Source organism: Phoenix dactylifera, chromosome 1 (assembly GCF_051530095.1).
Source record: "Phoenix dactylifera cultivar Ajwa chromosome 1, Ajwa_hap1_PhDact_Kaust_v1.1, whole genome shotgun sequence".
NCBI classification, from domain to species: domain Eukaryota; kingdom Viridiplantae; phylum Streptophyta; class Magnoliopsida; order Arecales; family Arecaceae; genus Phoenix; species Phoenix dactylifera.
Window position 1 is genome coordinate 47,577,134 of NC_143190.1, and position 72,089 is coordinate 47,649,222.

Here is a 72,089-nt window from a genome sequence, read left to right on the forward strand (position 1 = left end):
TTACTTTCACATAACATAGTCCTAGCCATTTCCTCTAGTGTTCTATTCTTCCTTTCCACAACTCCATTTTGTTGTGGTGTCCTAGGTGCTGAGAAATTATGGGTTATCCCCTTTTTACTACAAAATTCATCAAACGATTGATTTTCGAATTCGGTACCATGGTCACTTCTAATGGCTATGACTGAAGACTCTCTAGTATTTGTTACTTCCTTATGGAACTTCTTAAACATAGAAAATGCTTGATCCTTATGCGCTAGGAACATGACCCATGTGTACCTAGAGTAATCATCTACTATAACTAGACCATATTTATTTCCACCTAGGCTTGTTGTTCTAGTTGGACCAAATAGGTCCATGTGTAGTAATTCTAGAGGCCTAGAAGTAGAGACACATTTTATGGATTTAAAAGAGTTCCTAGATTGTTTGCCAAATTGACATGCTTCACATATTTTGTTCTTTTCAAATTTTAATTTTGGCAAACCTATCACGGAGTCTCTTTTAACTAGTTTAGTTATTGTGTCCATGCTTGCATGACCTAACTTACGGTGCCATAACCAACTAGCATCATTATCTTTAGTTTCATTTACAACTAGACATTGGTTATGTTTTGCAAGATCTTCTAGGTCTACAACATATACATTTCCACGTCTAATTCCTTTAAAAACTAAACTATTATCATTAGGATTTGTTATAATGCATAGTGATGGTTTAAACATAACATCATATCCTATATCACATAATTGACTAATGCTTAACAAGTTATGCTTAAGACCATCAACATATCTAACATTATCTATAAAAGTAGAAGGGGTGATTTGAACTTTACCAATACCAATGATATGACCTTGGTTGTTGTCTCCAAAAGTCACAGCACCTCCCTTCTTAGCTTCAAGGGTGAAAAATTGATCTTTATCACCCGTCATGTGCCTTGAGCAGCCACTATCCAAATACCAGCGGTTTTTGTTGACCTTGGCTGCAAGACACTCCTACACAAGCAAATCATGTCATCTTAGGTACCCAAGTTTTTTTGGGTCCTTCATGGTTAGTCAAGTTGGTTCCTTTTGGAACCCATACCCTTTTAATTTTTCTTTTTGTTTTACTTTTCCTATAGTCACATGCATTTGCCTTATGTCCTATAGTTCCACAACAAAAGCAGGTTATTTTCTTAGTTTTAGTTTCTCCAGCTTTAACAAAGAAGTTACTAAGAAGTTTTTGTTTATTTCTTGGTTTATACCCTAAACCCGCTTTATTAAATACTGCTCGTTGACTATTTAGTATCATGTTTAATTTTTCAGAACTATATGTAAATTTTTCAACTAAGGGTTTGTATTTGTTAAGTTCTTTAGTTAGTTTTTGATTTTTTGCTTTTAGATCATTAAGTTCTTTTGTAAGATCCTTATCTAAGGTTTGTTTATATTTTTTAAGTTCTGAAAATTCCTTAGTTAGTTTTTCATTATCTTTAGTTAAGGTGTTAGTCTTTTGAGTTAAAAGTTGGTTGCTTGTTTTAAGTTCAATATTTTCTTTGGTGATTAAGTCCTTATCCTTAACTAATTTATCGTATTTATGTAGGTATGATTGATTAGCTATTTTCAGTTCTTTATTCTTAAGATTTATAGCCTTATATTCTACCATTAACTCATTAAATGCATCATAAAGTTCATCAAAAGAGAAATCAAGATGCGTATCGGAAGTTACCTCGTTTTCGTTGGCCATAAAGCAGAAATTGGCCTTCTCTTCTTGTTCATCATCTGATGAGGAGGATGATGAGTCGGAGTCGGATAGTGTAGTGACAAGAGCCTTCTTCTTCTTGTACTTACTCCCCTTCTTCAGTAAGGGGCACTCTGCTCTTATGTGACCCGGCTTCTTGCACTCGTAACACCCAATCCCCTCGTTTTCCCTTTCCTTACCTTTGTCCTTGCGGTAGAAATTTGAGGGGCCTCTCCTTTGATGATAGGACTTCTTGTGGTTGATGAATCTCTTGAACTTGCGCACAAGAAGAGCCTCACCATCATCTTCCTCATGTTCTTCTTCTTCACTGCTGCTACTGCAAGACAGGTCCTTGTTAGATGAAGTAGATTTAAGTGCTATTACCTTTTTCTTATGGGAGGACTCTTCTTTGCTGTGTTGCTTCATGGTTAGCTCGTGAGTCATTAGGGATCCAAGGAGCTCTTCGAGTGGAAGCTTGTTCAAGTCTTTAGCTTCTTGGATTGCCGTCACCTTGGCTTCCCATGACCTTGGTAGACAGCGAAGTATTTTCCTGACAAGATCACTATTAGTATAGCTCTTGCCAAGGCTTTTTAGGCCATTGACAATATCAGTAAACCTAGTGAACATGCTAGTGATTGTCTCATTAGAATCCATTTTAAATAGTTCATACTTATGAACCAATATATTAATTTTGGATTCTTTAACTTGATTCGTGCCCTCATGGGTCACTTCAAGTCTATCCCAGATCTCTTTTGCAGAGTTGCAAGTAGAGACCCTATTGAATTCATTTCTATCTAAGGCACAATAAAACACATTCATAGCTTTAGAGTTTAGTTGTGCCTTCCTCATGTCATGTTCATCCCAATCCGTTTCTAGTTTGGGTACCTTGACACCATCTACATATATGGATGGGATGTATGGGCCATTTACTACAATGGTCCACATCTCATAGTCTTGGGCTTAGATGAATATTCTCATCCTAGCCTTCCAGTATGAGTAGTCGGATCCATTAAAGAAAGGGAGTCTTTGGGTGGACTGACCCTCAATGTGAGAAGATCCAAATGGGGTTGTCATTTTGATCTTTTAACTCTTGAGTGGAAGAGTTTTTGGCTCTGATACCACTTGTTGCCCAGATAGACAACCCAAGAGGGGGGGGGGGGGTGAATTGGGTTTTAAAATAATTTAGATAATTAAAACGATGTGGTTGATTAATTAAAAACTATTGCAAGTTATTTAATTAATGCTAAGTGCTGTGAGTGATGTGAGGGGAAGAAGAAGAGAGACAATCCAATCCAAACACAGAGTTTTATAGTGGTTCGGAGCTACCCCTTGCTCCTACGTCCACTTCCCAAGTCTCTCTTGGGAATTCACTATAACCCCCTTGGATTACAGCCGGTTGTTTTGCAAGCTCACAACCAAACTTGTTGTTTTACGAGCTCACAACGAACTCGGTCGGTTTTCCCAGGCTCACCGACTAGAACCAACCCCGATTGTTTTCCCGGGCTCACAATCAAACCCTTACACGCGTTGGTTTTTAACTTGGCTCACCAACCAACCTTAGTCCCCTTGATTCAATCCCCCGATTGAACCAAGTAAATACAAGTTATAGATAGAAAGGAAATTAAGCTTCTCAAAAGCAGATGTAAAACAATATAATCAAAAGAGGAGTTTAGAAGCCCTCAAACGCTTTTAAGCTGAAGTAGAGGAATGGCTTCTTGAACTCCGGTCTCCTCTCGAATGTGTAGTCGACTTGAATGCTGGAGGAGAAGGCTTTAATTGCTGGGAAGATGTAGGTGGAGCTGTAAATGCAGATCTTCCCTTTTTCGTTGAAGAGCACGTTGCAGAGCTTGAATCCTTGATTAGTTGGAGTGGAATGGTTGTTCTCTGCCTTGCTACAGTCTTCTGTGGCTATTTAAGCCAACCCCCACGGAAACTAGCCGTTACACTTCTTTTTCTGTCCGTTCTGCACACTCTGCGCAGCCTGACAATATGACCGTTGGTGGGTTGGAGTCGACTCGCGCGATCAGGAGTCGACTCGGCTGTAGCGGGAGTCGACTCAAGCTTTTCGGAGTCGACTCGGCAACTGTTCCAAATTTGAATTAAAGTTACCGTCACGACTGGGAGTCGACTCGTCTTGACCCGGAGTCGACTCGCCAACTTCTGGAGCTGACCTGGCAATTTTGGAGTCGGCTCATCCACTGAAGTCCGTGGATCCAATTTTGAATTTTGTCCACTCGAGTCGACTCGACTGTCCTTGGAGTCGACTCGAATCTCAGAGCCCGAACTCCCGATTCTCTGTCTTTTGGCTCATCCAGTCTTGGAGTCGACTCGAACTTCCTTAGAGTCGACTCGGCTCTCAGTTTCCGAAAGTTGGTCTTCTGCCTTTTGACGTGAAGCTTGTCTTGGAGTCGACTCGAGCTGTCTGGGAGTCGACTCGAATCTCAGAGGCAGTAACATGGTTTTCTGTCTGTCGATGGTCGCACAGTCTCGGAGTCGACTCGCGTATTGCGGGAGTCGACTCGAATCTCAGAGTCCATAAAATGCTCTCTGACCTTTTCTTTGTGTACCGCTGAGAGTCGACTCTTGCTTTCTCTGGAGTCGACTTGCCAACCATCGGAGTCGACTCGCGTTCCACTGGAGTCGACTCGAATCTCAGACTCGAAAACTGCTCTCTGACTTTTCTTTGTGTACCTCTTGGAGTCGACTCTTACTACCCTGGAGTCGACTCGTTGAACATTGGAGTCGACTCGCGCACTTCAGGAGTCGACTCGTTGACAGGTTCTGAGATGAGGCTTTCTGTTCTTCTTTCTGTTCTCAGTCGGAGTCGACTCGTACTAGTCTGGAGTCGACTCGAGCTCGTGCCAGTGAACTTGATACGCTTGGAGTCGACTCGTGATACTCGGGAGTCGACTCGAGTCTCAGACTTTGGTTCAGCAGACTTCTTAACTTATCCAAAATACTATGAACCAAAATCTAGAGACACTTGGACAGGATTTTCACTGAAACACTTAATTGAATTCATTAGTAATCACAAGATATACTCAAATGCTTTGAGCTCATCAAAATCAAATGGGGTTTTAATCAATCACTCCACAATCCGTGCACTGCAAAAGTCATTTTCTTTTTCGATGAAGACCAAAAGGATGTTGAACCCTCTTTATGACGACGTTGTAGCTATTTCCTTCATCATTGCAAGGCTCTAAAAAGTATTTTAGTACATAATGGAAGCTCGGCTCACGCCTTATTTTGTAATGCCTTCCAAAGGATGAGCGCTCCTCTGGCTAGATTCGCAGGAGATTCCACCCCAAGAAAGTACTATGAAGTTAAACCTTCTTATGGTCCAGATCAGCTCGGCCTACAACGCAACTCTGGGCCAACCAAGGCAACAACGAGATCGGGTCCAGTCTGTCAAAAGAAAATGCTCCTGGGTAGCCATGGATCTTGCATAATCATAGCTCCTCGACCTTAAGGGTAGCGGCGCGGCCCAGAGCTCAACACGTGCCGCCTAACGGCCTCCAACGACTCCCAGCCGGTGCTGAGCCAAGTCCTGAGAGACCTCGAAGCTTGGGAGCTGTCAATATGTCTCTAAAAGGTACCTCCATCTCCAACATCGCCCTCCCTCGTCTATGTTCTCGAGCTGATGCTTACCTCCGAGCTGGACTCTTCTGTTCTCGAGCTCATCTAAGTGCTCCAACTCTTCCGTACTCGAGCTTATTTAAGTGCTCGTATTCTTCCATTCTCGAGCTCATCTAAGTGATCGAGCTCTTCCGTTATGCTCATCTAAGAGCTCGACGACATTTCGACGCCATTTCAACGACATTCGATGCCATTTCGACACTACTTCGATGACATTAGACGACATTCGACGCCATTTCGACGAAATTCGAAGCTACTTCGGCGCCTCTTCAATGCTATTTCGACGACATTCGATGTCACTTCGATGCCCCTTCGACGCCACTTCGAAGCCATTTCGACGACATTCGACGCCATTTCGACGAAATTTTGATGCCATTTCGACGACATTCGACGCCTCCTACGACGACGCACCCCGATCTGATTGGGGGCCCCCTGCTGAGTCGACCACAAGCCAAAGAAGATCGCTGAAGTCGACTTTGAAGCAGAGTCGCTTAGCTCGGCTTGGACAGCTCGGCTTAAGGCCGTTAACTCCGACTACATGAGAGGTACACCCTACTTGGCACGTACATCTTTATAGACATTTGGCTATTTTACGGGACGATCGACGACTGAATTACTTCCTTCGCCCGAGCCAAAAAATAGCTCAAACTCGGAAGTCGGGGGTAGTGTTGGGGGAGAAAATGGACCACCCCACAAATACAATCAGAGCACCTGAATTCGATGACAGGCATGACCCCGGCAAGCATGATCTCGACATGCACGACCTCAGCAGGCCGAGCATAGAAGGCTATCGAGCTCAGAAGACCGAGCACAGAAGGCTGCCGAGCTCGAAACGCCGAGCTCCAAAGGCTGCCGAGCTCAGCAGGCCGAGCACAGAAGGCTGCCGAGCTCAGAAGGCCGAACACAGAAGGCTGCCGACCTTAGAAGGCTCCCGATCTCAGAAGGCATGAGCTCAGAAGGCCGACCTTAAAAGACCGAGTCGACCTCAGAAGACCGACCTTGTCGTCCACATGCTGCGACCATGCCCTGCAGCAGCCTCACCGCACCATGCTTTGTTTGCCGGCCATGCCACGACATATCAACCAGGGACCATACCCTGCTACGACTGTCAACAATTAAATGCACACGATCTCCACGGACCTCCAGCTTACTCAAAATTTCAGGCCATCCACGGCAACTAGTTGACTTACTCAACTCCGTCCAGTCACCCACGGCAACTTATTAATTCACACGATCACGCCCAATTATGACGGCAACTCATTAATTTGCCCAGTTACATCACAGGTAACCCTGTATTCCTTCTATAAAAAGAAAACTTCTTCCTCTTTAAAATAGACTTCTGAAGCTTGCATGCAATCTCTCTCTCTCTCTTTCTCCACAAAAGTCCCCTTTGACTTAAGCATCGGAGGGCCGGCGCCGGAAAATCCGGCCACCGACTTTTTGCAGGTCCTTCGGAGGACGTAGCCCGCTGACGTACCACCCGCACCGGAGCTCCCTTTCCTCAGTCAGTGGTCACCTCCGGGTCCAACTTCCAGCGACAACACTCAAACAAATTCCAACCGATTAAAGGGGATTTTACTGATCACATTGTGCCTCTTTCGAGGGAGCAGCAAAGCGCCTTTATGGCAAGGGTAGCGGGGCAGCTGGTACTCAACAGAACCCGTTGTGGTGCTCTATTGATCATCAAAGTATAGATATAAAGGCAGTTCGGATGCTTATAGTAGGGGAGGAACTCTTGTCTTCCGTATAGAAGGCTATTTCAAAGGCTGCCAAACATATACAAGGGTCAGTTTGTGGCAATTGGGTGAGGGTGGGAGCAGATTAATTTTTTTCTAATGATCCATGGATATGTGGGAGTGCAATGAATTGAATGGGCAACCTTGATTAACATGGATGGTTGCTACGACACTATAAAGCTTCGTAGTTTCATCAATTCTGAAAGGTGCCGAGTCTGTGCCGGAGCATTTTTGTAGCTTATTATTTTTTGATTTTATTAACCGCATTCACACTCGTGGGGTGTGAGCCATCATTGTACCAAAAAAAAAAGTGCCACGCCATTCAAAAGCTAAATCATATGCTGCGGTCTGAAATTGCCGGCAAAATCTTACTTATACCTATTCCTCAAGAGAATTCGGCCTGATGTTCTCGGTTGGATGAGGCTAGATGAACCAAAATCGAAGCTTTCGATACATATAAATATTTAATCCATCAAGATCACTCTGATCAACCACGATTACTCTTCTCTTGGATTATGTGAGAACATAAGGAGAAGACCATACAAGTATAAGCTTGCAAACCTAGTTTATTTGTTTTAACATCAGGCTCGTACAAGTATAAACCCAAACAAAATTACATTAGTGTTATGAAATGTGACAATATACGGTTCGTGTTATGTTCCAACCCGATCCAATTTGATCCGAGAATGGCATCTCCCTCCTCAATCTGATAAATTGAATTGAAACCGAATGGAATTTCTTGATTGGGTTTCATTTGATTTTTTACAAACTATCAGCTCGGATACGGATTTAGTTTTAAGAAATTGATAATTCTAGTCCTCCTTTCTCCTTGTTCTTTGATGGACGATATCTAGACGGCACACCCACGCACACTCCTCCAGCATCACCGTTGTTCCGATTAGTGCGGTGAACTTAAGGCAACATTCACCCCTTCAACATCTACTCGTCCCATTTTTTATTTTTTCGAGGCGTCGCCCTCCGGTCACTAGAAGCAAAAAGCCGAAAGAATCATTGGAAACCACCAAAGCCCTATAATGTCCGCTTGTACCTCTCAAATCAACCCCATTTTTTCGGCCAGCCAGACATCAAATGGAATCATTTTTTGTCCTCATCGAGCTAATCCAAAAGTTTTCAATGCCACCATTTTAGTTTTTCACCCTCCATTGTCCCTAGTTTAATCAGCTCATCCACTGTCCAAAGTTTGCAGCTTTATGTCTTCTCTTTTGTTTGCTAAGAATTTGTTGTTTTCTTCTTTGATTTGGGTTAAACAACTCGGAAGCGACCAGGTGGAGGAGAGAGAAAGGGGCGGTAACGACACCGGGCCTGTGCGGCAAGAAATGAGAGCGTGACAAGGAGTGTGGCTCCCGGCGAAGGACCGGATCTGCTAACTCGATGCCGCCACCCTCGTCCTCTGAAACCCCACATCGTGCTCCCTCACCGGAGCCGCCGCCGCCGATCACATTCCCCTCCCCATTGACTCCGGCCGGTAGGACGGTGATGACAGCGCTTCCTCCGCTATCTGATTATCATGGCTGCGGTTATTCTTCCGTCTAGGCTTTTTTTCTTTTGTTTTCTTCCTCTCTAATAGAGAAATATTAGATAGACCAAATCTACCAAAGACCAAGAATGAAATCATCTTAGGTAGATTTATTTCATCCTAGATCTATGATGGATCTAATCCACCTAATAATTAGCCCTTCTAATGGGTTTGGGACGTCAACAAGAGAATTTTTGGATTTTCTCGCCCATGGAAGCAAGAGGTTGGCAAGTAGATCCGCAGGACCAAGACCTAACTCTTTTTTGGTTCGATCTGGACAAACTAAAAACTCAATGCTATGTGTATAAGAAAATATTTGGATGACTATATGTCATGCCTCCGACCCGAGATCGTGACACAGAAGTTGCGACAACTGCGACATACTTATTAAAACTTTCTCCACAAGCATGCAAAGCATCTTATCATGATATCATAAACATCGCAACGGAGATAATTTAAATAATTATAAGCCATAATTCAATTAACTACCAAATCGAACTAACAAGTCTTACATCAATTAAACCTCAAATAATAACCTAGTAAAAGATTATAATAACACTAAATCTAGACTATGTAGAATTATCAGATCTCACTTCTAGTCTCACTCTTATAGTAGGACCCGCATCTAAAACTAAGTATCTGCATCTGTGAAGAAAAGAAGGAATAATGAGCTCGACAGCCCAGTAAATAATGAATAACTTAACTAGATAATTCATGTAATACCAAAAAATATAAATATAAATTATAATGAATCGGTATAAAGATATAATCAACTCTATTTCAAAACACAAATTCATTAAAATCCATATCTTTCAAATATTCGTATACGTAATCATAAATCTAGTTCAAAATAAATCACACTTAACTCAACAACCTTTAACTATGGTCACACTTATACTATGTGGTTAGGCCAAAAATAGAACCATACTTATATCCTGCGGAGTAGGCCAGAATACCGCACTTATATCCTATGCAGTGGGCTAGAATACCGTACTTATACCCTATAACAGGGCCAGAAGCAAAATCATTGAGCTCAACAATGAATAACCCCCAATTGGCAGAGTCTAGAATATAGTCAGACTGAGAGTTTAGATATGATACATATCAAATTTTTTTTACAAAATAATATATATATATATAATAATCAAATTAAAATATGTATATACAATGTAAGAGCAGTAAACAATTTAACAATAGTATGAAAAATATTACTCCAATTTATATATCTATTTTTCATTCAAAATATCTTCTCATAAAATTCATAAATCACATATTAATCGATAAACAATTTATTCGATGTTAAAAAAATATTATATAAATATTAAAAATTTAGGAAAGACAGATCATTGCTTACCTTGCACAAATAACGTGTAGACAATCCAACTAATCCTAAAATCCTCCTTTAGAACCTAGCTTCTGGCGATGATTTTCTATAGCTCCAAGTATTGATGGTGGTCAGCATTCAGATAGAAAAAATCAAAGAATTCTGGTGACTAATCTCCAATTGGGGTTGGTTCTCCATTGGGGGTGGAAGGGAGGATGGGAAAAAGCTCTAAATAGAGCTCGACCATGACTGAAATCTGACTCAGAGTCGGACTCCGTCTAACCTTCTCAAAGAGGAAGAAGACTCCCATCATGAGTCTCTTCCTTCTTTGCACGTGCACGGCACATGCATTCTTTTGTTTTTTTTCATTAGGGCCAAAAAGATTGGGTCAGCCAAGTGGACCGTGCTAGTTTATTGGGTCTTACACTATAATATTTTGTTTGATATGCATATAGTTTATTTTTCTCTTTCAAATAAGCTAAAAGTGGTCTTGGTGTAATATGAAGCAAGCAAGAATGGCACTAGTGTAGCCCAAATCTGACCTACTAATCACAAGCTGACATGTGGTACTACAAAAAAAAAGAGAACTTGTTTTAGTTGAGCAAATCATCCTAGGTTGAATGGGATAAGGATGACCAAGAGGTTGTTATCCACTTGATTTAGAGCTCGGAAGCACAATATTGGTTGGACAAGAAGTCCATGTATATAAAAAGAGACTTGGCATACCGCGTCTGCATATTCTTCTTTTTGATTTATTATTTAGATCTTATTCTCCTTTATTTTTCAAAATATTTTTTTGCTGACTTAAGCATTGGAGAATTTTCCACTAGATATAATGGTGACCTCTGTTTGGTTCTTTCTCGTGTGAGCAGATTGGTACTCTTCAAACCTTCATATCGAATTTTGGAAGCAATAGGCACGTACTAGTGTTTTAGTATAATTGGGAGCAGAAAAATAGCACATTTCTTTTAGAAATGGTTCTTTTGATGTTGTTGTAGAGAAACTTGGATGCTAATCTTATCTAGTACTTGCTATTCTCAACATAAATATTATTTATTATTTTTCATATTAAATTTTTGCCACCTTCAAGGGGAATTTTTCACCTTGCCGGCAAACTAAAATTTGCTTGTAATGAATCGGTTTAGATCTTGATAATAAATCAAACTTAAATGGAGCTAACTTAGCCTGACCAACATGTAGCCATCATTAAAGAACACTGAAATCTAGCATCTTAGTGATTCCATTATGGTTTCAATATATTTTTTACATGAAATTTCCATGATATATCTTTCTAGTTGATATTTACATATCTTAATTTTCCTTCATGATGAGTTTTTCTTGACCATCTTTTGAGAACTAGAAGGGTGGAAGCTCGATCAAATACTAAAGTAAGGGAATAATCAAACATTTGTATTAACATACCAAACTCTACCAATTTGGCCAGTTGGAACCCAGAATTTTTCTTTAATCATTGTCTTCCATTCCCGATTTTGTGTATGGTTTGTTGAATCAGTTTTTCCTTATGACAATTGTGGGTTTTAAAACCTTCCTGGAATAGGCTACTCCATATACAAAGGGCTCTTTTGGCTCGCGGGAAGCATTTTCTCTCCTAGGAATATGATTCCTGGAAAGCAGATTCTTTAAAAGAGGATGCCTAAAAAAGTCTTTTTGGCATGTTTGGTTGACAATAGAAAAGTAACATATTTTTAGAGTGCTTATGTTTGGTTGACCATCCACTTTTCTAAAAAAGTTATATGTAATTCCTATTATACGCTTAATAAAAATTAGGTCTTTAATGCCTCTTTAATGCTGAAGGGCTTTTTTGAAAAAAATAAAAATGGAGTGATTCTCGGTTTACGGAAAAGTAACTTTTTCATGTTTCTTATGAGAAAAACTTTCTCATAAAACGTGGGATTTTCATGGAAATACAACTTTTTTGTCTCTTTTCTTTCAAAACTCCAACCAAATAAGAGACATCTCATTATTTTTCTATTGACTATACTTTCCCCCCTTCTTTTATCTCAATCGTTCATTATTGATAGAGATAACCTCAAATTTTAACTTCCAAAACTCTCTTTTATCTCAATGACTGTGACCAATCTTGAATCATTTTTCACAAAATCAATCTCACATGCAACTTAAAAAATATATAAATCCCCTCAACAAATTTTTGGATATTTTGTTTGTAACTCTTTGCATTATATGTTAAATTTCTATAAAGACTCCTCCTTTAGATATTGCCATATTAAAATCCCTTTATTCTAGAAATTTCTTAATAGGATATGGAATTAACTTTTATTGGGCATAATGAAATGCTTATCGTGTTTCTTCCTATTTCTCCTCTCACTTGGCACTTTAAGCTTCTAGACAGAATCAATACCAACACTCTCAAGTTGGAGATAGGATCAAGATCTTAATTCTCACAATGGTGGTTACAAGGAGCTAGAATTGGATGACGATGATGTCAAAAACCAAGAGTGACTCACAAACTAATTAAAAGTTATGGAGGACTGAATGAAGGGAAAAATGACAAAAATGTTGTAAATATTTTATTATGGTTGTCGAAGAGTTAACTTAAATTTTATTGGGAAATACCTAGAAGAAGAAAGGTGTTTAATATGCGAATATGTAAAAGAGGAGTGCTTATATGCAATCAATCTCTAGAAACAAAGGTTATATGAAAAATCGTTACTTTATTTTTTTAATAAACCACATCATATCATATCACAATAGATCTTCTTTATCAGTATTGCCACTACTCTAACCAACAAAAAACTCCCCTATAGAATTGTGATACGAGTGTCAAAGTTATTCGTGCACTTCTTACTTGTTGACCTTCTACATTGCATGTTGGCGCAATCCCAAATTAATCAACCTTAAACATATAATTATTAAATATGATATTAGGTATTTTTGTGTAACTTTCCCTTTCCACCATCACCATTAGCCTCACTAATCACACCCCTCTCCTTCCTTTCTCCCCTTCTCATGTGTTTGCTTCGTGAGTCCTCTTGTTGTGGGAAAGGTTATAGAAGAGGTGCTCAATTTTTTTGTACCCACCATAGATATGTCGGTGTTTTATGGGGAGAAGCATGCAAGCAATGGTTGTAATCTAAAGATGTAGATAGCCAATAAACCTCCCACTTTTCAAATCGCAGGCCGGCATAGCGATTTGTATAACCTGGTCAGTAATTATACATTTATTCCCTTTTGATTCTTGTGTATACATGGTTGGATGTAATTAATAATTTGATTGAGTTAGATTTTATTTGTGATTTGGGTGTGTTGATGAGTTTTGGCATAGGTAATGATGGAGCCAGATTCCCCAAGTCCTAGTGAACCCTATTTGAGGGAGATGGTGCATTGGTAGGGGCTAATTTAACATAACTTCTTGTTTTTTGTTTTCATAATTGGACTAATTTAGCATAATAACATTGCATTGTTATCAATTTCTTTTTATATCGTTATTTTCGGTTGTGCTTTCAGGATTGTTGTTGATATTCCTGGATGATCAGATCCTATAGAAGGTAGAGGAGTACTTTACCAAAAAGTGCAAATTTATTTACATAAAAAATGTGAATCTAGATATTATTAGGGTATTCTGTTTTAACATAAATAATACTTGCAAATGAAAAATAGAGGAGATAGAAAATTGTCTTCTCGCTACGTATATCAAGTAAAAAAATCCTATCTTGCGTAGTAATTTCAGTAGTAATAATTAGAGAAAAAAATTTCATGTTATAGCCAAAAAAAAAAACATGATTTCTCGGGTAAAAATAAAAAGGAAAAGAAGGCATGCAATTGTTCTTCAAAGCACCAAATAGTACTTGTTGCTAACCATTTTTTATGAAAAAGATTAGACAAAAAAGGCTTTTTAACGTGTGTGCGTGGGTGTGTTTGCATTATATATGCATTTAACACTAACACTAACAAAAAATTGTGGTACCCTCTGTGATGCAATATGTAATAGTCCTTTTTCCAGATGTTTTTTCTTTTGAATATGTGGTGCGTGTAATAGTCAAAAGATATATCCTTGAGAACCAAATATCCTTTACGACTTTAGGTGATAGGAGTCCCTATGTTGCTTGGCTGCATGGCTATCGTGTAATAAATTTCAGCACATATGGCCATGCTGGAGCATACATACGAGATTTTTTGACGAAGAGAAAAAAAAAGAGGAGGTTTGGCTCAAAACTCTTCCTCATGAAAGATTGGTATTCTCTGGTACCTCAAAAAATTGTAATCAGGACTTCTGCAAGGCTTGAGTTGTAATGTCCTCAGTTCTTCTCTCTCTCTCTTCTCTCCTTTTCTTTTTTTCTTTTCCTCGTTTAAGGGAATGTAAATTTCATTCTTTTAATAAATTTTATGAGCGTGCCAAAATTTGCCGACGCTTTTTATTAACGTCGGCGGAGATGAAACTAAGACGACGCTAATTTGCATCGTCGGAAACCAAATTTATAAGACGACGCTTCTAAGCGTCGTTGGAGGTCAAAGAAGAAAAAGAGCAGGCGACGCTTAAAAGCGTCGTCGGAATCCTACTTACTAAACTCCTCATTTAACACTAATTTTTTCCTTAATCACCTTAAGCACTAACTTAAGACAATACTTTTAAACGTCGTCGCACACTACCTAGGCTAGACGACGTTGAAAAACGTTGTTGGACGCCAGATGATGCTTAAAAGTGTTATTAGACGCCAAACGATGCTTAAAAGCATCATCGGACGCCACCCCACTCCACCGCACTTTCATTCCACCGCACTCTCTCTCCAAACCCACCCTATAAAAAGCCAAGCGATGAAACCCTACCCACAGTGGCTGGCCTCCAGCAGGCCTAGCAGCCTCGGTGCTTCTCCACTGCGCCCCTCAAGTCTCAACTTAGAAGCCGGAAGGTCCATCCACCGCACGCCCCTGCCGGCGAGGAGGAATTGCACAGCGACTGTGGCTCCTCGTCCTCCATCATGGACGACGATCTCGGGGTCATCACGTCCGTCTACCACCATCCGCCTCTGCCATTCGATCTTAACCTCCATCCGCCGCCCAATGACGGAGACCTCGACCTTTACTGCATTGTCCTCCGCCTCTAATGCCCCAATCCGCTTCTACCGTTCGATCTCAATGTCCACCCGCCACCCGACGACGATAACCTCGACCTTTATATGTTTCTTTCTTTTCTTCTATCGTAGTCCTTTTTTTTGTTATTTTTTCTCCTCTTATTTTCTCCTCTGGTTGAATCCATTTAGCTGTAACATAAATATGAGATGGGGGCTCGCTTCTCTAGTTCCTCAATTTTTTCTTCTTTTCTTTCTTTTGTACAAAAAAAGGAGATATGGTTAACAGAGCATAAGCTAGACGATGCTTTATCTAGCTATGTGATTATCAAGTTAAATGGTGGCTACCGAGAATAATCTTTGTGGTTTGCAAGTGTGAAAGCTACATAATCATTTTCCCAATTTTATCAATCAGTAATCTCTTGTAACAATAGTAATCAGTAATCAGTAATCTCCTTCACAGATGTGAAAGAGATGGAAACAGAATTTGAGAGAACCTGTCTCTTCAATTGTAATTATAATTTGTAAAAGAAACATTGGGCATTTGTAAAAGAACCATTGATCCAGCCTTTTTTTTTAAAAAAAATTAATTAGACTTTTTAAATATATTTTTTCTAAAAATAATTCTGACGACGCTTTAAAGCGTTGTTAGAATAAATATTGCCGATGCTTTAAAGCGTCAGTAAAACTCCTATTAAAGCCTGTTCCACTCTACGCAAGTCGACGCTTTTGTGATGCTTCGGCGCTAAAATTATCGATGCTTATAAATGTTAGAACAGATTTTAAAAGGTGCCAGAAAGATGAGTTTTTTTTGGAGTGATGGCTGTGTATGGATGATAAATGCATGACTCGTGGTTTTGGATATGAATAAAAATAGAACCATCTTAGCACGTTGAACTTCTCCTTTGTATGGCATGCACAACGATCAAGCAAGTGCTTTTCTGGTGCATGAGGATCGGATTAGTGGAGAATAGCATCTCTGTGCTAATTTTAGTGGAAGTATTGGAGTAGATTCCAGCTCGATTTACGTCATTGGCAGAAACAGCGGTAGTTTGTTATTCTAGAAGCGGGTGCGCTAGCTCTTCTCCATTGGCTTCTTTTATTCTCGTTTCCGGGTTCCTTCTCATGTGATATAATGGTTCCTCGGATTGTTAGGAAGTTTTCTCTGGGGCCCGTACTAACCGATGTGGTTTGCACCTGCTGGCTTGGGATGTTCGTCGTCGTCGGCTATCCCTATCTTAAACATTTGGAGGGAATCTACTCCAATAGAATAGAATTGTAGGTGACCGGCTTGATTGCAATATGCCAGTCGTTTTTGCAACTGAAATGGCTCGCAGTAAAACCCCAGGAACTGGAGGGGCCAGATGAAGCAATTGAAATAGAATAATATATTATATGGCACATTTGGTAAGGCCAGAAATAGTGAGATCTTTCAAGGGAAGATCAACACTACTGTGCAGATGCGACGAGTGCAAAAGCCATGAACAGTAAAGCAAAACCGAAGGTCGCATGCCATCCCAGGCACATAGGGTACTTACATGTATTGCTAATGTATTGCTAAAGCAAAAGTCAGTCTCCACCTAGGGCAGCATATATGTATATGCACGTACAGATTCAGAGAAAATTTTGAATATAGAAAATAGTTCAAAAAAAAAGAAAATTAAAAAAATAGCTGCATAGAAATCCATTCAGATAGGAATCTCCAGCAAATAATACCATCTCAAAGTATTTCATAAGTTTAGCTTTTTATTGTTATGGACCATTGTGGCGAATCATTCAGCATATAGAAAAATTGCATACAACTGGAGAGATTGACAAGATGATATATGCAACATATTTAACCAATCCAGGATCGGAAATACTCTGCAGCTTCCAAAAGTTTTTAGAAGCGAAAAAAAAAAAAAAAACAGAACAAAGCTGGCTAATTTTACGATGCATTTGGCTTATGGTTCAGATATGGAATCCACATTGCACTAGGCTTGCAGTTATGTGGAATCTGTGAAAAGAATGGAAAAGCAAAGCTCTACTGCTATCAAAAGAACCATCTTATAGTCAAAAAAAAGTGAATATATTTAATCCCTTGTTTCTCATTCCAGCAGCTGTATAACCTACAATGAACAGAAAAACAACTTCATGAAGCACTAGGAATATTCTTATTGTGATACGAGAAGAAATTTACTTACCACAATCAAAGAACAAAAAGTTAAGCAAATAAATATAATATAAAGAATAAAACTAGCAGCATATCATATTACAAATGGAATGCAAACCAAATAGTGCAACTTGATTGCTGGTCGCCTCTTGATTCAGGCTCAGTGGTTCCTTCAGAACATGAAAAGCCTCAGAGCTCTGAACTGAATACCTATTCTGCTTTGTGACACAAAATGAGGACCAGTGGGACACCATAAGGTAGAGGACTGAAGTTGTGTTACCCTCTTCATGAACTCTGCAATTGGCGGTATATTTGGAGAATCCAATCAACGTAACCACTGGTTCCAGCAGCCTGATCCTCGAAGAGGTTGGAAAGCAGCAAGGAACCTTCTCTTGGCTGTTCACCTTGCCTCACCACACGGCATAATTGAAAACAGGACGGATCCTTCTCCCTCAATCTTCTTATTATCCTCATCAGTTTTCTTGAATACTCATTGTCATGTTCAAGCAATGCAAGCTGCAAAGCAAGAAGAGAAAATATGAGTATAAAACACACAAAAATCAACAATACCAACTCACCCATTGCACTAGAACAATATGTATGACCAATTATACAGACTAAAGAATCATTTGATAAGACTGTCTCTTTCTTCTTTTCTACCTTTTTTGTCCTCTCTTTTTCTTTTGTTTGGGGTGGGGTGGGTTTTTTGCCCTAAACCCTAAACCTATATGAATTTTTTGTGCATAGTAATGACAAACACCAGTAGATAGACAAGACGAAGTCAGACTGTTGGCATTTTTGCAGATCTCCTATATTTCTGAAGTCATTCCCAAGCACCTTTAAACCAGATCAGTACCGATTTAAAAATCTGAAAATGAATTCAGATTAGTGCAGAAGAATATTTTAGGAAAACAAATACATGCTCCCAACATAATCCTATTTACAGCCTGGGAAGAACACTCGAGAATAAAAATGATGAGACAAAAGGACAGAAGAATAGAATTTAATCTCCCTCACTCATCGCAAAAAATTATTTTTTACACCATCCCCTCCCTTAATGCATCTAAAAATATAATAAGTTTACTAAATAAGACTCAAGTAACTACAACATCTCTATACATTTTCAGAAGGAAAGAAAAAAAGAAAGCAGGTAAGACACTGTCAAGCTTTCTAAAAAACCAAGTTTGTATCTTTGTAAAAGCCAAAAAAACATCCAAGTCAATAATTAAAAGCCACAATCTCCATGGCTTAACCTTTTCCTAAACCAGTCTAGAAACATGGTAGGACTTCTAGATACCAATGCCATAAAAAACAGAACTCAAAAACCCACTAAAAGTTTAGCCCTAAATATATACAGAAGGCACAAGGGGAAAAAGAGAAAAGCCTATCTTCTAGCAAAGAACATATAGAATCCAATTTAAACCTGAACTAAATCAACTTGTACAAGTTCCTAAAAAATAAACCTGTGTTTATACAATTGGCTTCTGGTAACATACAAGTCTTTCTTGGTATTATTGGTGAACATTTTAATTGGATTCAGTTCTTGCTTAATCTAGATTTGAGTTCAATATTTGAGCTCGAAGTCGACCTACTATCTTATCAGGCAAGTTTGGTCTAGCTTGGGCTGGGTAGACCCAAAAAACTTGATTGAAGTTCTATCATAAGTTTCAGCACTTAAATCCAAACCAAGCATCCAGATAATGGGTGTCTTTGGGACTTAAATCAGGTCCGGTTTAGGTAGAATATAGGTCTAGACAACACTATAACACATCCAATGAGATGAGAAAGTAATGAGAATTTGCCTTTTGTCAGGTAGTTTCTTCATGCCTCACATGGAGCTAATACACACAAGAATAGTGGAGGGAGAAGCAACTGGTGGTCGGAATAGATGAAAGGGCAGGTAGGGTAGCATGGTTCTGCTTCTCTTTTGTAAGAAGAACCAGTTATGGTATACATTGCAGAGTCTAGGAGTCTATTTACATAGCTCCCAGAAAATTATTCTGGAAATAAGGATAAAAATCCCTGTGTATGAGAATGCTAAGTGCCCTATTTGGATGGAGTCGATAAATAGAGGCCTGCTTTATGCCTTAGCGGTCCAGTAATTTGGACCACTAAACTGGGAACTGCAGCCTGTAGGTTTAGCAGCATGGTAGACAATGAAAGTCCCGAGGAACTTCTAGATCTTAAGGTATTTGACAATGGCAGGAGTCCAACTACTCAAGCATAAGTTTGATGGGATAATGCACTTGAGAACAAGATTGCAGATCAGATGCCCCAAGTTTTAAAAGTTGCTTATTATTGTTTCAACAACATGTCACAATGTGCAATTCTCGAGGGAATGTTGATCTGAAATATCTACTTGCATCAGATTAAGTATTCCTAGAACAAAACAAGCATACAGTGGTCTAATTCATATAGTAGGCATAAATAACATGCTCTAATCTAGTGCAAGTTATTCAAACGGATTTTTATTTATTATGTCAATAACACGTTATAATGTGTATTTCATAGGAGATTTTAAATTTGAAATTTGTAATTTAATCAGATGAAGTATACATACCATGCAACAAGCATACAGTGGTCTAAATTATAAAGTACATGTAAATAACAAGCTCTATAGTGATTTAAGAAAAGAATCATACCCTGGATAGATCAGGGAATCCAGATAAGTCAACTCCAAGTGTATTATTAACTATATCAGGTGACAGCATCCTGCCTAACCAAACAATGAAGCTGAATCCATCATCATAAATATACAGTGCTCTGGGATCTAAGCTTTGTGCACTCAAGGCTAACTGCTTAGATGACTCATTAAATTCCTCGGGACCCTGCAAAAATGAAATTCATAATTAATGATTAGCCACCAGACTAATTTTAAAGAGGTAGCTTGTGTCCTGATGAAACAGTTTCCATGGAAGAATATCAGAAAGTTAAAAATTGTACCAACTTAATGATATCAACATGACATTCTTTTAAATTTAAAATTTCATTTAATAGATTTAGAAATTTCTAGAGAACCCTAATAATGCAATTCTTTTTATTTTTCTTCACAATTAAATAAACAAAACACTGTAATGTCCAAATAAATTTCCTACTAGTATCTTACTGAAAGTAGCATCAATTGACTCAAACAAGAAATGATAATGGACGGAATAATACCTTTATGAGGTTCTCATCTATCCTATATAAACCAGGATAGAGAAGTTTAAGCATCCTTCTTATAGGTAATATCATCATATTGTAACCAGCCGCACAGCGTTCATCGAGAGGAACATCAGCATAACCTCCACGAAGAGCTAAAGACTTGCAAAGAGACAATACATATAATGGCAAGAATCTCAAGGATTCTGGAAATATCAGCCTCCCACCCAACCGATGCTGCACAACATGGAGATTCCGGTACTCTTTAAGGCTTTTCACAAGCTTTAGCTGCATTAAATGGCGAGCATCTTCCAGCTTATGAGACAGTGTGTTTTCAACGGCTGTAGGTTTTTCAGATTAGTAGTTAGTAGGAAAGCATAGTAGGATGTGATAATGCTTAGACAACCCACAAAATGCATAGCTTATGAGACTCTGTTTTTCAATGGCTGTAGGTTTTTCAGACTGGTAATTAGGAGAATAGTATAGTATAGGATGTGATAATTCTTAGAAAACCCACAAAATGTATAGCTTACCAAGCCTGCTTAATAACAAGATGATGGCCCCAGTATCTGCCTGGCGGTACATTTCCCCAAGATCAGCTACTACATGTGCAGCTGCTGTATGGACTCTAATTCGTCTTTCACCTGAAGAGGAAGTATATCTTGTGCTTGCTAAGGATACACATTTGCATTTAAACTGGCATCAGAAAACACTCGAGCATACCTAGAGATGCCAACATGTTGTACATTCATTCTACAAAAACACTTGATACAAATTGAACATAAAAGAAATCTGAAAAACACAGCTGCCAGTTGAAACCATGATGAAGACCAGAAAACAGGTCCTTGAAATCCAGCAAAGGATATTAAGTGCCAGGACATTAATATTCCAACTTAGCCTACTACTACTAGACTAAAAAAAATGAAGGTATACAAGAAAAATGACAATAAATCCAAGAAAACAGAACAACAAATGCCAAATACAATCAAATATCAGTAACAAGGAAGCCATGTTCTAGCTATTTCAGCTAGGCAAATAAATAAGGACAATATTCAAAAACATTAATAGGAAAGAAGCATTGATTTGATTTCTCACAGAAAAGGTAAGGACAGTTAAAAGTACGTAACAATGTCAGTTGTAATGCGTAATTCTCAAAGTTGACCTTGTCCGGTGCACACAACATGCAGCATATCACACAAAAATTGGTAAGAAATGAAATGAATCAGTATTAAGGGCCATAGATAACAGCCTTCACTTGCAACAGACACAGACTACAATAAAGAAGAATTAATGTACCACAATTAAATGTATGGCATAATTTATCCCTAGCACGAATTTCTCCTCAAGCTGATGGTCAATCATAGATAAATTTCATAACAAGAATTCATTTTATGGTATATATTTGATGACATCCTCGAATCTTATAAAGGAAGGTTATGAGAAGTAGCAAGCAACCTCCAAATGCTTCAAAGTTCACACTTGCAAGAAGTTGGAAGGAATGGTTTCTCTCAAACTTGAAGTTTATAAAGAGGGAAATGATTTTAATATAAAGTTACAATAATCTCTTAAACACATATCATCAAAAAGCAAAGAGCCACATTCTGACTGCATTTCTGGCTGCTGGTATCGATGTTCACCTTTTATCCATAAGTTTGCAAGTTTATATCCATGAAAGCAATTGTACAAGAACTCTTGTCCCTCCATCTCTTTACTGCTCTCTTGCATGGGTGCATGTAAAGACATACTCACACTTCCACATGCATTCACAAGTTTAAATGTTTATGCCAGTAAACTTTGCCACCCTCTGTGTCTTGTGTGTTTTGCACGTGCCCAGGGGGCATGCAGGTGCATTATGAGGTTGTTTCATACTAACGACTATTCTCACAAGTGCTTTTCTTTTATGCTGATATTTTTCACACCATTCCCTTTCTTGCATCTAAATTGCCGCATTTGGAGAATCAACTTGTTTGTGAACCTATATTTATGCGGAGAAGAAAGAAAGAAAGAAACAGGATGGTTACAGGCAAAAAAAGAAAAAAGAAAAAAAGAAAAAAAAAAGAGCAATGAACAAGCACGTAGGGAGAGAAAGGATACAGCAGCGCAACTTGAAAATATACAGTCTGTGTTGTCATCAAGGTGTCTTCCAAAGATAATTGCATTGCAAAGGCTTTATCACAATCCACAGCTGGAAGGGCTAATAAATCTGTTGATCTCAGCATAAAATGGCCATGATACGTTGTAAAACGCACCCCTGAAGAACCAAAAAATATATATTTAGAATATCAAATAGCATTTTTCACAGGAGAAGTCCAAGAGGTTTGTAGTAGAGAGGGGGGGAGGAACCTACTCCATTTACTTACCTTTTCCACATCTAACGCGCATCACAGATTCCCAGGCGGTTTCCCTGGTGAGATCCCTGGCCAATTCATATCTAAGTTTCTCCTGGTGAGTGGGTGCCTGAAATGATGGATAATGATACACCTGACCACCAGTGTATTTCGCAAGAGATCCTGGCATGACCAATAGATAGAGATGTGTCAAAAAAGGAATGCTGATATTCTAATTGACCATTATAAAAATATTTTTGCACCATTATTACCTAAGGAAGCTATATCAGTGTACTTTTCACTGAAAGCATATACATCCACCGCAATCTGATGCTTAGTAAATTCAGCGGCCATCTGTTTATAAAATGGATCGTCAGGTATCCGTAAAGTATGTTCTTTATCTGTTCCATAAATACGAAGATCATCTCCACGTAGTCTTAGGCGCCCAACACCAATAGAAGGTAATGTACTCTGAAACACCAACAACTTCCCTCCAAGTTGACTCTGTCCAGAACAAAATAAAGGGGGGTCAGGATGCATAACATAATTTAACATACATAATTATCAAATCCGCCCCCTAGAAGCACTGACAAAATCAAGAACAAGTCACCAGCAGATATCATCTTACCATAACCATCAATGCTGCTTTAAGAGCAGGGCCCAAGGCAGATTCTATGTTTGCATTGTCCTGAAACATACTAGGCAAGCTATCCAGTAATGCATCCACAACATGTCTAGAATCAGATAAATTGACAAGAAGATCATCAGGCAATGGTAAAAATATATCATCCAGATCTGCCACCACCAGCATTTGAGGCTGTGTCAAAGAAGACTGGAACAAACCAAAAAAAAATTAATTGACATTAAGGTTGCCTGTCTTAAAGAATCATCAAGAAAACAGGACAAAACTAACAAGTTGTAAAAATGGAAATATAGGAGCAGAAATTGCCACAAGACGAACAGATTAACTATGTGCAGCATTTAGATCATTGGAGGGAAATCATACATGCCTTTAAATTATGGAAATGTAATGTGCTATCAAAAGTTAAGAAGCCAATCTGTGTCCTAGGGAAGCCAGGTAGTTCATCAAGACAGGACTTAATGGTCGTTGCCACAACCTGCATAAATATGTCAAAAATGAATATGAATTCCATGATTCAGATGATAGATATAGAGTAAAATTACAAAAATTGACACGAAGCTAATATAACTGTCAGGGGAATGAAAGAAGCAGACACTATAGAGGTAAAGACAAGTTTCCCAGAGTAAAAAGTGGTTACCTCAAGAAAACCAGACCGAACTGCAGATACCGATACATCAATAAGGAAAAAATATAGTGGTGGCATTGGTGGTCGCACCATATATTCAGTAGGAGCAACAAATTCCACACTTCCCTTAGAAAGCTCAGGTCGTTGATCTACATCACATCTTCTGCCACTAGCATCCAAAGCACAATAATACTCCCCAGAAACTAAATGAGTCAAATATGCAAGTATTAGCATAAAGCTTGGCACCAAAATTATGAAAATAAGGGAAAAAATGACATCATCTGAAAGCCATGTTCTCAAATCCTACCCACAGAAATTGTAGAATTACAATAACTGAGTATCAGTATAATTTTATTAGTACAAATGAATAATTCTCTAAATAATGCTTTTAGTAGAGACAGATATGCAAGTATTAGCATAAGGCTTGGCAGCAAAATTACAAAAATAATGGCAAAGATGACATCACCGGAAAGCCATGTTATCAAATGCTACCCACAGAGATTGTAAAATACCAATAATTAATACTTAGTATAATTTTATTGGTACAAATGAATAATTTTGTACCAATCAAAAAAGATAAAGAAATCAATTAACTCAACAATCAGGTCTGCAAGAATATTTTACTGAATGATGAAAACATACACATTAACATCTACACAACATAGGAGAACCGTTGTTAAGTTATTTGATGGACAGATTGTATACAAGATTACATATAGTTAAGTTGTATACACCTACATTAACTATTAGTTGAATCAAATTTCATGAGAGGAGCTATTTTGCTTTACTGTCTCCTACCTTGGGATGCCAACCAGCTGAGCTGCTAGTCAGCAGCTAGTATTCGGATCAATACAAACCAAGCTTGAGATAAAATTTTGAGCTCCAAATATAAACAAGCTGAACAGGAGCTATGACTGGTCTGCTCACATTCAGCTTGACTAAGCTCACTAATATAAATGTATAAATAACATTCATGTAACACTAAATGTTTATTTTTTGCGTGTGATATTACATTTATACCTTTCTAATCACATTTTGTACCAACATGATCTATAGATATCCTTTTATTTTGAGTGGCAAGCTAAATTCCGGTAATTAGATGAACTAATGGAGGAGGCCTCTTCCCATCTCTGTTTACCACTCCCTCACCATTATGCCCTCTGTATTCATCACCGAGCCTAATCAAGCCAAGCTCAAGCCAGTACAAACATATACGAACAGAGCTTGAGCTTGGCTTAGCCAACTCATGACAAGCTTGACCAAGTTCAAGCTGCCCTAAGCTCACTCAAGATCAGCTCATTTGCATCCCTAATCTTATCTTCACAATTTCGTCAATTATCAAGGAAAATTAATTGGTTGACTGTCCATCATTACAGAAACCATGTCAAGGACCATCACTAACAAGTTCATGCTGAGACCTGACCAATATTGATTGCTCTTCCACCAGCAAGTCAGGACCAGGACCAGTCAAAGAAGTTCGAAGGGATTGATTCTTACATAGAGGGCAGTACATCTGAACCATTGGATCCAACACCCCTCCTTTTTTACTTCTGGCAGAAAAAAGCACCATTCACAATCCTTTGAATGTCCTATTCTAATAAGAAACTCCTGTGCTAATTTTCAAGACTCTTAAGGATCAGTTCTCTACCAAGAAAGCAAATTTTCAGTTTGTGGCATCACAATAAGCTCTGGGTAAGTTTGATCACTCAGTGTGATGTGCGCATGTGTGCATGCACATGCCCCGCAGAGCCACTTGGAGCAATTCAAATAAATTGCGTGTATTGTTAGTTTGTGAACTGAGTGCTTTTAATCCATTAATTAAAATTTCACCCATTGGTGTATAACACATCAAGGTAGAGTATATTTTTGTCATTCTTCTATGGCTATTTAAAATTATGAATTCTTAAATTCAATGTTCACATAACTTTTGAGCCAAGTTGGGATCAATCATTTTATTTCCAGTGGTCCCTGCACTCTCTAGTCTCTTCTCCTAATCACACCTTTCCAGAACAAGGCAATTTATATCTTGTTGATTTTCGAATCCTTTATAGTGTGCATGATGTTTTGAGACCTCCAGCTCATACATCTATTCTTCTAGATTCCAAACCACTCACCTTCCTCTTACATATAGTTATATTCAAACCCTAATGGATTAGATCTAATGCCACATCTTCTGCAATACAAATAAGACACTCCAAAAGTTTCTATACAATTCAAAGTGACATCAGATTCGAAAAATGTTCTGCTACTAGATTATAACGTTAACAAAGCCTTTGATTTTCTAAACCTTCGAAGCAATGATTAAGGTTGTTGAACCAAGTCCAGAACTATTATCTGGTTGCCTCCCTTGATCCCATCAACTGTATCACTTTAAATTGTCATCATATAAAACTTATAATTGCCTCCATCAGATCTTATCCTTCCACCACCATCACTTCTCTTGACCCAAATTCCAATCATCTCAGGAGACATGGTCCGTTTGCCAAGCACCATGTGCAATCCACACATATTATACACGTACACGTGCCATGTGATACTGAGATAAGCAGTAATGCAATGTCTACCACCTGGCAAGACCACCATAATCCAGCACCAGCAAACTTGTCCTATGTGGTAGATGTGTAAGCACTTGAAGGACCATCGACACATTTTATTGGTTCTGGTTGTGCCTGCCCTGAATCTGAACCTATTAGGAGTAAAATTTTTCATTAAGATTCCTTCTTTTCCCCAATGTCACCATTATTGAGATAAACATTAGCCGGGATTACTTCTACACAACTAGAAAGCTGTTGTTTGATATATCAATAAATACAGTCATGATGGTATTCCTTATAACAAAAGAGACCATCTTCATTTACTCCTAAATTGTCAAAATGGTCCACTACATGTGATTTTGCAGGCTTAACCATTACAATAAACAGCGCAAAGCAAGCAGGAAATATTATCAAAAGGAAGGTGATGATAATATGGAAACTGATCAGTTATACAGTATAAATCTTTATCAATTAGCAACTGAGATATCTTTATAACAGAATTAAGAAAGAAGCAAATGCACAACTCAGAGCCTGAAATTTCAGTAAATGGAGTTACAATCATTGAGAAAAAGCAAAAAAAAAAAATCAGCTTGGTTATTACCATCATTGAGCAGAGAACAGATGTTGCAACGCCACTTCCTTCCTGCATCTGTGAAAGTCACGTATGGATTCACATATGTTCGACATCTTCGACACCGAATAATGCCAGCTGGTCCAAAATTGACAATTGGTACTTCCTCCTGAAAGACAGAATTGTTAACAAGTAGTTTGTATGAATATAACAAGAGCACCACTACCATAAGCAAAAGAAATTATAAATATACCCCATCAGGAACTTCTGCTAGAGGATGAACCACTGCTCCAAGAGGCAAATGCCACCTAGCAAGCAATGACTGAGAACTTGGTATTGCATAAGTTGTCAGTCTCAAAAATCTTGGGTGGCAATTTAAAGGGAATGTCTCAAGAATTTTAATAGGCTCTTCATCACTACTTAGTGGCCTTGGCAAAGATTTGACATCAACACCATGATCAAGTGACCCAGGAGCTGACCCAACGGACAATGACTGGAACTCTTCAACCAGACCTTGAAGATTACCTCCTATAGGAGGTCCTATGTTAGGGTATTGAATTTGTTCTCTTGAATTGTAACCCAGAGGACCTCCTATAGGTGGTGGTGGTGGTGGTACAACACCTCCTTGGTGAGCATGATAAGAAGCATGAACTGGAGGAACATGAGAAGATGGAAAAGCCTGCTGCAATGGCGGTTGCGAAACTGATCTAGGAGCAGGCAACTGCGGCTCTGCAGAAGCGGGGGGCATGTTACCTCTCGGGAGACCATAGGAATATCCTTGCAAAGATGGCTGAGGAGGTGGTCTGGTTGCAGAGAATGATGACTCTGACAGTGGTGGGGGCATATTACTTCTAGATGACATTTGGGTTGCAGTTTGGGGTGGAGGGCCCATTGGCACTGAGGGAATCTGGGGCTGAGGACGAAAAGATCCACTAGGGGATGGACCAGAAGAACCCACGGGACCCCGGAAGGGCGTTACAGGTTGACCAGGAGGAGGAAACCTAGGAGCTTGTGTTTGCTGATACGTAGTTGCATCTTGGGCGGGGTAAGATGTTGGTGGGGGTGGACTGGACGGACCATTATACCTAACTGGGGGTGGTGGTGGTGATCTATAATTGGACATCTGAGTGCCAGTAGATAAAAATGGTACTGTGGTTTGCGGAGTGCCTGATGCCCCCAAGATGGTCCCAGGCCCTGAAGATAAAAAGGGGGTTGTGGCTCGAGAAGCACCAGATGCCTCCAAGCCGACAACAGGACCTGAAGATATGAAAGGTGTCGAAGACTGTGGGGCTGCTCGAAAGGGTGACACAGGTCTTCCAGGAACATTTGTTGGCTTATCATTCCCCATGGGCTGCATATTTATTGATAGTATTCAGCTTATGGCAGGAATAACCTGATACATCACAACATAAACATTTAAAGCTTAACATATATGAAGTGTGATTAACATAAAATATCTGAGTGCATCAAATGTAATACCTTTTACAATATATCAATAAATTAACCATCTTATATGAAATAAATATATAGTGAATAAATAGGGAAGATGTCAAATTAATTTCAGGATGAAACTCTGTGCACTTGCATTTCCATCAATTATCACCCCCAGGTAAATTAGTAGATGAATCCAATAGAAAAACTACAAGATATGATTGCACTGTACTTTCAACACCATGAATAACATGTATGACTAATCAGGAATGAAAGGTGAGAAAGGAGATTCCATACAATTGTTATTGAATCGCTAATTGTAAGGCCGAATAATCCATGATAAAACGAAACATGAGATTTTCACAATATATGCATCATCTGATCTCAACTCTTTGATGAATGCTCAATAAGGGACCCCTAACAAAATTCAGCCACCATTCAGGGATCATTTTTGACAAAAATATCTTCCGACGCATATTACTTTACCAATCAAAATTATATGTCAGATGATCCACATGCACACCTAAAGTAGTTTAGATTCAGAAACAATCAACAGCATCTTAATATCCTCTCAAATCTCCCATACTAAAAGCAATAGTGCGACAAACCAAACTAGTTTGCAGATATTTTCTTACTCTTAAGTGGAAAATGATATTTCATCTCTAAGACAATTAAGATGTGTCAGGCAGGCAGGCAGCTACCATTCCCACGAAACGCTGCCTTCAGGTCGAACTCCAACAGTAAATTCTTTTGGTAATCTGGGCCATTCCAGCAGTCGAGGGGTTATGAGATATCATGGTGAAAAGGTATTCTTGGTGTGTGTGAAAGACATCAAGGGCAGGGCTTGTGCTTCCTCTCGAAACATTTACAGATGCACATTTAACTATAAACAAATATAGTCATTGCTAGGATTAAGGAAGCCATGCCAATTTCAAATTTTAGTTGCATCTGATACAATATTAAGGATTATATCACACATATATCTCATGTTCTTAAAGAAAGTTTTCGCATATATTCTTGGTATGTGGATGCAGAAAAATAAGATCTTTGTGCTGGCAAATTATTAGTTTGATTCACCTCTTTGTATCAAACTCAGACTTACTAGAACATGGTCCAATCCCGGCATGGTCCATTTCCAGACTTGTTCCATCCCGACACTTGAGATGGTACCCCATCCCCACACTCGAGACGGTGCCCATCCCAACACTCAAGATGGCGGGACGTCCCGCTCTCCCACCAGTATACAAACAAATATAGTAGAAAGAAAATACCAATTTTACAATGACTGTTTATCATAGCTATTTCTATCTAAGTTGTTACATCCTGTTCCTTCTTAAAAGAAAACTCTTGAAATTTGGATAAGATTATAGTAACATTTCCACAACTTTTGCAACTGGTTGACAAGTTAAATTTATATAGCTCTATTAGTTAATACATAAGACCAAACTATATAAGATCTCTAAAGTTTATTCCTGCAATTGCTTTATGCAATCTTTACAATAAATTCCCCTTCTACATTACAAGTAACTATGTTAATCCTACAAAATATAACTAAATAATAGATAATTGAAAGAAGTAAACACATTAACTCAATCCACCAACCTCCACCCTAGATGTCACTAATGTAACTTCACATTCCACCATTTATTCATTTTCTACAGATATCTTCCTCTTAAGTGTTTTAAGTTAGTACTCTCTCTCTCTAAATACACAATATGTTCTTTAGAATGCTCAAATTGTGGATGGGATTTGGAATGGAAGCACAAACACATAATCAACGATTGTTGAACCGACCCAAACTGGATGATTCGGCCCATACTGGATCCCCCCTCTTCGACACCGTCATACCGTCATTGCTAGGCCTCCCCCCTCTTCCCCCTCCCACTCTCTCTTCACCAGATGTTCATTGCTCCCTTCTTTGATATCATGATGCTGTCAGTTGGTAAACTTCCCCCTCTCTCTCCCCCCTTCCTCCCTCCCTCCCTCCCTCATCTCCCCCCCAACCCACTCCTTCTCCCTCTCCTCCCTCTCCCTGTTTTGTACTTCCCAACATAGTATAATATAGACTCAGTACCATATCAAATTGGTTGCCAGCTAGTACGAGCCTCAATACCAATCAAGCAGACCTTGCACAGAACTTTGATCTGAAAAAAGACGGATAAGGGATGATGGTGAATGTTGAATATGTTTTTTTTTTTTTGGCTACAACGGATGACTCATATACTTCTAGTGTGAATACATCGAAAAAAGTTGAAAAATAACAAATCTCGAAGCGCTCTAGGCAGCTCTCTCTCATCAACCCAGAGAGCTCTCCTAGAGTAGTCGGCCACATACGAGGCTACCCAATCTGCAGCTTCATTGGCCTCTCTATAAACATGCTTGGCTTGGAAGGCAACGTCTCCACCTACTATAGCCCGAATATCCCAAGTAATGGGTGGCAACCACCAATGCTACCAGTGCACTCCTGAATCCAGCCAATCACCATAGCTGAGTCACCCTCGACCAGAATTGCACTGGCCCGCAGAACACACCAAGTTTGACACAGACCAGCCCAAGCTGCCCTCAGCTACGCCCCAGGAATAGAAATGTTGTATATGGTTGCAAAAGCCAGAATAAATGGGAAAAGGCTTCTTTTTCTTTACATCCTTCGAAAGTACTAATGTAATTTTAACTGATTCTTACATAAGAATAGTCTCATATTAGGCCAAGATTTTATTAAAGCCTGTAATTTATGAATACAACATTTTTCTTATTGTTATCTTCTTTTATTTTTTGACCATAGAAAGACTACTTGTACTTTAAATTATTTTCTTTATGAGCTACTCTTTGTTATTAATACTTTCTTCCCCCTTTTGCAAACGTTTTCTAACACAAGATTTAACTTACACTGTTTAAGGCTTAGCATTTTTCAGAAATTCCATCATTGATATCACATCTCTCTCAATACTCAGATACGAATATAATAATGGCCTCAATTTTGCTTGAAACAGTTGAAACAAATTGACATGGTCAGGTCTCTCATAAAACAAGGTTGATCATGTTTTTTAGATAGAACTCTGCTATATAGATAATTCTGCATATTATTTGTCTCAAATTCTTCATTTTTTCCAAATTCTACAAAGCATTTTTTTTTTTAAAGATTAGATTATACTTTGTGAGTCTTATAAAATATCTGAAAGCATCTGACATAAAATTCCAAAAAAACATTGTGGAAGTTTAAAATGTTTGACGAAAGTTCGGGTATACTAAAGCTCAATTCTCAAATATACATAAAATCATGTGTTAAATGCAATCAAACAATGAATTGATAAGTTATACCTTCAAATGATGTGAAACATTTTAAAAAAAATAAAGTTAATTTTTTTTAAAAAAATACCAAGATGATTCAACCAAAAGTCCCAAATTCAATAATAAACTAAAATGATGGCTAAGTTATCTTTTTTGAATTATTCTACTATTATTTTATTTATAATTTTTCTCTAATGTTTTGACATATTATATTTTGTCCAGGATTGGATCCAAAACTGAAACTCCTATGCACGGATCAAACCAAGATTTCTTCTAATGCTTAAAATTTTGGGTATCCTTTAGCAGCTTATATAATTGAATTTTTCTATCCAGACTATTGCTATTAATGTTATTTTATGCTTAATTTGAATTTTAATTATTTCCTCATCATGTGGTGTCTCTAAAGGGTTTGCTATGAAATATAATAATTACAGCTGAATTTTAAAGATAAAAACTGTAATGTTTTCCTTAAAGTAAGTTATGGCTCTATATTTTTTTGTCTTGCATCTTATTATCCAAGAATAATACTGCCTTAATTAATTCAAAACATAGATGCAAAAGGAGCGTTGACGCTCAGCTGACAGCAATTGCAAAAAAAAATACCAAACTATTAATGGACCAAAATAAGGATAAAATTGCTACATGCTGACCCAGCACTAGCATGGTACATGTCACATTGAGTCATGTTGTGCTTGTACCTAATACATGCTAAAACAGATTGGCACACACTGACAAATATGCATTGCCAGGCAGCCATGCTGAACGCTCATAATTAAATGTTGACACAATATGGGCTAGTCCATGCAAAACAGCATGAAGACACTTTAACCTTTGGACACAAATTCAATATTCATGAATATTTGGGCATCTTGTGTTTTAGATAAATGGAAAATCTTGAAATAACATCAAAGGGCTTAGAAAACGTGTTAGGAAAAGACTTCATGGTTGTTGATATCCTACATGTGAGAATACCAAAATGGTTTCTTCATGGATCTCTTGAATTCCTAACATCTACACCATATATAAATGCAATCCCAACATGGATAGACAACTGCACTTTATTTTTTCATCAAACTCACTTCTGATTCTCCGAAGATACCATTTTAAGCAAAAGCATACATCTACAGGAACCAAAACTTTATGTACCAATGGACTTAATACAAAATGTTCTCACATCAAAATGCCAAACTCCAAAAAAATCACTATTCATGGGCTTACAGGCCATCCATCATGCACTCCCTTTTAGACCAACTGCACATGCCATAAATCCCAAGCATCGTTCCAGATAACCAGAAAAATAGAAAAAATTAAAAGTAAACAACAACTGCAACGACAGTCCTTGTTTCAATACCAGAGGGCAACCTTTATGTAGCATGCATTACTTTCAAGTGCAAATACCTTAAGTATAAAAAAAGACTTGGTTAACAATCATTTCATAATACAGAAAACATAAAAGTTAGAGAAAAAACCCACCTTCTTCTAAAAGCCCAATTCCCCAAGCATCGACACTGCCTTAGACACCACAAAGCCAGTCTACTTCCCTCACTTGATATCTATAGGAACATATCATATCCTTGACATCATAAGCAAAGAACAAAAAATACATAGAACCAAAAAACAAAATAATGTAAAAAGAACACAACCCCGCTCCCCCCCCCAAAAAAAAAAAATAAAAAAAGAAGCAGAATATTATCATAAATATCAAACAACAGAACATTTAAAAGAATATTTAAATAATCAAAATAAAATGAAATTTGCTCATAGCAACATGGGCATCAAACCCTCAACATACAGGAACAATAATTCAAACACTAAACAATCAGATTCTAGGGTGACAAAACCCAAAAGAAAGAAAGATTTCCCGAACAAGGAATTGAGGAAAATACCTGCAAGAAGAACTTCAAGAGTATATCAAAATCCAAATAAGGACTGGAATAGAGATGGTGCAATCCACAATTATAAATTCACCTAGAGATATTGGCCAGGATCCAAGAAATCTAGATGAGGGAAATTCTAGAGCAGGTCGGGTGACGGCAAATGACACGTCTGCTGCGCATGGTTAAAGGCTCATTCAGCTTGCATCACATTCTAATCACTAATCATAAAGGCTTAACTGGTAACAAACACAATTCAAGCAGCAATGTTACAGATTATACGTGAGTTTAGGATGTCACCCTCACAAGCACACTTCATGCCATACTAAACAGCAATAGTATACACACTAATCAGAAGTATATAAAAAGCCTAACGTAAGTAGGCTTCAAAGCAAAGCATGAATATTCCATAACCAGAAAATAAAAAGATCATAGCAAAATACCAAAACAAGGCATAAATTGAAGAACTAGGCATGACTTACCACATCAAAGACAAGAATTTCACATAATTAACAGTCAGAGCACAACGTATCTAATGCACACCATATAGAAAGGAACCGTCGCATTGGTATAAGCAAAAAACTTAGATCCCGGCATAATAATCCATAGCAAGAAACAAGCAAAGCGAACATCAAAGCGAGCTAGTATTTGGACAAAAAACATAACAATTAAAAAACAAAGAAAAAGTTACAGATCCAAGTACAGAGATCACAGTTGGAGTGGGTTAGGGCTTGAAGAAGAATTCAGTAAGCCAGGGCATGAAGCAGAGATGGGCAACCGACAACTGGATTTAGGGTTCGGACTTGAAAGAAAGGTCGGAGATCTGCATCTTGGATTATGATTAGGGCCCGACGGAGATGCGGGAGATCGGCCGGCTATCGGTCCAACAGCATAGAGATCTCCCAGCTAGGGTTAGGATTAGGGCTTTAAGAAGCGGAGAAAAAAGAAAGGGGCGAAGAGGACCAAAGAAAAATGACAGAAAAAGGAAAAGGAAACTGGAGGGAGAGGAATTGGAAAATCACCAGAGAGGAGAGCGGGCCGGCGATCCGAGGGGCGGCGACAGCGTCGCCAACAGAAGGGGGTCGGTCGGCCGGAGTGATTGGCAGCGGAGATCGGAGCACCGTCGATCGGCAGAGGCTGGCGGCCGCGGGTCGGAGGGCAAGAACCCGCGAGGGGGAGGGGAGAGAGTAGGGGTGCGGACTCCGCAGGAGGAGCTTGACGAGGTGGGATGAGTCCTGGATCGTTTCTTGAACCAATCTAGAGTCCAATATGATCAGTAGAAGGGTCGGACCGACCCATTAACTAGTTGGCCCAGTCCATCTAAAATAAGGTTTCCATGCGAGTCACAGCCTGGGCTGGCCTAATGTGCGCCCTTTCGTAAATAGCTGATCATGGGCCAGGCTTGGGCCAAAGATCAAATTTTTAATAGGCCCGAGGCCCGGCCCGTTATCAGCTCTACTTGTAACCCCTCGAAGAATCGGCCCTGCCTCGCGCTTCGGCTTCCGCCTTCGCTCCACTCACCTCTTCAGTATCCTTCTCTAGCGACTCATCGGAGTAACTCAAGGCAAGAACTCCAACCACCTTTTCCACTTTTTTGATTTGCCCTCTCTTTATCTCTAATATACCACTCAGAATGTTTTGTCTAGTGGGAGAAAATGTTTCTGTTTACTAAAATTTAAGAACCAAGCCAGCTGGGCCTGACTAGGACCAAAGTAGGCAGGCCCAGCCGGCTTATGATTCAGAAGATAAAAAGCCGGGGCGTGGGGGGTGCAAAAGAAGAGGGGAAGAATAGGGCACAATCCCCTATCCGAGCTTCCAACCGGCCGCCATGGAAGCTGTGTTGAGGATCCTCGCAAGCGCCGCCAACCAAGGAAGACATCGAGCCATAAAGAGGCCAACGGAGGATCAAGCCAAGACCAACTACTTTGCTTAGAGAGCCTTGGCCAAAGCCTTCATTCGGCCAAGCACACCCATGGCCGGCCCGTGCCATGCATGCCAAGCCTCGGCCAAGCATGCCCAACCTCGGCCGAGCATGCCGTGCGCATGTCCAAGCCTCGGCCGAGCTCACCACGTACTTCCCACGGCCAAATTCTGCGGCATTACATGGCTGCGGCGAGGTTCAGACCAAAGAACCTCGTCAGCTACAGTGTGTCAGGCGAGGTTCGGGCGCAGAACCTCGCCAGCCCGCCCAGGCGCCAGCCTGCGCGCCCGCGTTCCCGCACCTAGTCCGCCCGGGCAAGGTTCGACCTAGCGAACCTCGCTAGGACCCGCGCCCGCCCGCGCTCGCGTGCCCGCCTGCGCGCGACCCTGCGCCCCGCCCGACCAAGCCGCCGTGCGCTACAGTGCCGTGCGCGCTCGCCCGACAGCAAGCTTGCGCGCGTGCGGCGCGCGCCAGGCCCGCGCGGCAGCCGACCAGCGCCCCTGCAGCGTCCTGCCCAACGCCAGCCGCCCGACCACAGCCTGCCAGTGGCCCTACCCAGCCACCTGCCACAGCGCCCAGCGCCCTGCCACACCCAAGGACACTGCCAACAACCTTGGCCAGCCTAGGGCCTAGGGGTGGCAATCGGGTCAGGTCGGATCATAAACGGATCGGGTCACATGCAAATCAGATCAGAAAATCATAAACTTGAACCTGACCTGTTTACGGTCAAAAATTACAACCTGAACCTGACCTGTTTATTAAACAGGTAACCCGACCCGACTCGTTTAACCTGTTTAATAAACAGATAACCTGTTTGCCCAACTCGATCCGATCTCTTTAACCTATTTACCCAACCTGGCCCGTTTAACCTGTTTAGACAACCCGACCCGTTTAACCTGTTTAGATCTGTTTAACCTGCCTAACCCAACCTGTTTAACCTGCCTAACCCAACCTGTTTAACCTGCCCAACCCGAACCGTTTAACCCGTTTGGACCTGTTTAACCTGCCCAACCAAACCGGTTTAACCTGTTTAATAAATAGGTAACCTCTTAGGCTATTAGCCTTCAGCTTTAGCCCAACCCACGCTTTTCAGAAGCTGTCTTTTCAAGCAAACATCAGTCACCTGCCAATATCACTATAATCACATACAACTTTAGTCTGTAGCCCATTAAAATTTCATTTGATCCAAATAAGGCATAAAATATGAAGTGCCCGGCAACACATAGCCATCTTACATGCTGTTATTTCTTAAACAACAGAGAAAATGAGCAAACTTTAAGAAGCTTATGTTCTTCGTAAATGTTTGTATAGGTGCAAAATTTCTGTACTTGAAATGGATTGCACCATACATATCAGTAAAAAACTGGCACAGCATTCGAATTGTTTCTAGAAGATCACAGAGCTCCCACTGCCACTAAATCAATTCATTCTCCCAAACGTAAATTTAGCAGTTATAGAGAGAGAGCTTTTCTATTCAATATGAAAAACAAGCATCAACACTAACAGAAAATATAAGGAACTTGCAATGCAAGACTTTTATGATCCCATTTAAAAATAAATTAAGGTAACAAATCTCTTTCTACTTCTGATAGACAGCTTTGTCATGTTCAGCAAGCTGCTGTAGTTCTCTCACAATAGCCTTGTCTTCTGGGGCAAATTTTCTGGCCTTTTGAAAGTCTTCCCTGGCAGCATCTGTTTAACCAAGTTGTGCTCTGGCTTTTCCTCGTCTATATAACGCTTTCACATTGTTTTCATCTTCAGATAATACCTGAGAGGCCATTGCACCTGACAAACTTAGTGAAATCACAGATTTATCTCAACATGACATTTGTTAACGTGGATTTCTTGGTCCTAAAAGACATTCGGACAAAAGAAGATACTCTAAACCTCCAATGCAAGAAAACTCTAATCAGTGCACAACATTTACAAATTTATCATTTCAAGATCAAGACACCCTTCATGTAAAGAAAAACTAAAATAGCACAGCCCTCAGATGCATTGAACTTTAGACTTTATTCTTTCATAATCAGTCTTACAGCATAAACATGACTGTAGATATGCAATAAAAAAAAACCCTCACAAAGATTCATCCATTTCCAGCTGAACATTAATAATGATAAGAAGGCACTGGCTTGGCACATTTATTGGTTCTGATTCTATTATACAACTAACAACAAAGCATCAATACATTGCTGCTTAATCCAGGTGACAGAAAAACAAAAAGCTTTCTCATACCATTAACTTGATAAGCAAGTTTCTACAAACAAAGTAGATGCAGTACTCTGCTGATGATAAGTGCTCTCTATCAGCAAGTAATTCTAGAACCATGCATTCTCTACTACAAGGATTCTAAGAGAAAACATGCACTCACTTATGTAAAACCACCAAAAAAAAAATTGCACAGCCAGACTAATACTCATCTATTACCTTCTTTGGATGTGCTCTGAAACTCGGTCACAAGCTCCTGCAACAAAAGAGGAATGCATTGCTAACTGGCTAAGCTCGAAACATAAAGACCCATTAAGGACTCCTCCACTAACATTTAGAAGAGAAGTTAAAAAAAAGGAAGATAAAACTCATAACTTAAAAAAAAATAACGGAGATAAAACTCACAAATCAACACAAACTCTGGTACTTATAATAAAGTCCAAAAACACTCAAAGAACTCCCACAAAGAGGAGATCCAAACGAAACCAGCCCAAGATCCAAACTTTTTTTATATCTCAATCACAAAGAAACAGCCAGAACTCCAAAAACGCACAGGTAGACACAAGAAATCACTCAAATCAAACCCTAAAACACCGAATCCCAGCAACAAACAACATAACTAACCCAAAAACACATATTTAAAAAGAAAAAAAATCGAAGAAGACTACCAGAAATGATCAAAACAAGCTCATTATAAACATTCCAACATTCAACAATCGAAAACGAAATCTAAGAAAAAACAACGAATATAAACATTTAATTCAAATCAGAGGGAGAAAAGGGTTAGGGAACAATATACCCGAACGCGTTCAAGTGATCGAAAGGAGAGCCGTGGAGGGATCTAAAATCCTCGAAGAGTGAAGAAATCAGAAGAGAGTTCTACAAGAGCGGAGGAATCCACGAGGAATGGCCGAATGATAGAGAACACTGGAACACTTAGGGATCTTAGGGTTTGTGCCCCGCCCTCCCTCAGTGTCTCTCCCCTCTCCTCTCCTCTAGGGCTCCAGATTCTTCGCCTCCCTATTCCCTAAGGACCCTAACCCTAACTAAGGAGAAGTGGGAAGTCGGAACTGAGAAGTCGCGCCTCGCGGACGGTGGGGTGGACTTCGCGCTGATATTGGGCCGAGGCAAAGAAAACGGGCTGAGGTGGAGAGTTGGCCCAGCTCTGGGTTTTATGGGTTGTGGCCCTTATCTATCAGCCCAATAGTTAAACGGGTCAGACATCTAAAACCCATATCCGACCCAATTAATAAACAGGTTAAACGGGTCGACCTATTTACGACCTGAACCTGTTTAGGCCAAACCCAAACCTGTTTATGGTGGGTCAAACACAGGTCAGGTTGGCGGGTCGGGTCATATTTTGCCACCTCTACTAGGGCCAGCCTTGGCCTTGGCCGGTCTATGCCACACCTTAGTTGGCCTAGGTCACTCTATTAGCCACCTTCCTTTAAGTGTTTGTCCCCCATGAAGAGCCTATAAATATGCATTGAGAGAGCTTGGGAGAACATCCTTTTGTCTTAAAGAGTTCACTTGTATTTCGGCCTAACGGCTTGGGAAGGCTTTTGCCTTAGTGTATTCGGTCTTAGAGCATGTTCTAAGACTTGGGCTCGTAAGGACCAATCATAGTTCCACTAGAGTGTTGTAATCTTATCTTTTGGGAATTGAATCAATCATTAAGCGTTCCTCCACATATTTTGAGTTTTCTACTTGTGTCTTTGGTTGTTTTCCTTCAAGTCAAGGGTTGGGCCAAACTGCAACCAGTAGACCCGCCCCTTGTCTTGATTTTCACAAATACTTAGAGTGTCCAAACACCTTCCGGCGTTACCCATATCGGCCCGAATCATCCATCTTCAAGGTGCGCACAAGGAGCGCGGGACATAGAGTGGTGTGGAGGCTCCTGGGCCGAAAGCCACCCTCCATCATTAGTGTTTTCATTGAGAGACTTCCGAGGGAGATCTCTCCAAAGAGGTAACGCCTTGAACCCAAGAAAATTTCAGATTTAGGTTGGGATTTAGGAGCATCAATCTTACATGCTTAGAAGTGAGCTTTAAATTTCTACTACTTCTTGCACTTTGAATTCTTTGTTGAGAGTGTGGGAGGGTAAGCTACGAGTTACTTTACTTGCAAGTAGTATTTAAATTTCAGCACTATAAATTCTTTACTTGCAAAGGGAGTGAGAGCATTTTTTTGTAAAGCGGACGGATTGTTTTCTATATTGCTCATTATAGGGATGGTGCCAACGGAGAGGCTATTGGTAGTATCTGGCGTTATTTGATCCAACTATTCGGTGTTAGGGTATATGAGGGATGACACAAAAGGAAGACTACTGGTAGTACCTCGTGCCCTCCTAACTACACCGGGTAGGGAGCAAGTAGAGCAACAACACGTTCCTCTTAGATTGTGAGGCTTGTTCTATTGTAAACCCTTGTTGTAATCGGAGGTGATTGAGTGGTGTATCTTTCACAATTATTATAAGAAGGAGGGTTGGTTCATCCCTTGGGTGACGACCAAAGGAGGTTTGGTGTGACTTTGGAGAAAAGAAAAGAATAGAGTCCGGAGGAAATTCTAATACCCATCAAGCTAGGCTAGAGGCTCTAGAGGGAAGTTCACAACACATAAGCCGAGCCCTTGAAAATATATCCACTACCCTAGCTGGTATGAGTGCCCACTTAGAAAGGTTGGATAGGAGGGTAAGTGAAAATGAAAGAGAGAGGGAGTTTAGAAGATCAAATGAGGGAGACCCTTGGTCGCACGCATCTCGGCAGGACAACGGATGGAAAGAAAGGGGTAGTGAAGTGGGAGGTTTGCGGGCAAACCATCTAGAGGAGATAGACCACCAAAGGCCCCGAAGAAGAGGGGGAAGAATCGAAGCTAGAGGTATATAAATTAAAAGATGGCTAGAGGACGAGGAGCTTATCCATGGTGATAGGGGGAGTGAGCCCGAAGAGGAGCCATACCATGTCCGAAGGCCTATTGGCCGGAGGAATGTCATGGATGGAAGGAGGAGGTTTTGGGAAGAAGGCTTTGTGAAAGAAACTAGGGGGTTTGTGCCACAAGAGAGGGGGATGAGAAAACCAAAGATTGACTTTCCCAAGTTTAGTGGCGGAGATCCCTATGCATGGATGGATAAGGCGGAGCAATACTTCAATGTGTATGAGGTACCGAGAGGAGATAGGGTCACACTTGCTAGCTTCCATCTTGAAGGAAGGGCTAGTAGGTGGTGGAGATGGATTCGGGACCTCTATGAGAAGAATGAGAAAAGACTTAGGTGGACGGCCTTTGTGAAGGAGTTCATGTTACAATGGGGTCCCTCTTCTGTTGTGAACCATCATGGCCAACTAGCCAAGTTGAAGCAAGAAGAAAAAGTGCAAGCCTACATTGACGCGTTTTGGCTACTCCAAACTATGGTGAGTGGGTGGTCCGAAGAAGCTCTCCTAGGCACTTTTCTTGATGGTTTGAAGCCATGGCTATCTAAAGAATTGAAGCTCAAACAACCCACGGGGCTTCAAGATGCAATGAGAATGGCGAAAATTTTGGACCAAAGCTATGGTCCTGAAAGAAGAATGACGAAGGAAGGTTCCCATTGCAAGGCCACCATGTCCTTGCTACCAAAAGGGCCTTGGAAGGGAAAAGAAGAAGCCGAAAGAAGCCATAAAGATCGACCCCAACAAGTCAAGAAATTATCGAGAGAATAGCTCCAAGACTATGTCAAAAAGGGGCTTTGCTTCAAGTGTGGAGACAAGTGGAGCCGGGGCCATCAATGTAAATCTGGCCAAGCATTCCTCCTCGATGTTGACTTCGATGGAGAGGAGGCCACTTCGGGAGCTTCGGAGGATGATGATGAGCATAAAGATGAAGAAAACTATAGCCCGGAAGAGAAGGAGGCCGAGCTTTCTTTGGATGCCTTGTCGGGGGTGCAAAGACCGTCCACCATGCATTTGATGGCATGGGTGGGCAAGCATGAGCTTCTCTTTTGGTGGATAGCGGCTCTTCTCACAACTTCATCAACTCCGACATTGTGAGAAAAGTCGGCTTGAAGGGGGTGGCGGTGGAGCCCTTTGAAGTCAAAGTAGCAAGTGGAGAGAAGCTCCGAGGTGAAGAAGTAGTAAGGGATGTTCTCATAAATGTCCAAGGAGTAAGGATCAAGGCCGACCTACAAATCTTGCAACTAGTCGGCCTTGACGTGGTGTTGCGAAATGCATGGCTTCGGAGTTTGGGCAAGGTGCTAACCGACTATAGCACCATGACCATGGAGTTCAAAATTGGAGGTCAAAAGAAGAAGTGGACCGCCATGAGCAACAAAGAGGTGCGGTCCTGTGAAGCCAACATGATAGAGAAGCTATGCAAAGGTGGAGCATCTTGCTTTGCCATCTTGATGACCGGCCAACATCATGAAGGAAGCCACCAAGAAGAAGATGAGATGAAAGGGGTCCCCCCAAGAATCCGGAGCCTACTTGAAGCCCATCAAGAAGTCTTGAAGGTACCCACTACCTTGCCACCCCAAAGAAGTTTTGATCATCTCCTCCGGCTCAAGAATGAATCTACACCGGTGAACATTCCACCCTACTGGTATGCCCACTTTCAAAAAGGAGAAATAGAAAGGCAAGTGGAGGAGATGCTCAAGCAAGGTTTGATCCAACATAGCACTAGTCCTTTTTCTTCCCCGGTGCTACTTGTTAGGAAAAAAAAAAGGGACTTGGAGATTTTGCACCGACTATAGAGCATTGAATGAAGCCACCATCAAGGATCGATTCTCCATTCCCACGGTGGATGAAATGCTAGATGAGCTCCATGATGCAAAGATCTTCACCAAGTTGGACTTGAGGTCGGGATACCACCAAATCCGAATGAAGAAAGAAGATGTGCACAAGACGGCATTCCGAACTCACTCGGGACATTATGAATACCTTGTAATGTCGTTCGGCCTTTGCAACACACCTTTTACATTCTAAGCAACCATGAATGAGATATTTCGGCCCTACTTGAGGAAGTTTGTTTTGGTGTTCTTTGATGATATTTTGGTCTACTCTTGGACCATGAAGGAGTATGAGGAGCATCTTCGAGTGGTGCTCCGCCTTTTGGAGAAGCACCACTTCTACATTAAAGCCTCCAAGTGGCATTTGCCCAACCGAAGCTAGAATATTTGGGGCACTTCATTTTGGAAGAATGGGTAAGAGTTGACCAAAGGAAGATTGAAGCCATGGTGGATTGGCCACTACCCAAGAACATCTCGGCCTTGAGGGATTTCTTAGGATTGACCGGCTACTACCGAAGATTTGTAAATAACCATGGGTTGATTGCCAAGCCCTTCACCACCATGTTGAAGAAAGAAGAATTTGAATGGACCCCGGAATCAAGAGAAGCCTTTGACAACTTGAAGAGGGCCATGACACAAACACCGGTCCTAGCTCTTCCGGACTTCTCCATCCCATTTGAAGTCTACACCGATGCTAGTGGGGATGACATTGGAGCGGTCCTAGTGCAACAAAAGAGACCCTTAGCCTTTCTTTCAAAAGCCTTGGGCCCCATAAAGAAGGCTTGGGGGACATATGCAAGGGAGCTACTAGCACTTGTGTATGCCGTCAAAGTTTGAAGACCTTATTTGCTTGAGAAGAAGTTCACCATTGTCACCGACCAACAAGCACTAAGACACCTCTTAGAGCAAAAGATTGTAACCCCGAAGCAACAAAAATTCTTAGTCAAGTTGCTTGGTTTCGAATATGATATTGTGTAGCAACCCGGGAAGGAGAACAAGGTGGCGGATGCACTTTCAAGAAAGGAAGTCCTATGCTATTAATGGCCGAACGAGAAGAGCCAACTTCCATGGCTCTTAGTGGGATTGAATGGCAAATATGGGACCAAATCAAGGAAGCCAACAAGCTTGATGCTCGGGCCATGGAGATCATTGAAAAGATTGAAGCTTCATTCGAAGAAGTGGCCAACTTCAAGCTTAAAGAGAGACTAATTTTCTACAAGAGGTATGTCTATGTGCCAAATATCCCCAACTTGAAAGCAAGCATTCTTGATCACTTCCATAATAGCAAAGAAGGAGGGCACTCGGGGTGGCTTCGAACTTACGTCCGAGTTAAGCAATTTTTTTATTAGGAAGGACTCAAGACCGAAGTCAAAGCATTGGTGGCTGGATGTGAGACTTGCCAAAAGATCAAATACGATCCAAGGGCACCAATGGGGCTTCTACAACCACTACCCATCCCAAACATGATTTGGGAAGACATTTCGATCGACTTCGTGGAAGGATTGCTAACTAGCAAAGGAGTGAAAGTCATCTTTGTGGTAGTGGACCGGCTTAGTAAGTATACACACTTCATTCCTATCAAGCATCCTTACACAGCCAAATCAGTTGCTCTTGCATTTGTGGAGTCGATGGTCAAACTTCATGGCATTCCAAAGAGCATAGTCTCCGACTGGGATAGAGTCTTCATGAGCACATTTTGGAAGGAGCTATTCACACTTCAAGGGACCACATTGAAGGCAAGCTCATCATATCACCCACAAACGGATGGACAAACGGAGGTAGTGAACCGAACCCTTGAGCAATATTTAAGGTGTTTTTGTCATAATCAACAAGCCAAGTAGGGAAGGTTTCTTGTATGGACCGAATATTGGTATAATACTATCCACCAAGTTTCAATCAAAACAAGCCCCTTTGAACTAGTCTATGGAAGACCCCCTCCGAGTTTACACCGACATGAAAGGGGAACGGCAAGGAGTGAAGAAGTGAAGCAAGCATTGGCCGAAAGAGATGAAGCCTTGGTCAATGCAAAGAAGGAGCTCAAGAAGGCCCAAGAAAGGATGAAGAGATATCATGATAAAAACCGAAGAGAGGTAACTTTCCATCCGGGGGACTTAGTATATTTGAAGTTGCAACCTTACACTCAAAAGTTCCTCAAGAAGAACTTCAACTACAAACTCTCTCAAAGGTATTATGGGCCTTTCAAAATACTAGAGAAGATTGGAGAAGTTGCATATCGGTTAGATCTACCCACCTCTTCTCTACTACACCCGGTCTTCCATATATCATTACTCAAGAAAGTGGTGGGTGATCCTTCATTGATAAAACAAGACTTACCCACCATTGATGAAGAAGGAAGACTATTGTTACAACCCAAGGAGGCTATCAAGTATCGTATATGGAGGAAAGAAATGGCAAGTGTTGATCCAATGGGAAGGAGTACCAAGGGAAGAAGCCACTTGGGAGGACTACGAGGAAATGATCCAGAGGTATCCACACTTTATCCTTGAGGATAAGAATATTCTTCAAGAGAGGGGGAATGTTGAGGACCCCCGCAAGCGCTGCCAACCAAGGAAAACATAGAGCCATAAAGAGGCCAACGGAGGATCAAGTCAAGGGCAACTACTTTGCTTGGAGAGCCTTGGCCAAAGCCTTCATTCGGCCAAGCACACCCATGGCCGGCCCGTGCCATGCATGCCAAGCCTTGGCCAAACACGCCCAACCTCGTCCGAGCACGCTGCGCGCATATCTAAGCCTCGGCCAAGCACGCCCAACCTCGGCCGAGCACGCCGCGCGCATGTCCAAGCCTCACCGCGCGCTTGTCATGGTCAAATTCTGCGGCATTACATGGCTGCGGCGAGGTTCAGGCCAAAGAACCTCGCCGGCTATAGTGTGCCGGGCGAGGTTCTGGGCACAGAACCTCGCCCGCTACAGTGTCGGGCGCACCCGCCAACCCGCCCAGGCGCCCGCCTGCACGCCCGCGCGCCCGCACCCAGTCCGCCCGGGCGAGGTTCGGCCCAGCGAATTTCGCCAGAACGCGCGCCCGCCTGCACACGATCCTGCGCACCCACTCGACCAGGCCGCCCCGCGCTACAGTGCCGCGTGCACCCGCCCGACCAGGCTGCCGCGCGCGCCTGACTAGCCGCCTGCACACGTGAACGGGCGCGCAGCTCCTGTCGGTTGTCCCCGCTCGCCCGACATCAGGCCTACGAGCGGCGCGCGCCAGGCTCTTGCGGCCGCTCGCCCGACATCGACCAGCGCCCCTGCCGCGTCCAGGCGCCCTACCAGCGCCCTGTCCAATGCCAGCCACCCGACCACAGCCTGCCAGCGGCCCTGTTCAGCGCCCAGCCGCCTGCCACAGTGCCCTGCCCAGGGCCCTGCCACGTCCAAGGACACTGCCAACAGCCTTGGCCTTGGCCGGCCTATGTCACACCTTAGTCGGCCTAGGCCACTCTATTAGCCACCTTCCTTTAAGTGTTTGTCCCCCATGAAGAGCCTATAAATATGCATTGAGAGAGCTTGGGAGAACATCTTTTTATCTTAGAGAGTTCACTTGTATTTCGGCCTAAGGGCTTGGAAAAGCTTTTGCCTTAGTGTATTCGGTCTTAGAGCATGTTTTAAGACTTGGGCTAGTGAGGACCAATCATAGTTCTACTAGAGTGTTGTAATCTTGTCTTTTGGGAATTGAATCAACCATTAAGCATTCCTCTATATATTTTGAGTTTTCTACTTGTGTCTTTGGTTGTTTTCCTTCAAGCCAAGGGTCGGGCCAAGCTGCAACCAGTAGATTCGTCCTTTGTCTTGATTTCCACAAATACTTAGAGTATCCAAACCCCTTCTGGCATTACCCACATTGGCCCGAATCATCCATCTTCAAGGTGTGCACAAGAAGCGCGGGACATAGAGTGGTGTGGAGGCTCTCGGGCCGAAAGCCACCCTCTATCAAGCTGGCCGGAGGAAGGTTGCGGTTGTTGGAGGTGATTGCAACCGTCCAACTGCCAGCCAGTATGCCCATTATGGCCGTTACAGTCGTTCGATACCCTTATCCCTTCCGGAGGGGGGTTATAAAAACCCCCGATCACCCACCTGATCCACCACCTCCTTCCTCCTTTCTTCTTCCTTCCTCTCGCCCTTTCTTCATTGTCTCTTCTCTCTCCTTTCTCTTGATTGAGCTCGCAGCTGCTCAAACTTATGGCCATTAGAAATCGGGGCCGTCGGATACCACCAGAGCAAGATAAGGCCCCCATATCCTTCCCATTTCCTTCCCCTGTCGCCCCTCTTTTCGATCGACCGACAATGGCCAAGATTTGGCAAAAAGGGTTGTCGGGATAAAGAAGAAGAAGAAGAAGAGAAGGGGTAGAGCATACGTGGTCCTCGACCCCACTCGTTGCAAGCTCTCGGCCACGGTCGTTGCAGGCCCTTGACCGCATCGCCGTGCAAGCCAAAGGTCCTCTTTCCCTCCTCTGTCTCATATGGGGTGGGCTCTTGCCCTTCCCCCTCCTATCTCACGGGGAAGAAAAGGAGGGGAGGGCAGTGAAGGAGAAGAAAAGAAGAAAAGAAGAAAAGAAAGGAAGAATAAGAAAGAAGAAGAACAAGAAGAAAAGGGGGAAATGACTTACTAGTGGTTGGTCCTCGGCCGCCGCAGCCGTCGCCGGTCCTCGGTCGGGGCTGCAATCGGGCTGAAAGCCCTTCCCCTCCCCTCTTTTTGGTGGGGCAGCCCTTGCCTCTTCCCCCTTTGGTGGGGAAAAGAGGGAAGAGCGATAAAGGAAGAAATGAAAAAGTAGAGAAGGGAAGAAAAGAAGAAAAAGAAAAAAAGAAGAAAAGAGAAAAAAATAATAATTAAATAAATAAATAAATAAAAGAAAAATCAAGAGAGATGTTCTATTTTTGGGGCAACCGTTCTCTCTCTACTGGATTTGTATATCCAAGTCCGACTTACCCAGTCGGGATTTGAAGCCTCCTCAAGTCCATTTAGGGCTGCTTTGAGGTTTTAATTTTAAAAAAAAGTGAATAGCAACTAATTTAGTTTAAATGATTTTGATAGGTGCAGTGGAGTTGTCCAACTGAACTCAGGGATCTTTGGGCGAACTGAGGTAAGTGACCATGACACAAACCTTATTAGTTTTAAAATTGTTGAATAATTTTTAGTATAGAAAAATTATGATTTATACTTTATATGATGGATCCTGCATTTTCTTAAAAATTTAGGATCAAGCATATGAATGAAAATGATCCATATTTTTGGCCAAATAGCATTTTTACTAAATACTTGTTATAAATAATTTACAAATAATTTATTGCATGAAAATGATATAAGTGGCATGATTAGAATACTTCAGTGAAAATGATTTATGATTATGTAAAATTGCATATTTGGTATTATCATGCATTTTAAACTTTTGTGATGCTATTTAGCATTTTCAACCTATTTATTAAGGTATGATTTATACAAAATTATAAAATGGTTTAAGATCTCTCAGATAGCTAGGACTGTCTCTAGAAATCGAGGTCAATTGACACTCCGAAGCTAGCATCCAACGAAAACGGCCCTCTGCCAATAGGTTAAAGTTGGTAACGAATGTGAATTATGAAATCTTGTCGATTACAAAGACGACCCTATCATGGAATTATAGTGATTATAGCACCACTAAAATCTGTGAGCAAGGTTTTGAACTATAATATGACTAAATGGCAGAAGAATGATTCATGCAAAATGAACTTGAAACTATGTTTGCGGAAAATAAATGATTTATGCATACATTGCTTTGTGACCTATTTTAATATATGTGTTACGAAACGCTTATTTTGGAATATCTGTTAATTTTCTTAAATGATGCATTAACATCAAAAAACTCATGCTTGATCCAGTAAGGTGGTGCGTGGTTACTTACTGAGCCTCAAAGCTCATATGTCTCTTTATGTTTTTCACATAAGTAAAGTTGCTAGGAGCGGGGAAGAGTAAAAGAAAATGGAGTTTGAAGCATTGTTACAATAATTCATAGATGTAGCTATACTAATAAGTTTGGATTGTAATCTTGCAAACTCAAATATTTGATTTAGATGCTCTGTACCTGCTTCCTTTTTATTAGCAAATGAAATTGATCAAATTTTATCTTGTTACATAAAAAAAATATTGTTATCATGGACTTTATGTTATTGTGGGCAATACTCTACAGTAGCATGGTTGTGTCACGCTCCGGGTCTAGGGCGCGACAAAATAAGCTCCGAATCCGTGTTGCAACAAAAATTATGGGCTGTTCCACCAAGTAGAGAATAGAAACAGTGAGATAGCAGAGCGGTTTCTTTTTCTCCTAGATTAGTCCACATGATTCCTCTCAAGCTGAAGATGGCCATTTGTTCAGTAAGATTTTAGGATGGCTGAGTTCTTTCTGATGTGTAGATGATCTATAATAGGGTAATATATGTCTTTCATGTCTTAGAGCGCTGGGTTTTTTTTTTTTTTTCTTTTTCTATTGGCTATTGGTTGTGCTCTTTCAATGGTTAGTTTGTATGGCTATTTGATTGATTGTCCTTATGCTGATCTAAAGTCTTGCTATTACATATTGATTGCTGCTCTTTCTCTAGTATATTTGGCTCCATCTGACTAGTCTATAGCTTAAGGACTATGAATGAATATCGACAGGAAGGGAGTGAGCAGTTGCCGGTTTTAGTTAAACTTTGAAAGCTAGAACGGTTCAGTCATCATAGGAGAGAGTCATATCGCGGTACCTTTGCCTTCCAGATATTATAGGTAAGCTTGTTCATATTGAGTTTGTTTTATCTATGATGCTTTCCAACCCATAAACACGAAACTATGTTCATTTATTTTCTTTCCTCCATTATAAATTTCTCGCGTCTTATAAAAGATGAGAAGGGTTAAAAAAGAGTAAAGGCTCTCAATCTTCTGGTTGTACCATTAGGGAATGAACAAACAATGCTTGACACTATCATACGAACCATGCTTCATCAACATATTTATTGAAATCTACTAGTTATGTAGCTCAGTCATGCAGGGAAGATGAAGAAGATGAGGAATCATGGATTACAGGGTACCAAACATAGCGAAGCTCGTCACACTTAATTACAGAGTCATATATGCAGTTAGCGATAAGGTCATGAAATATTCATTGATGGTTTGTTGATGGTAGTTGCTGAATCGATGGTTGATATTATGATTTACATACTGTAAATATTAGGGACAAATTTATTATCTAAGTCTTCCAACCATAACAGAGAGAAACATAGAGTCAGGGTAAGGCTGGCAGTCTGCTGTGCTTGATCTACTTAATATTTGTAGCCATGGGCATAATACTTTATATTTTAGAGATGCACATCTCTCAAGTTCAAAAGGAAGAAATGTGACAACAACCTTTTTTTTGATCTTTTTTCCCCTTAATTTTCACTCAGTTGACGTATTTTCATGATCAGAAACATTGGCGTTGTTTTGCCAATTTTCACCTGGTTAACGTATCCAACCTGATCATCGAAGTATATATGACCTATTAGACTTCACCCAGTATTTGGATAAAGCATTCATTCTAGTCATGTCATATGAAGTACTTTTAGGTCGGCTGCCTTATCTGTGTCTGAGATAAGTGGAAACGCAAATGTTTTGCTAACTTATAATTAGCAATCAATCTAGCCACTGGGACATGCTAAACATAGCAAAACATACAAATACTTTCAGCATATCAAATTTTACCTGATTAAGTTTTTGAGTATTGGCTAATTGTATGGATCCGACTTCTTTTTGATCGACATACTGAGACCTCTCACTACATTTGAATATGCCAAGACAAGTTTTACCTTTTTTTTCCCCTAATTAGTTTCAGATTTTTAAAAATTAAAACTCACAATTGGAACCTCTTCATGTGGAAAAAATTCCATCACATGGTTTGCAAGCTAGGTGAGGATCAGAGTAGTTATGCCACTGTTCGAACAAGTAACAATGTTTGGCATTGTTGATTAGCAAAGTATATGCTTGCTTTTTCAGGCATGCACTGGTATGGAACTACATGCCATGCAACTTATTGACTCAATAGGTGGGAGCTTATAAAATGCTATAATATCTTTTCAGAAAATGTATGATTTGTGGGGAAGCTTGAATAGTTCAACCATCCAACCTCAGATTTGTGAAGATTTTATTGTTTTGGATGTTTATGAGATTAATGTTGTTGTTATTAAAGTTCTAATTTCCTTGAGGTTTGGATATTGACCATACCCTCTACTAGCTACCAACTTGGATGGATGGTTGAGATATCACAAGGATTCTTAGGTTTTATTCTGTATGCTGACACATTGTGTGCTGTAAACATTTGATTTAAACAGATTATAGTTTTTGTTATCACGGTCATTTCAGTAGTTCCTTCTGCTGCAAATTTCAAGGTTATGTATTTCGTTGCATTATTTTTCACCTTCTTCTTCTTCATATTCATCAACTAAGGTCTGAAATTCGTTCATTAATGTTTTTAAATAAAATCTTGTACATTGCCAAATCTGGCTCAATCCTTCGATGTGCCCATTTCAAAGCAAAGTTCAATGTTTCAAACAAGAAGACCTAATCAGATTTTTGATAAGGACCAATAAGTGGAAGACATGACTGAAACTAAAAGTTTGATGAAGTGATTGGATTCAGTTATCACCCAATCGTATACCTATAAATCTTGTTATTCCATTTCTCCAACCATATGAAGTTTTTTAAAACAAGGATCTTAGCTCTTTCCACAAGCCAGCATTAAACATTGCATCGGGTAATCCATCTATAGATAAATTCTTATGACATATTGAGATCATGACTGGAACTTTGTATGGGTGATCATGAACTGTAATATCATCTCACCGCATAATTCTTTGGATTAACTAAATGTTACAACAAATTCTGGATTTCATGTTGAAAAAAATCAACTATCATGTGAAGAGACCTCCATTGTATTCACTACAAGGATAAGAAAATTTTGAGCTGCATCATCATGGCGTTAGGGTTTAAATTCTTTGAGATTGAGTGAGTCCACTTGGTTTATGTATCTCATTAATCTTTATTTGCTCAACTTGGTGAAATAGTTCACTGATTGTATCTCGAGGAAACAGGGTTCTCCTATTTGAGATTGGATGGAAATCTTTTAAGATACTTTTCTCAAGGGTGGCTCCAAATGATGCCACATCATATAAAACACATTGGCATGGGGACTTGGTTCTTTTCTCATGGTGCAAGCTTTTATTGATAAAATTACTGAGTTCTGGTTTGGGATCTAAGACAATCATATCCCTACTATTTCTCTCTGACTTAAAACATATCCCTTTCTTAAGGCTCATCTGCCCGCCTAATTGGAAAGCATGCAAGATTTGAATGGAAATATAAAGAGGAGAATTAAGTTAAACTTACACCCTGGGAATTCAAGTTTGCCTTCCTATCTCGTAGGTTTCTTAAACCTCCCTTAAAAGTTATAGGTGGTACTACACAAATGTGCTTCGAACATTGTAAGCCTTCCTCCATCAAGGAGGGTCCACCGGCAAAATGGTCAGTTGAGGTTTCATAATTCGGTTTCAGAATGATTTGTGACCTTAAACTTCTCTCATCACCGTATCTCCTGAGTTGTGTTTGTCGTTTAAACAAAGAGATGAATCACTGACCACAAAAACAAAAGAAAGAAACAAAGAAACAAAGAAACAAAGAAAAGATGGCTCCTTCCTGGTATTGCGGTCAACTTTAACAGGTTCCTTAGTTTGGGCAAGCTGCGTTGAAAGCATGGATTACGGTATCATGCCAGGCTGATCTATGACATACAGCATACATGATGTAGGTAAAAGAAGGAGATGGCACAGGGGTCTGTATCCCTATATCATGTGCATTATACTTCATATTTCCGTATCCCAAGTGCTAGTATATCCCTATTGGCATGAACCAGCACTGATAAATACAAACAGGCATGGACTCGTTACTGTCACAAACCCTGGTGAGTAGCTGAGCATGCTTTCATGGATATTTACCTAGTTCTTGCACATCATAGTAGATGGCAGATTCCATGGCTTACTGAAACTGAAGCAGTGCCACCCCCAATCACTATTTAGAAGCTAATTGCCTCAAAGGATGAGTATATTGACTGTTGATTGTAACTGCAGTCGGTCTGTATCTCGTGCGGGAGTATGCAGCCTTGAGCCAGCCTTGTATTTAATTGCTGAAAACTACCTGAACAACGTGTTGTCGGGTTTCATTTTTTCATCTAAAATGTTTGATTTGTTGGTTTTGCATGCAGTCAGTTGCAGATTATTTCTGTTTTATGATATGGAAAGAAGCAAGTGACATGAGCCTCCAGAAACAATTGCCAAGTGCCTTTCCCTTACAGTGCTGAAGCCATGTTGTTTTCTGCAGATGCTTGTATTCTCATTTTCAAGGAAAAATGTTCAGCTAATAGTTTCAAAAACTATACATTTTTCTGCTTTCTGTTTTTTTGATGACAGTATATTTTTCTGCTATCATGATCATCACAAGAAGGGAAGCCATTAGAATTTCTATTCTCAATCTATTTTTTTTTTAGTCATAAATTAAGCTACTTAGTTTAGCAGAATAGCAATGATCTGTTACGTGCTATGGTATAAAATTCCATTTTTTTTATAAAGCTGCTAATTAGTTTAGCAGAAGGGAAGCCACAGTGTACTCTCATTTTTTTTATTGCCTTAATGCTTCATACAATGATCTGTTATGTGCTATGGTATAAAATTCCATTAAGAATGAGAGTACACTGTGGTCAGTTTCTTGCGCAGCTACATGGTTATTTCTCCTGTGATAATGCCCTTGCCATATTATTTTGTAATATTTATTCAAATATAATACCAATATAAACATATAACAAAGATAAATATAGTATTAGTATATTAATAAAACTAATGTTATATTGATATATAATATAATATATTTTATTATTATAATGTATAATGCAATATAATGTTATGCTTATGCTAACATATTGTTATAATAAAGAATAACGAGTATTATGCTATAGTCCAGAAAAAAGATAACTATCTAATGACTGTCGGGAAATCTCTCTTCAAGCAAATATTGGTCAATCTTAAATATCTGAATAGCATAAGTACAAATCTGCCATTGGAATAGTTAGATCATACATTCTGACACCACCTGCAGCCCCTAAAACACCACTAGCATTTTTGGTAATAAAGCCTGCTCTATCAAAAATACCTCTCTCCTATATACTACTATCAAAGAAATTAGATCCACCATCTGTTGAAATCAGATCATACAAAAGTTACTAAGTTTAAAAGGATTACTGCTGCTGCTCCTATCTGGCTATGCCCTTTTGCAAGCCTCCATTCATAATGCTGCCTCTAATAGAATATCCGCAAGAAAACAGAAGCAAATCCAGTTAAAACACATAATAGTTTCTACAAGGCATGCATGTTTTATCTAGGAAAAATGGAGCATGATGTATGTTGTGGTTCAAATTTGGCCGGAGGGTGACCACGCCGGAGGAGTCGGGGAAGCTGCCAGAGTGTGGAGGAAGAGGATGAGAGCCACCTCCCGTGATTGGCGGTGTATCTGCACAAAGTCTCACCGGTACTTTCGGTGAGGGTCCTCCGACGATCAAGTTAGAGTGGTGCTCAGTTGGTCCAGCCAAAAGTCCCTTAGGCGTTATCTGACGGGGCTATTCATAGTCCCTATGGAGATGCCCAGGTGGTGGTGGTATGGCCCGTTCTCATCATGAGAGAAGATGACTCTAAGCCAGATGGCGCGCAGATAGGGCTTGCTGGTGGCGCGCGGTGCAGTCCGTTCTAGATAAGGCGTTGACAGTCATAGCAGGATATGGCCGGCGTAGCATGGCGCTGTCCTTTACTGTCGTGGGTCAGTAAGCAAAGCATAGCATAGTGGTGTCGCAATATACGACCACGTAGGAGGGCGTGGGCACGTACATGGGTGCGACCGTTGGCAAGGCCGAGCTCGTCGAGAGGTCGCATCATGCATTTGGCGAGGTCGGCTTGACGGGGGTCGAGGTTAGTCTAGCATCCCGTATTCTGAGGTGTGCTCGGCAGAGTGCCTCGAGCTCAGGGGTCGGGGTGCGTCGGCGAATAAGGAAGGCGCCCCAAGTTTGGTCGGGGCAGGTCGGCGATCATAGAAGGCGTCCCGAGCTTGATCGGGGCGAGTCGGCGAATAAGGCGTCCTGAGCTTGGTCGGGGAGGGTCGGCGATTATCCCTAAAGTCGAAGGAGCTTTTGGCGGAGTCCGAGATCGGGTTAGTTCTGGGCCGGACCGAGGTTCCGTCTGGTTGGCGTTGATGTCTATTGGGCCGAAATTGGATAGCACTTTTGTTGTGGGCAGGATGTTCAATTTCGCCCCCCATCATTTGCCCCCTGATTTTCGCGATCGAGTCGCTCTTTGGCTCGGGCGAAGGGAGTAGTTGGACTATTGGTCATCCTGTGTTTTAGCCAAGTGCTCATGAAGATGCACACACTGAGCTGGGTATACATGTTTTATCAAAGACCAATTGCTTATGGCCGTACTTTGTAAGACGAGCTTGAATAAGTTAAGTCATCACATCAATTGAAGAGGAAGCGGCCGTGGAAGCTCTTCAATGCGTTGCGTGCGCGCTTTCTTCTTGAAGCGTCGCTGGACAGAACGCAAGGGGCCAATCATCAATACCCTATTTTTTGAGAGCGTCCGCCATAATGATCTGCCTTTAGTGCTGCAATCTGAAGAGATTTGCTGAGACAGCTCTAGAGCTTGCCGCGTGGTGAAATTTGGCTGCACCGTCGTTTGGGAAAGTTGATCGGAGCCGTTGAAACAGGCTAAATAAAGCCTTGGGGAGATCTTCGGGGTTTCTATTTTCCTCTTCTTTTTGGCCACCGTCGTCGCTCTCGAGTTTTCCGGAAGGCCTTTGGAGTATTTCGGAGCTTCTCGGTGAACCTCTTGACGACCTTTCTCCTTTTGCTTTCTCTGGTAAGAACTCTAGGTAGGCGTCTTCATCCTTTTCGGTTGCTCGGAGGGGCTCTTTTTCTGTCTTCTTTTGCTTTGTTGTGAGCAAGGCGATGAGGTCGCCTTCGAGAGCCCTTGTACTGGGTGCAAGCCCATCCCGAGCTCGGATTTCTTCGTCGTCGAAGGAAGCCGAGCTCGATGGGAGTCATGACCCGTATGGGATTGACTCGGTCATAGGTGATGAGGAGCTAGGCCAGATTCGGGCTCAGTTCTTTATTCCCTCCGGATTCACCCTGGAGCGCCCAGGGCCCGAGGCTTGAGTCGATGATCCACCTGAGGGTTAGATCAGAGTGTTCGCAGAAACATTCCAAGCGGGGCTGAGGTTTTTCTTGCATGGGTTTGTGAATGAACTCCTGGCGACTTATCGCCTAGTCCCAGTGCAGCTCGCCCCGAACTCGTAGAGGATGATAGTAGGCTTTCTCGTCCTGTGCCTTATACATAACCTACCCTCCTCGGTCAATGTATTTTGGAGTTGCTTCATGTTGAAAGGCAACTTCGCGGACAAAGGGTGGTGGTACTTCTTTCCTCGGAGAGGCTGCACACTCTTCCGAGGCGCACCTTCCTCCATTCATGGGTGGAAGCGCAGATTTTTCTTTCTTTTCTCCGAACAGCCATGGGGGTTTGACCTAACCTGGGGTTCGCCGCGGGTCGCTGTTAATAACAAGCTCCCCAAATTGTCGCAACTCGAGCCGGCGACCTTAGACACGCTACTCGGTCTGGAAAAAACTCCAGGGCTCCCCGACTTGCTTAACGAGGAAGTCCTGATGAATGTCGGCTTGAGCCCAGCTCATTCCGAGGGTAAGGGTGATGCAGCCGCCTTCTTTCTTTTCTTTTTCTTTTTTGTATCGAATTTTAACCAATTTTGTCGTCAGAAATTGCAGGGATGCTCTTCGACCTCGAGACTCTAATGGCTAGATATCGCAAGAGGGTGGCCGCCTCTGATGGAGCTCGATCCGAGCAGAAGAAGAAAGCTCATGTTACTTCGGGCTCTGGCGCCGAGCGGTGCCGGCTTGGGATCATCATTGCTGAGCTTGCTCGGCCTGAGCCCGAGCAGGTTACTCCGATGGAGGCTAGGCCGCCCCCATAGGCAGAGGAAGGGGTAGCGGTAAAGCGGGCAGTTGCTGCACCTGCAGGAGCTCATAGCGCCCGGAGGGTCGTTCGATCGTCCTCACCGAGTCCTGAGCCGGGGGACAGGCTCGGGGATCGATCCTCTTCTAGGGTCGTAGCTCCGCCTGAACTTTGGTTCGCTCCCTCGGAGTCCGGAAGGAAGCCATTCCGCCTCGAATATCAACTGTTCAAGGACAATGCATCGTTGGAGTCTAGCGACGTCGCCCGTGAGGTCGTTCACTGGGCCTCGCTTCCGCACGACCGGGCTCAGCTGGTGGAGCTAGGGTTGACTGGGGTTGTTGACGAAGTGTACACCACCAGTATTTTGGTAAGTGATATCACTTCTGCATAGATACTTGACCTCGGCTAACTTCTGTTTTCTTGTGCCAGTTGCTCCATTTGGTCGACATGCTGGGGAATGCCGCGGTCAACTCCTGGAAGAAAATTTGGGAGTTGTGGTCAGAAGCGGCGGTCGCGGAGCAGCGGAAGAAGGAAGTCGAGGCTCGAGCCGCCGATGCTGAGCAGTAGCTGGGAGAAGCAGAGCGAATATCGGCGGCTGCCGAGCAGGGGCGGCAGCTGGCTGAGGCTCTTGTTAAGGCTGAGCTCGTTCGAATTCGGAAGATGGAGGCCGAGCTCCTCTAGGTACATTCGACCGCCAAGGGTCGTATTTCGGAGCTCGATTCCGCACTAGCCGACCAGAGGCGCAAGGCCGAAGCTTTAAAGCTGAAGACCGAGGAACTCGACTGGCTTGTGAAGTAGCAAGTCCTGGTGGCCGTCCAAAACTTCCGCGAGTCCGAGCATTATCTGGACGAGCTGGCGGAGGGGGCGACTGACGCTACGATCTAGGGTTTTGAGAACTGCTGGGATCAGGCCCAGAGACTATGCCCTGGAGTCGATTTCAGCGGCTTGCGCCCATGTCTGGATGGGGGCGCCGAAGAGGAGGTTGGAGCCGAAGTTGAGTTAAGCGAGCCTATAGAAGCGCACGAGCCCGCCGTCGAGATAGTGGACCTTGTCGAAGTCACCTCAGAGGCCAAGACAGTAGTTGCCACTGAGGCCGAAATAGAGGCCGCCACTGAAATCGGGGCGGAGAAAACTGCCGATGCCGAGGTGGAGGCCATCCCCGAGGTCGAGCCCGAAGCGGTCCACTGCTTGGCAAAGTATGCCTAAATTGTTCCATAAACAATAGGTTGATCCTCTCGATTGAATTGAAATGCTGTGCTGCATAAATAAAGTAATCTATTGCAGGTTGCACCGCTGTATACTCTGCATCAATCAGCAAGGGGAGTTTGGCTTTACAACATCTTTCGCAAAGCTTAGGCAATTTTTGGTGAGCTAATTGAAGTTCATGCTCTTCTTCCTCTGTTCGAGGGTCTGGCATTGAAGGAGTTAAATAGAGAGGGCTGGAATTGGAGAAGATGGGAAAAGAGAGTGGCTTCCATGGAAGATGGAATGATGGGCCCTTTTGCTCCCATCTCAGTAAGTCACTTATCCTTTCAAGCAATAAGATAGGGCAAAGAGCCGTGCTCTTCACACAGATACTGACCGAGGTCGGCAAAAAATAAGGCTAGAAATGAAAATAAGTTAGGTTATTAGAGGGAACCCGTAACCTTCATTGACACAAGCCAATAAGTTTTGGCAACAAGGAACATAACATTCATTGAATATTTTTCCAAGAATAAATACGTGTTGATGCTCGGTTACAAATTGCTGGCTTCATCCAAAGATAAAATCATCCAAAGCACCTCTAGCCTAAGCTACTAACTAGACGATAAGGTGGTTCAAGGAGGAGAATATAAGCTGATAACCCCATTCCCCACTACACCCTTAATTATTCCAACTAAAGATAAACTAGAAACTACCAAACCAAACCAAACTCTTATTCGAAGCATACCATGCACACATAGGCACGCAAGACTGACTCTTTAAAGTTCGTCGTGGTCACGGTCAGCATCAGGTTTAGTGTGATTGTGAATGTCAAGACCACGATTTTTGCGAGGCAAGATGCTATGTAAAGAGGGCCAATTGGGAAGGATTTTTTTTATGCCACCAATGATGTAGTCATCTGTGGTGGCGGGAGCAAAGTTGATGAGTGCGTAGGAATCTCCTTTGAATAGGTATGCCTCTTTAGTCCTGTGCGAAGCAAACGCTGCATCAATTCCACTTTCAAAGATGGTATTTTTCAAACTAGCAAAGCCTTGAGTGATGAGACGGATGGCGATGAGGTGGGAATCAGAACCGTAGTTTATAAGAGCGTATTGGTTGCCTTTGAAGAGGTAAGCTTCATATCTTGCTGTTGACTCAAATGCGGCGTCTACACCACTTTCGAACACCTTCCCTTTGAAGAAGGGGAACATCGCAGTGATGGTCATTGGGCCTTTGATTATCTTGTCATTTGTGGTGCCTGGTGCGTAGTTTATCTGTGCACAGAGATTCCCAGAGAAGACGAATGCTTCATCGCTATCATAAGACCCAAAAGCACAGTCTATTCCATGTTCTGCAAAGGCTGTGCCTGCAAGGGATGGATACCCATCGCAGATAAGAAGTGGTCCAATCAGCACCTTATCGTCTGCCGTGCCTGGAGCATAGTCCAGTCGCACATACTCGTTCTTCATGAATAGATAGGCTTCATTTGTACGAGACGAACGGAATGCAGCATCTATGTAGCTCTCAAAGTTAGCCACGCTGCCAGCATACCAATCGGTGGGGTCAGAGTCGGTGGACACTTGTCGTTTCTCTCGTCGGGAGGCAGCATCGGATCGCCGAATTCTAATGGTTAGAGGCGCCCTCCTACCATTTTGATCACAGTAATCAAATATTGGCCTCCGAATGTTGAGCAACCTTGGTGGATGCGATTGGGGATTATAGTTCCCATTTATTGTTATCACGTTATCTACTCTCTCCCGCCTTGTATACCTGCATGCATCGCACAAGTGTCGTAACGTAAACCATCAATTTTGACTTTGCAATATACGAATCTGTTATCTCACTAATATATTAAACATATCTAAACAAAATAATTTGTAGTCAATTAAAGTGGATACGAAGAAATATTGAAGTGCAAGGTCACCTCCCGTCAGCAATGAGCCTAAAGCGTTGGGCAGATCGAATGTATTGAGGGGCGATGCCGGCAACAAAGCAGACCTCGTCTTGGGCAGGGTATTGGTAACGATCGCCAAGAGTCTCAGCAACCCAAATGCCACCAGGAGCATATATCTCGTATCGATATACTTCATTCTCAGTCTCGTTGTCGAGGCTTGGATGCCAACCGCTGTTAAGCGTGGTGCTAACGAAGGCGTGGGTGGCAGGCCGTCTGGAATCAAGAGGCCTACCGCCATGATGGACGTAGTGATCCAGATTGTAATAGACCTCGTCAGGAGTGTTTTCTTGACGCCTTGCTTGGAATCCATTCTGAAAGACGTCCTGATAGGGAGTAAGATCCCAGCGAAAGACATGGCGGAGGATGTCTCCTTCTCCGCTGCTGCTTCTGTACACGATGTCAGGCAGAAGGGGATTTCCTTCTGGATGGCAATTAAAGAAGTAAACGGTTTCTACCAAACATTGAGCTGCAAGCTCGTCTTCTTCATTGACGGGTTGAGGGAAGTTTGCTGCACATCCTCTCCATGGTGAATTCGGCGAGATCGACATTTTCTTCTCTCACCTGTAAATTAATTTAAAAGTGATATCATTGCCAACATTCCTTTTGAGTTAAAAAGAATGAATGAAAATGCACTCTTCATTCATGCATGGCAACAAACATCGATCACCAAAATCCCGAGTGTCATTACCGATCATGGCATGAGTGTGTATATATATATATATATATATATATATATATATATATATATATATATATGCATTTGTGTATGCGTATGTGTATGTGTATACATGTATATGTATATGTGTATATATGTATAATTAATTTATTCTTTGCCCCCCTAGTTTCTTGAGTTGAGCTATGTTAAAAAGTTTTTAAAAAATATATTTTTATTAAAAAAACAATGTTAATGATATAGATTGGTCTTAAGACATATTATCTTGTACCTGATCCTTTTGGATGTGGCTCTTTGGATAGCCCTCTATACGTGTTATTAAAATTATGATTAAATTTTATTAATTTTTAAAATGAAAATGTATTAGCATACTTATGCAAAAAGTATAATGGTCAAAGTGTATTATTCAGTTTGTAGCTGAGGATATTTAGAAGGATATCCATGTAAAAAAGAAAAAAAGGTTGACGCTCCACACTTGTGTGCTGGAAGTGCTCCGGACTCCTATAGTCCAACCTTGCCGCCAGGTGGGCTGGAGTCCTCTCGACTCCTGTAGTATAGATATTGCACCGAGTGTTTGGTTAAATATCATACGAAAATCATGGTATGATCTTGCATCCAATTATCAACATGATAAAACTTCAACCAGAGTCAACACGAGCTTAATTAAAACTAACATCAACATGAGACAAAAACATAAAACTACATCACCTTAATCGGAATAAAACCCAACAAACTTTGATGATCAATGAAAGGAGAGGTTTGTGGGCTAGAATCGACAGATTGAAATTTGTCTTGACACGACGGAAACTTGAGGGACGAGGGTAGGGGTGGCAATCGGATCGGGTTGGACATAAACGGGTCGGGTCATATATAGGTCGGGTCAGAAAATCATAAACCTGAACCCGACCTGTTTATTAAACAGGTCAGAAATTGCAACCTGAACCTGACCTGTTTAATAAACAGATAACCCGACCCGACCCGTTTAACCTGTTTAATAAACAGGTCACCTGTTTGCCCAACCCGACCCGACCCGTTTAACCTGTTTAGTCTAACCCATGCTGACCCGACCTGTTTAACCTGTTTATCCAACCCGACCCGACCTGTTTAACCTGTTTGTCTAAAGCTATCGGTAATTAAGAAAATAAGTTAAAAAAAATGATTGCTCAGCGATCACTAAAGCTGAAAATAACTGACCCGACCTGTTTGTCTAATTGAAAATGTGAAGGCAGTTTAAGCTTGGCAACACATAAATCTCTAGTCAAAGAACTGGAACACAGTAGAGCATATTCAATGCTCTTATGAGCTGGTTTTCATTCTGCCAAGGTGTACATTGTATAACAATACATTCTCCATCTGAATCATTTTTGGTAATCGCTGCCAAAAGAAATTAAGAGAGAATCGCCTGTGAATCTCAATTAACAGTACAGTCTCGAACCTAATTTATTTGAATTGAAGAAATGGCAGATGACACTTCTTTGGCTCTTGGGTCACCATTTTCCAGTGACACACCTTTAGGATCTTCTCTAACAAGCAGGGGCAAAACACCGACTGAGCTCCAAGATTTGATTACAGCATTGTTGGCTTCTCCCAATATAATAGCAAAAACTGCATCATAACCACCTGCTCCAGGGACTCCTGCTAATAGAACTCCTTCCATATTCATAGTGGCATCCAAAAGCTGAGTTTGTGATTCTGGCTCTATCTGCAAAGTTAGCAGGGAAAAAAGACTAATAAGCTGAGTTCACCATGCAAGGCAAGTTGAAAAATCCAATGACAACTGCATCATACACAGTGAGAGTTTTAACACCAGCATGTGTGATATATCCCAATTTAACATCCTTTTAAACAAGTGCAGGCCGCATATCACATATGCCAATCACTAAAAATTCCACCCAACAACAAAATTTACTGTATCAGTAACCTCTCTTCCTTCTCATCTTTGTTCCTTGCTGCCTGAAATCTTGAGCCTGCAAATGAAGGATAAAGCAAATTCCCAAATTAAAAAAGCTTGGTGCTGCCATTTAGCAAAACAAGCATATTAGAACTAAACCCAGTGTAGGGGGTACACATGTAAAGTATTAAGCCATAAATTTGGGGTTGCTTACATCCTATTATGTCATGTTTTCCTATCCATGGTCAAATCCTCTGATATAGAATCTCTGATACACCGCGTGAATCCAAGTATTCATTGGTATCATCAACCTTTAATTAAACCTTCATCCTGAATTCGGATGAAAACACCTGGAGAAATTTTCTCACTTCCTTTACTTATGCAATTACTAAATAACGTCTTAAATGCTATAGAGACAAAGCGTCCACTGATCTCCCAGTGACTTTGTGTTAGTGAACTTGCAAAGTATATAAACATAAGAAAATGAATAATGGAAAAGGATAGGAATATAAAGAATTACCTTTGTCACCCAGGTTATTGTTTTCCTTGTTCCCATTTCTTTCCTGTAATCTTGCTATCATGCAACCAGGAAACAAATGCAATCCTTTCTAGTCAGGATCTCTCACAGCTAAATTAGTCAGCAGGAAAATGCATTTGATAAGCCATCCACCTATCTCTCTTGCAAACACCCAGTCATTAACATCTAACAGTTCCCAATTGTTTTCAGCATATAAAAAAATTCACCAGAAGTGCACATACAATAAGAAATTGTCGGTATGACAGGAATGATACAGGTTAAAACTTAATGTGCGAACATACAGGCCAGTCTGGGTCAATCACAAGCATTTATAATTGGATAACATAAGCAAAAGCCACAGAGTAAAAAAAAATGCCACAGAGTACGACATGTTTCAATGCTGTTTGGAAGGGAAATGGAAAGAAAATAAGTTAAGCCTTTTTTACTTTCCAAACAAACTTGTTTAACACATTCCAAAAATTTTTGTTTCCGAACTTGTGAACCTCTCACATATTTAATACTTTCACGAACTTTGAAGATGGGTTCATCTATCTCCTTTAATCCCTCTTGTACAATTAAGTTAAGAATATGAGCACAACATCGGACATGAAAAAACTCACCATCTAAGTACAGTGCATTATTCAAATTAAGTTGGTTCTTTAGCATGTCAACAAAAACATCATTTACCGATGCATTATCCAAAGTCATGCAATATAACTTCTTTTCAATCCCCCAATCAATCAACAAAGCATGAATTATTTCACATAAAGATATGCCATTATGTGGAGGAGGCACGAAGCGAAAATTAAGAACTTTCTTTTGTAACACCCATTCTTCATCAATAAAATGGGCAGTTAAACATAAATACCCGTCGGTAGTAATGGAGGTCCACAAATCCGAAGTTAAACTTATCCTAGAAGGAATTGAATGTAGCCACAATGCTAATTTTTCCTTCTCTTTTTTATATAATTTCAACAAATCAGCCTTTACAGTATTCCTTGATACTAACTTGGCCTCCTCAGAAACATAAGCAAAACAAGATCTAATGCCTTCATACTCAACAAATTGAAATGGCAGATCATGCTTAATAATTGCAAGTGTTATCAATTCACGAAATTCGGAGGTGGAGATCCGGAGGAGAGGACTCGGGAGGCGAAGAATCCGGAGGAGAGGAGAGGGGAGAGACTCGAGAGAGACTGAGGGAGGGAATAGACTATAGAGCTCGGGCGGGGCACAAACCCTAACCCTAAGTCCCTAACTAAGGAGAAGTCGCGGACGGTGGAGTGTGGTCCTCGAGCCGCCGCGGTGGCCGTCGATGGAGAGGCCGAACTTATCCACACGGAGGAGGAGAGGGCGGAGGCGGTGGTCTGGAGGAGAGAGCTTGGGAGGCGAAGAATCGGGAGGAGAGGCGACGGCGGACGGCAGCACAAACCCTAAATCCCTAAGGCCACGAACTCACGATTCACGGAATCACGAAGTCGAGAAGTCTCAACTCTCAAGTCACGGGCGGTGGACGGGTTAAACCTTAAACGGGTCGCGCTGAAAAGCCTGAAATTGGGCCGACGCGGGAAGTTGGGCCGTTGGGCTGAATAGCTGATGCAAATAAAACGGGTTAAACGGGTCGGATACGGGTCAGACATTTAAAACCCGTATCTGACCCAATTAATAAACGGGTCAGACATTTAAAACCCGTATCCGACCCGAACCCGTTTAGACCAAACCCAAACCTGTTTATGGCGGGTCGAACGCGGGTCGGGTTGGCGGGTCGGGTCATATTTTGCCACCCCTAGACGAGGGGTATATATATAGTCGTTAAGCCTTAGCCACAAACCACGTGGGACGTCGTAAGACAAGGTTTTGGAGGATTGGGATTACAACATGCGTGCAGAAAAAAATGTGTGAAATGTCTGGAGGGAAAGACTGAAAGGGTGGAAAGGCCGGAGAAAAATGAGAAAAATGGGAAATAAAGGAGAGATTTGATTTGGAGAGTAGAAGAAAATTTTTTTTCTGAAATTATTCATCACACTTACAATAATAAAATATAATTTTTATCAATTTTCAAGATAGAATTTTTTCCATCCATGGGTTACATATCATTTCTAACCTCAAGAAATCTAGATTCCTACTAATAATCAATTAAAAATCTAAAAACCGTAAGCACGTAATTTAATAATTTTAAAATTAGAGAAGTAAATAAAGAAAAATACCTTGAGTGGAAATTTAGGAGCCTTTTCTGCCGCTAATGGGAAAGAGGAATAGATCGATGGGACATTGGAGGGTTGGTGCGTTATTAATAGCCGCAAGCCTGCAATCAACGACAACTTTTGTTAAGATGACAGCAGGTGAGGTTACCGCCATGCCCCACGGCCCCCACCCTCTAATAGACACGGTGCTTACCGCCCCTAGGGACTTTCTATGACACCACGTGGACCCCCTCCCCCATCGACGTGGCCGGTGCTTATCGCCCCTTGGGACTTCCTGTGACACCACGTGGACCCCCTCCCCCATCGACGTGGCCGGTGCTTATCGCCCCTAGGGACTTCCTGTGAGACCACGTGGACCCCCTCCCCCATCTTCTGATTCACGGTGTTCACGCTCCGGTGCCATCATGCCCCTTCCATGATGCATGCTATCGCCGCCCATCATGCATCTCTCCCATGCGTGCATGCTCCCATGGCGGGGCAACCATACACGTGGCACCAGCACGGAGAACCGGACGTGGGGCCCAATGTTGATATGACACTTGGCAGCTCGGGTCGGCTCGAGCCGGCTCGGCCATGATGTAGGGGGATAAGATCGACCTCATTTTCATGTCATCTAGTGGTACCTTCATGGGTTCGTTGCATCAGGCAAAACTATTGGTGGACCGTAGGATTGCAAGCGAGTTGATCGAACACGCATTTGAATCATATTTCAATTAAAATTTAGAATTGGACACAAGGTCCACGACATGGTCTGTGGAAAGAAAAATTATTAAAAAACTTATAGGAATTGCTCATAAATCTTTCAACTGTAATGTGAACGGGTGGAGCCTTAATTTGGTTGGGTCAAACAATAATGTTTAACCATATGCGCCTCTAAATCTTGGTTAATGTTGCTCATGAGCTGGGATTTAAGATGCTGTTGTATTAGAAGTTGAGTATATTCGCAACTTTGGATAATCTAGGATAAATTAACTGCTACATTGGGGGTTGTGTCTTGATGGCTCGGCAAAGATATGGTTAGCCGAATCGAGAGGTGGACCTTGTCGACTCGATATGGCCCTTCCCAGTTTGGGACAAGCTTTCCCTACTCCAAAGGTCGGAAGGCTTCAACCTTCCTCAAGACGAGGTCGCCGACCTTGAATGACTTAGTCTTGACTCTGGAGTTGTAGTATTGTGCCACTTTTTGCTGGTATCTCGCCATGCAAATCTAGACAGCTTTCCTTGTTTCCTCAAGTAGGTCCAGGTTACTTCGGAGCCGCGCCGAGTTGGTTGTAGCATCAAAGCTCTCGACTTGGGGCAAGGGCAACCCGACCTCAAGGGGGATGACCGCCTCCGTGCTATAAGATAGGTTGAAGGGAGTCTCCCAAGTGGATACTCAGAAAGTTGTCTGGTATGCCTAGAGAACGTTGTAGAGATTCTCGACCTACTGCCCTTTTACTCGGACCAACCTGGCTTTGAGCCCTTGTAGGATGGTCCGGTTAGTGACTTCTGCCTCCCCACTAGCTTGTGGATGGGCCACCGATGTAAAACAGAGGCTGATGCCGAGTTTGGAGCAGAATTCGTCGAACCGAGCATTATCAAATTGGCGGCCGTTATCAGATATGATTACTTGGGAAAGCCCGAACCGGCAGATTATCATCTTCCAGACGAAGTTCCACACTTTTGGATTGGTGATTTAGGCTACAGGTTCTACCTCGACCCACTTCGTGAAGGAGTTGACGGCGACAATGAAGAATTTTTGTTGTATTGTAGCCGGAGGGAAGGGCCCCAAGATGTCGATTCCCTATTGAGCGAAGGGCCAGGGGGTGCTGATTGGTGTCAATGGCGCCGAAGGTCTACGTTGGACACTAGTGTAGCGTTGGCATCGGTCGCACTTTCGGGCGAACTCCACCGTGTCTTTCCGCATTGTGGGGTAGTAATATCTCTACCGCAGAATCTTGTATGACAAGGCTCAGCCTCTCTGGTGACTTCCGCAAATCCACTCATGTACCTCCCGCATCGCATAGTCCACCTCGAGGGTCAAAGACATCTAAGAAGTGGCAATGTAAATGATCGGCGGTACAGCTTGCCCTCGTACATGATGCAATGAGCGGCCCAGTGCTCAAGTTGTTGGGCTGCAAGCTTGTCCGTGGGGAGGATTCCGTTATGTAGGAAGTTTATCAGGGGGTCCATCCAGCTCGGCTCGGTCTCTGCGCACCGCACTGGCTCAAGGTCTTCCGTGCTTGGCGCCTTCAAGCACTCAAGGAAGGTGCCCTCTGGGAGCTCGGCCAAGTTGGACGTCGCCAGCTTCGACAGCAGGTCGGCTCTTGCATTCTCCGATCTGGGAATATGCTGGATGTCGAAGTTGCTTAAGGTTGAAGTGATGCACCATACCTTTTGAAGGTATTTCATCATTGATGGCTCCCGACCTTCAAAATCTCTCAGGATTTGGCTCACCACGAGCTCGGAGTCGCTGAAGACCTTGAGGTTGGGGGCATTGAGTTTTTTGGCCAATTTCAGCCCGGCGATCAGAGCTTCATACTCGCCTCGTTATTAGAAGCAGAAAATTCGAAGCGCAAGACTAGCTCTGCCACCACTCCTTCTAGGCTAGTAAGGATGAGGCCTGCGTCGCCGCCCCCCGATGTCAAGGAGCCGTCGATATGTAGAATCCATGGCCGTTCGGGAGCATCTTCTCCCATCCGGTTGAGCTCGACTGGGGAGTCGTCCGACATGGTGGACTCCACCAGAAAGTCGGCAAACACTTAGGCTTTGATCGCCAGTCTAGGGCGATACTCAAGATCAAATTCTCCGAGCTCAACTGCCCATTTCGCAATTCTTCCATCACGATCAGACTGCTGCAGGATTTGCTTTATGGGTTGATCAGTCAACACAGCTATAATGTGTGCCTAGAAGTATGGTTGAAGCCTGTGAGCCGAGGTAACTAGTGCATAGATAGTTTTCTTTGACTTGAAATATCTGATCTCTGCATCTCGCAGAACCCGGCTGGTATAAAATATGGGTTTCTTGCTTTTATCTTCTTCTCGGACTAGTACCAAGTTTACTACAGCTGGGGAGACCACGAGATACAGGTAGAGAGTCTCCCCGCACTGGGGCTTTGTAAGCAAAGGGAGAGTGGTGAGGTAGTGTCGGAGCTCTTCAAAGGCTTGCTGGCACTCCTCAGGCCACACAAAATTCTTGGGCTTCTTGAGGGCCTTGAAGAAGGGGAGGCATCGCTCGACTGATTGGGCGACGAATCTTCCAAGAGCTATTACCTAACCAGCGAGTTGCCGCACCTCTCGGACTGTCATCGACGGTGTCATTTCTTGTAATGCTCGGATCTTCTTAGGGTTAGCTTCAATCCCCCGTTGCGTCACCACGAAGCCACGGAATTTTTTTGAGGTGACTCCGAAGGCACACTTCATGGGGTTGAGCTTCATTTAATATCTTCGGAGAGTGGAGAATGCTTCACCCCAGTTGGCTATGTGGTGACTAGCCGCCTGGCTCTTCACTGGCATGTCGTCAACGTAAACCTCCATATTCCGTCTGATCTGATCTTTGAAGATCTTGCTGACAAACCGTTGATAAGTCGCGCCGGCATTCTTCAATCCAAAAGACATGACCTTGTAACAATGGAGGCCCTTGTCAGTAATGAAGGCGGTTTTCTCTTCATCTTCTAGCGCCATCTGGATCAGATTGTATCCGAAAAAGGCATCGATGAATGTTAAAAGATGATGTCTGGAGGTGGCGTCGACGAGTTGGTCGATCCTCGGGAGAGAAAAGCTATCCTTCGGGCAAGCTTTATTCAGGTCCGTGTAGTCCACGCACATGCGCCATTTTGAGAATCATAATGTTATTTTGATGTTTACAAAACCATGAAGGCCATATGGAAGTGCCAATGCTATTAACAAAATTAATCAAGTAAATGACACTCAAGAAAGAGAGAAGTGATATATTCTCGATACATCCTACAATCTTGATACATTCATGATACACTCATCTACTAAGTTTAAAATGACCTTCAAGAATTCATCCAAGGATAATTCTATTAGAAGAACTTGAGAGAAAATCTAATTTTCAGTTTGACGAAATTAAGAGTGAAGTTTTCGTGATAAGAGGTAATTCTGTTAAAATGAAACTTGCTTGTGCCATTCATCCTAAATCAATTGAAATATCTTTTTATTGCTTTAATGTGCTAAACTAACCTTAAAGTGCAGAAAAACAGGATTAGAGTTGACCCCAGGTAGTTTGGAGTCGAGTCTGATATATTTGGCATGCCTTGCCACAATGTGGCACACCCTTGAAACACTTGGCACAGAGTTGGAGTCGACCCTGGCACAATTTGGCACAATCAGGCACAAATGGCATAGAGCTGGGGTCGACCCCAGGAAAGCATGAGTCGACCCCAGCCTAAAGAGTCAAAAAACAAGTCTCTAGAATTTCTGAGAGGGCCAACCCCAGATAAGCTTGAGTCGACCCCAAGAAAAGTTGAGTCGACCCCAGCCTAAAATGTCAGAAAAACAATTTTTTGGAATTTCTGAGAGGGCCGACCCCAACCAAACTCGAGTCGACCCCACTGTAGCTGGAGTCGACCCTAGGAAAACATGAGCCGACCCAAGTCTGTGGAACAGTAACTCGGGTAGACCCCAGCACGACTGACAGCATAACGGCTAGTTCTGTAGAAGTACAATTTGAGCCTCCAACGGCTAGAAGCAGCTAGTTTCTTCATTCCAACAGCTAGGGAGTGATCATTTGAGGTTGAAGAAGTATTTAAGAGGCACTATTCATCAGGAAGAATAATCTTTTACAAAAATCAAGAGAGCATTCAAGAGAAAAGAAAGTCCAAGTGTTCTTCATTAATTTGTTTCATTCAAATTTTGAAAGAAGGTGGTTGAGCAATCTTCAAGTGTCTTCAAGAGCTCTACCAATCCCTTGGGGAGTGAAGCAATATTGGCAAAGAAGAGAAGAGCAATCTACAAAGCGATAAATATTCTCTTACCTCTTCTTTAAGTGCATTATTGTATTACTTGCTCATTTAGGAGCTTTAAACTTCTTCTCTACTTATTTCTTGTAAGGTTTGTTGGTGAGCCCGTAAAACCAACGGTGTAGGTTGTTGGTGAGCCCTTAAAACCAACGGTTAGATTATTGGTGATTCCGTAAAACTAATTGTATGATTTTTAGATTGTGAGCCTGGCAAAACAATCCAACTGTAATCTGCGAAATTATAGTGAATTTCCAAGGAGACGCTTGGGAAGTGGACGTAGGTGTTTTGGAGAGCACTGAACCACTATATTTCTTATATATTTGCATTATGTTTTTTTTGGTTCTACTGCACCTATATAATTAATACAAGCTAAACTACTCATACATCTATCAACTAAATTAAGGTCCTAAAAATTTGAAAAACCCAATTCACCCCTCTCTTGGGTTGTTATCTTGGGCAACAAGTGGTATTAGAGCAGATGCTCTTGTATTAATTGTTAATCTAACAATCAAGAGCCAAAGATCATGACAACTCGTAATGGTAGCTCTCTATCCGAGGGACAATCAACAAATAGACCATCCCTATTTAATGGTACTAATTACAAGTATTGGAAAGCACGAATGAGAATATTTATACAAGCACTAGACTATGACATATGGGGAATCATAGTCGAAAGACCACACATACCCACCATTAGCATAGATAGCATGGTCATCCCCAAGCCACAAAAGGAATGTGATGATAATGATAAGAGGATGGCTCAACTTAATGTCAAAGCCATAATGTTCTCTATTGCTCACTTGATGCAAATGAGTTTAACAGAATATCAACATGTAATTCAGCTAAGAAAATTTGGGATAGATTAGAGATTACACATGGAGGTACAAATCAAGTTAAGAAATCTAAGATAAATATGCTAGTACACAAATACGAACTATTTAAAATGGAACCCTCTGAAAGTATAACTGAAATATTTACAAGATTCACCGACATAATCAATGGTCTCAAAAGCTTAGGCAAATCTTATTCTAACTCTGAATTGGTACGCAAAATTCTCAGATCTCTACCGCGTATGTGGGAGGCTAAGGTGACTGCAATTCAAGAGGCCAAGGACCTCCATACATTTCAGCTAGAAGAGCTTCTAAGATCCCTCATAACCCATTAGCTGACAATGAAGCAAAACTCTGAAAAAGTCAAGAAAAAGAAGACAATTGCTTTGAAGTCTACAATCTCTAAAGAGGACAGTGAGTCGGATGAGTCCGATGATGAAGAGGGGTACGATGAAGGGGAAGTAGCGATGCTTTCCAAGAAATTTAGAAAATTCATAAGAAATAAGAAAAGACTTCACAAAAGGAAGCCATTATCCAAAGGCAGCACTAGTAAAGAAAAGAGTAAGGACAAAGAAAAAGAAAGAAAAGTGCCAATCTGTTATGAATGCAATAAGCCCGGGCATTTCAAAATAGATAGTCCACAATTAAAATAGATGGTAAGAAAACTCAAGGAGAAAGCTCTCATGGCTGCATGGAGTGAGAGTGAGGGATCAAGCTCAGAAGTGGAAGATCAGCAACATGCAGCTCAAATGTGCTTCATGGCAAACGACGATCAGGTAGATGCTGAACTTGATTGTGATTTTACTGTAGATGAATTGCATGATGCTTTTCTAGACTTAATGAAAGAACACAAGAAACTAATTCACAAAAACAAAATGTTAAAGAATGAAAATTAGGCTCTTATGGAAGAAAAATTAAAACTATCTAATAATCATGAAACTTTAAGTAAGGAATTAACTCATGAAACTGAAAAATTAATAAAAGAAAATAGTGAACTAAAAGGAAATGTTGAAAAATATAAATCTTTAGTAGATAAATTCACACTCAGCTCAACAAAATTGAATATGATCTTAGATAGTCAAAGAGCCGTTTACAATAAAGCAGGATTAGGTTATAAAATAAATAGTAAACAAAAATATCTAAAGAACTTGTTTGTTAAATCCAAAAATAAAAACATAATAAGTTATTGTTGTAACAAAATAGGACATAAAGCCTATGAATGTGATTTTAGAAAACTTAATTATAACAACAAATTAAATAAAAAAGGCAAATCAAGATTTAAGAAAATTTGGATTCCAAAAGGAACCATAACTACTAACCCTAAAGGGCCCAACATAGTTTGGGTACCTAAAATGGATTCTTGATTTTGCTTG

The 72,089-nt window shown here is 41.5% G+C and overlaps 2 protein-coding genes and 2 long non-coding RNA genes across 13 annotated transcripts; 1 reads left to right on the plus strand and 3 right to left on the minus strand.

The window, feature by feature from the left end:
• Positions 1-17,037: 17,037 nt before the first annotated feature.
• On the minus strand, positions 17,038-34,833 carry LOC103696521 (protein transport protein SEC24 A-like). Of its 9 annotated transcripts, XR_015968702.2 has the most exons (15): positions 34,597-34,791; positions 33,587-33,749; positions 27,235-28,374; positions 27,012-27,150; positions 23,889-24,079; positions 23,619-23,726; positions 23,237-23,440; positions 22,881-23,112; positions 22,642-22,791; positions 22,376-22,532; positions 20,815-20,942; positions 20,300-20,622; positions 19,783-19,968; positions 17,287-17,656; positions 17,038-17,096 (listed from the first exon to the last, which is right to left on the minus strand). XR_015968702.2 is itself a non-coding variant. In XM_017840465.5 (14 exons), exons 3-14 carry the CDS (start codon positions 28,336-28,338, stop codon positions 17,426-17,428), a joined length of 3,153 nt encoding a protein of 1,050 aa, XP_017695954.4. In that variant the 5' UTR covers positions 28,339-28,374; positions 33,174-33,253; positions 34,597-34,833; the 3' UTR covers positions 17,038-17,425. The 9 variants fall into 9 exon arrangements, 7 of the variants coding, with proteins under 7 accessions (XP_017695954.4, XP_017695953.4, XP_088560251.2 ...); XR_001878896.5 differs by lacking the exon at positions 33,587-33,749 and having other exon boundaries at positions 34,597-34,833; XM_017840465.5 differs by lacking the exon at positions 33,587-33,749 and adding an exon at positions 33,174-33,253 and having other exon boundaries at positions 17,038-17,656; positions 34,597-34,833.
• A 2,042-nt stretch (positions 34,834-36,875) lies between these two features.
• Positions 36,876-45,387, minus strand: LOC120110509 (uncharacterized). Its single transcript, XR_015968703.2, has 2 exons — positions 37,923-45,387; positions 36,876-37,263 (listed from the first exon to the last, which is right to left on the minus strand). It is a non-coding gene; the product is annotated as an uncharacterized LOC120110509 (long non-coding RNA).
• A 2,111-nt stretch (positions 45,388-47,498) lies between these two features.
• LOC149768709 (uncharacterized) lies at positions 47,499-50,800 on the plus strand. The gene is made up of 2 exons (XR_016396136.1): positions 47,499-47,549; positions 48,325-50,800. It is a non-coding gene; the product is annotated as an uncharacterized LOC149768709 (long non-coding RNA).
• Positions 50,801-58,174: 7,374 nt separating this feature from the next.
• Positions 58,175-65,066, minus strand: LOC103696520 (uncharacterized). 2 transcript variants are annotated; one of them, XM_008778178.6, is made up of 3 exons: positions 64,930-65,066; positions 59,612-60,202; positions 58,175-59,457 (listed from the first exon to the last, which is right to left on the minus strand). In XM_008778178.6, exons 2-3 carry the CDS (start codon positions 60,187-60,189, stop codon positions 58,467-58,469), a joined length of 1,569 nt encoding a protein of 522 aa, XP_008776400.4. In that variant the 5' UTR covers positions 60,190-60,202; positions 64,930-65,066; the 3' UTR covers positions 58,175-58,466. The 2 variants fall into 2 exon arrangements, with proteins under 2 accessions (XP_008776400.4, XP_026656727.4); XM_026800926.4 differs by lacking the exon at positions 64,930-65,066 and adding an exon at positions 61,023-61,115.
• Positions 65,067-72,089: the final 7,023 nt, after the last annotated feature.

What these genes read in the sequence shown, in the direction of transcription:
- LOC103696520 (XM_008778178.6), bottom strand. Translation starts at nt 60,189, where the DNA reads ATGTCGATCTCGCCGAATTCACCATGGAGAGGATGTGCAGCAAACTTC. An exon ending in AGGCTCATTGCTGACGGGAG is followed by an intron (nt 59,458 to 59,611) that starts GTGACCTTGCAC and finishes CGATGCATGCAG; the next exon opens with GTATACAAGGCGGGAGAGAG.
- LOC103696521 (XM_017840463.5), bottom strand. Translation starts at nt 28,338, where the DNA reads ATGCAGCCCATGGGGAATGATAAGCCAACAAATGTTCCTGGAAGACCT. An exon ending in TACATTTCCATAATTTAAAG is followed by an intron (nt 23,441 to 23,618) that starts GCATGTATGATT and finishes GGTTTGTTCCAG; the next exon opens with TCTTCTTTGACACAGCCTCA. An exon ending in CACTGATATAGCTTCCTTAG is followed by an intron (nt 22,792 to 22,880) that starts GTAATAATGGTG and finishes TGGTCATGCCAG; the next exon opens with GATCTCTTGCGAAATACACT.